This window comes from Dipodomys ordii, unplaced genomic scaffold (assembly GCF_000151885.1).
Source record: "Dipodomys ordii isolate 6190 unplaced genomic scaffold, Dord_2.0 Scaffold30, whole genome shotgun sequence".
In the NCBI taxonomy this organism is placed as follows: Eukaryota; Metazoa; Chordata; class Mammalia; order Rodentia; family Heteromyidae; genus Dipodomys; species Dipodomys ordii.
Genome location: NW_012267246.1, coordinates 3,782,491 through 3,854,579, shown reverse-complemented (window position 1 = coordinate 3,854,579; position 72,089 = coordinate 3,782,491). Strand labels below are relative to the sequence as shown.

Sequence of the window (72,089 nt, the reverse complement as noted above, 5' to 3'; positions counted from 1 at the left end):
GAATTGATGAGGCATAGCAGTGAGGTGTGACATGGGCATTCCACCAGATCAGGCCATCACCAGAACAGATGGAGCATAAAGGAATCTTGTATTCCCCCGTGGTATAACCCCTGGTGTCACTGTATTTGATTCCAGTGCCCTGCATCTCGTATATACATTTTTCTAATTTGGGGAGGGGAAAGGAAATTTAAAAAGCTGAAATAAGGATACAGATTGACCCACTGTAACAATGAGATGTACAAGACACTATGTTGAAAACAAACTTTACAACTTTGGGGGAGGAGGAATGAGTTGGGGAGGTGAGGAGGGAAGGGATGGTAGGGGAAAAACAAAGGAGGGGTAACAATGCTCGATAGAAAATGTACTAATTACCTTACCCATGTAACTGTACCCACTCTGTACAATATCTTTACAAATATATATATATATATATATAAGGAATTTTGTAGCAGTGAGTGCTGTGAATTGGCATTGTGTGTGTGTGCACGAGCATGCACGCATGCACGTGCACACACACACACACACTTCTGAGCTCACTTTCCTACCTTATAAAAGACCTAATTATAGAAATCATGGCAAGGAACAGGACTCTCTCTACTCCAACCCCTGACTGGAGGAACAACTTCTGCTTTCTGAGTCCTAGTGCTCGGCTCCAGCACAGTTAATGGTGTGGTCCACTTCAGAGCCTTTCCTGCGAAGGAGAAGTAGTAGGAAGATGGAATCACGTGGCCACTGGACCCCATGTCTGGTGAAACCAACCGTTATTCAGCAGTGCTGCTGGGGGGCAGACAACCAACTTCTTGTCGTTTCTTATGTGTGAGTTGAGTCAATGCAGTGAGCTTTCCAGTCAGCTTCTAATGAGTTCTTTTTTCATCTGGAATATGTAGGGTCAGGTTCCAGAGTTTGTAACTGGGAAGACTGAAATCAGCCAACACTGAAGAGAAGTTAATATCAAACAGGCCAAGGATCCTGGATAGAAGATCCTGAGAAATCAGTAAATTCTTATGTGCTACATTCCTATACACTCTAGCATCTCCATGTTAGATGTAAGGAAGAGATCATTTGCTTTTGAAAATTATTATCTTAAGTAGTTGTACAAAGGTGTTCCAACTCAACACTAAAGAGATAAATTGGAAGTCCTAGCTATCTTTTTCTTCTCTAACAGGTACCCATGCTACTCTCCTTTCTGTTGTTTTCCACAACTCCTGAGGTTTACAACAAAAGCTTTAAGTTTGCTTTTTAGTTCATTTTCCAATTCTTCCCTTTCTTACTCATTGAATGAATGCATGGTTCAGGAAGGATGGGAAGAATCATACCAGTTTTTGAACTTATACCAGGCTGAATCAAGGTTGATTTTTCAGAACTGATATATCCTCTTCAAGTAAATGTTGGAAAAGTGCTTAGAGGTCCTTTGGTATAATACACACACACACACACACACACACACACACACACACACACACACACACACACACATACACACACACATGCCCTAATAAGGAATCGCTTTCTACAGCATCTCTGATGCAGCCATGTTGTCTGTACATGCACATATCTGATGATGGGAAACTCACTGCTTTAGGAGGAAGCTTAAACTTAAAGGCAATTCCAAGGTTTAAAAAAAAACTGGTACATCCAAGCTGGTGCTAGGGGCTCACGCTGTAATCCTAGCTACTCCTGAGCTCTGAGGACTATGGTTTGAAGCCAGCCCAAGCAGGAAAGTCTGTGAGACTCTTGTCTCCAATTAATTACCAAAAAGCTGAGGTTCAAGCCCCAGGACCAGCACAAACACTAACCAAAACAAAGTTATATGTTCCTTCATGTTTCTATAAAATGAAATCTTGTGGTCCCTTATAGATCATGTAGGAGTTCCTTTTGGAGTCAGTAAACTCATTTTCAGCTCAGCCTTTGAGTCCAAAAGGTGATCTGGCCTGAAGTAAGTTGGTTTCCCTCTTATGAATAAAATTTCCTCATAGAGGAAGTAAAAAGTAGGAAAGAGATAAAAAATAATGTTCATAACAAAACCTAATGACATGAGAGAATTTACTCCATGATGACTTGGATTCATTAGATAACACTACTTTGGTAAGACTATTTAGCCAAACAAAAACATAGATTATTCTTTATATTATTATTCCATCAGAAGAAAAACCATCCAAGTCAATCCAGACACAAGGCCTGCATTGACATCCCCAGCATCTAGACCTGTTCCAAACATGGAGGGACTCAGAGGACTTCCCACAAGGTGCCAAAGGCTGGGAGCCATGCCTATCTACTGCCAAAGCCCTACCTTGAGCCTGTGCAGGTCACTTTAAAAGGCATATCCCTATCTTGTAGAGAGTCAATAGACATGCTTTCTGGACCAACACAGGCTCTCCCAGCACAGATTCATCAGTTCCAAAGTAGCCAAAACAAAAATGCTCCTTCCCTTCCATGGTGGTAAACAGAGGTTAGAGTTCAAGCTCTGGGATAGCATTCTGTGCCACCAAAGCCACAGCAATGTGCTGGGTACTAAATGGTGCTGGTCCCAGGGATGGAACCCAGCATTGTGTGACAGTGTGACAAGTTAAATGTTAACACATTTAACATGTCAGAAACCCAAGGGGAGGGGAGGCCTCAGAGCACTGGCAAAGAAGGCCTGGAAAAGACAGCCAGTGTTCAAAGAAGGCCTGACCAGCCTTCCCCATGGCTGGCTGCCTGTGCTTTGGAGACTCTGGGCTGGTGCTTGTTTTTGACAGGAGGGCAGATTCATTTAGGGGACCTGGGATTTGAAATAAAATGAGAAGAATCTGGTATACAGACAGACTTTTCTCTTTGGAAAATATCTCTAAGCTCTCTTCAGTTCTATTCTCAGAAACAGTTCAGATGACTCCATCTTTTCTAATACTATTTTCTATAAACCAGCCCTACCATGTTGCATAGTCCCATTAATCACTTAAGATAAAGTAAGGATGTCTCTGATGAGTGGAACTGAGTCAGGGAGCAGTCAGCAACACGATGTTGTAAGGATAGAACTCACTTGATAAAGCTTGAGTAATTCAAAAAGCTCGGTAATTTAAAAAAAGTGCAAAACCCAGAATACTCCAAAATATGACATTTTCTGAGTGGTGTTATCACATTATGAGTAGAAAATTCCACAGCATGGAACTTCTATTTCACATATAAAATTATTGAAAATGAATAAAATGATCACATCAGGCTCTGGGCATATGCTACATATGAAAGCATCAATAACTTCTGTGTGTAGAACTGAACCCCATCCCTGGGAGATCTCACTACATATATGCAACTATTTCAAAGTCAGGCAAAGTACAAAATTCAAAACATCTCTGACCAGAAGCATTTCAGATACTGGATGTGAGAGTTGTAGAAAGCTCTATAGAGATGCACTGAGGCAGAATGAGTCTCTGAAAAGCTGAGATACCACCCTTAGCATCCTATGGCCCACTGAGCCCTGTCCAGAATTAGGGGAGGTAAATGCACTAAACCAAACCTGCTGGCAATCTCAGGTGTCCTTGCCACTCTACACTGTACCTGCTGGGGCCTCGTCACAACCACCCATCTCTCAGCATCTCCCCTATTGGAAGCGTCATTAGGACAGCAGCAAGAGGCACAGCTGGTGGAGGGAGCCATGATGGATGCCCTGCCACAGAGACATGCCTGTGGTGCCATGGGTGCTGGGACCATTTACAAGGACAGATTCTCTCTCCCAGTACCAGAAAGGTTGACATTAACCGTAAGATCACCATCAATCACTTTTATCTATTCAGCCATCCTGCAAAGGATCCTAACTCCAGAGGTTTCCAGCCAAGCAAAACGAACCCCTGGGTCAAAGGTTATGAAACCTGCAATGGTGGAGGATCACAATAAAAGAGATCTCTGGGCACATTTGACACTGGCAGGAAACAAAAGTCAGTCAACTAAAGTTAAGATTGCTCACAAACATCTGCTACCAACAGAATGTTGGTTGTTTTTTGTTTTTGTTTTTTTAAAAAAGCAAAAAGAATGTGAAGATCTCATGGTTTAAGTAGCTTTGACTGTTTTCCTACTGTTCAAGTGACTTGTACTCTTCTGATAATGATTGAAAGTCTATCACACCAGAAGCCAACATATATTTTATGTTGTAAAGGAGCAACAATTTCTGGTGAAATAAATACACAGAAAACCAAATCTCAACTACAATATACATATACTAGATAGCCATGCTTATAAATATATCAGTAAGAAGCTTGCAAAAAAGCAACAAATATAGCATGATACACTTCTGGTAATATCTAAGTGAATTATGTCCTTGAATGACAGAGATGGAGACAAGTATTGACGGGGATCAATTTCTGAATCTGGCGCAATCCCTCTTCCCCCATCTCAAAATATGAAGCAGCAACTTAGTACAAAATGAGTCTTGGTTCTATGGATTACAAGTCTGCAGTCTAGTCAGCAAGAATGATTTATCCAAAATGCACCAGTAGAAAAGCATAGGTATAGCTCGTAAAGGAACAATAGAACTTTAAGATCACAGAGGTTCATTCAGTATGTGAAAAACACTATGCACCTATAAAATTCCAAGCAGAATTATGAACTCTGGGAAAATAAAGTGAAAAGAACTGGAATTACCAATCTACCTCCTCTTTTTTTTTAAAAGCCAAGTTCTTTTAAATTTTGACATCAGTTGGGAAAATCGTCAGTTGATCTACTGAGTAAAGCTGACAAAATGTATAATAAGATCTCAGTAATATAAAATTAAGTCACATCCTATAAAATTATACACTCTATACACTGTCAAAATGTAAATAGCATTTATCCAAAAATCAAATGCCAAATTATCGAGAAGTGAAGTGCTGTAGCAATTCACTTAAAAATTGCCTATAAAAGAAAGAATTAGCTATATTTGAATTGGAGGTTTCGCAAAGTAAATTGCATTTACTATTAATTTTTACTGCTAATTTTTAAATAAGAGAAGAACGATTGAGGGGAATACATTTTATCTTATGATAATATAAGATTGATATGATTTTTAAAATAAAAGTTTCAACATAACTAATTGTCCAAAACTATGCTCTAAACTAGCCTGGAAAAGACAATTATTTCTTAAGTTAAGTGACACTCTGTTCTCTCAGATAAATTTGAATAGTTAATCAAAATATCTACTGGCTCACCTGGCTAGTAATCCAAAGCATCCTTTCTACATTCATTCTGAGATCATCTTAATACCCCAGAACTACATGTTCAGTGGTTTTTAAGAAGAGTGTAAAAGGTGATTTGGGGAAAGGAACATTTTTAAAAAAAAATCTTTTGGTCCACAAGTTAAATTGGACTACTTTGAAACTGAATCACGTCAATTGTTCTCAGCTAAATATTTTGTCAAAGAATCTGTCCTCCCCATTCCCCAAGGCTTTTCCTTCCCTGCCAATAAATGTAAACATTTATAAAGGCCCCTGGAGGTCCCCATACTAGAACACCTAGACAGTTGCTCTTTTTTGGTAATTGAAAGTATAATTGACAAGAGTTTGATTTCTCAAAATGAGTATGAACACAAAGTGCTTTACAAAAGGACGTACTTACAAAGAGCAACAGCTTGTACATCTTAAACAATTTACATGTGTATCTGAAAATGCTGTTTCCAAAGCAACTCATTTGTCCAACTACCAGGAGACTCATTTTTGATTGATTTTTAAAAGCAAGCTTCTCAAAATTCAAAGCACTGAGGAGTTGCATAGGAGTGAAGCCAATACTAAAGCAATTTTACAGTAATACATTCACACTCTCTAAAGCCATATTTTAAACGGTTAATCCTGAAGTTAGAAACCGACGAAGGCTGTCACTCTTTATAGCTTAAGTGCAACCTGACTTGTTCAGACGTGGGAGATTCCTCTCCTCCTAGATGACAACATGACAGGCTTAAACTCCATGACAGACATCAGAGGAACTTACACTGTTGGAATGCTTGGCAGGGTCACAGTCCCACGAGGTCACGGGCTGCTGGGAGCTGTCCATGGTGCTGAAGAAACACTCCGGCCCATTTGAGAGGAGAGGGTGGTTTGCAGAAGCAGCTTTGAAAGAAATCCTACAGGGGCCACCCTGTTAGCAGGTAGGGTTACCTGAAATGTTTCCACCCAGCACACTACCAGGGAAATGCTCTGTGCCTTCGGCTCTCAACCACGCTCAGGCAGCTCTTAGTGAAGAAATGTATTGATGATGGGAAAGAGAGCTCTATGGAAAATGAAGCTGGCTGTTTTTCTTCTTTTGCTTGTGTTCTTCACATTGAAGACATAGAAGTACAGAGGAGTCCAGGTAAAGTTCCTGATCTCAATGTTTTAGTCCAAAGCAACCAATGCACTTCCCCTTGTCTTGGTGTCTACTTTTAAAGTGAATCATTAAAAAAAAGCTGGGAATTCCACAAGCCCTGCACACCACACATATGTGCACATGGGTCTGTCTGTCTCCCTCTAGCCCCAGGCTCCTCTGCTAAAGATTCTCACAGCACAAATCGGGGTCTCCTGATCTGCACAGATTATCTGCTCCTGAGCCTGCAGGGAATAAAGAGCCACATGACACCCAATGATGTCATCTCTGAAGCGGGTCACAGTGCTGCTGGATACAGATGAAGTTCTTCCATTAAGAATTTAGCAGAGAGACTTTCTTGAAAATCCATTTGCATTAAATAGCTTGGTCTTCTACCCATTTACTTAACCCTAACAATACAGGGCCATGAGAGGCAATCAGGTCTGTCTCCTACATGGAAGCAGCAGTCTCTTTTAAGCTAGAATCAGTCTGGGTACAGTGTTAGGGACAAATAATTCTAATGAACTCACAGGCATAGAGTACAAAGGCATTTCCCTTCCAGATGGGGCTGTGGGAGTCCAGGAACTCCAACGTCTACTTCTAAAACACCTTTCCCGGATTTTAGCATGTGGAAAATATCAGTCTTCTTAAAATCAATCCACAGTGATTGCAACATAAAAAATGCTGGCAACTGTGTTCCAGAATTCTAACAATGTTTTGTGGAGTGGAATAAACCCAGTTTAGAAACATAACATGGTCTCACAAATGCTTTGCTTTCTCTGAAAGGAGCTGAAGATGTTGATAGGAAACCTTCTTTTACCCATTGTGTTCAGATGTTTTTTGAGCTCTGAATGAAATGAGTAGTATTTTAGTTGTATCACAATTAATCTGCATATATGATTGTCATTACACACTGTGGTGAGGGACAACTGTAAAGAACGGATTGAGATACTCCTACTTTGATTCTGTGTGTCATCTTTCTTTCCTCTTTCTTGTCAGTTATGTGCCATAATTAACATTTTTCCATCGTAACTGACACTGATCAGCTAATACTTAAATTGCTTAATACCTTTTCACTGCAACTAAGTAATTGTCATAGCCACAGTGAAGAATCATCTGAAACCTGTCTAATTAGTTCTCATTGAATACATTTCTTCTAGGGTTAAAACCCAACTAGCCTGGCCACCAGGAACGTTGTTTGAAGAGCACATTGCTCTATCTTACCCTGACCGAGACAGAATCTTAAATGTGATAAAAAAAAAAACAATGCTCTGTACGATCAGTGTCACTGAATGGAGGCAAATCCACAAAACACAGTGGGGATTACTTTGGTATCACAATATTTCCCTCAGCTCCTCCTCAAACCACATCTACACAATGCCAAAATACAAACACTGAGAGAAAACCAAACTCCTCCATGTTTTGGTCATGTACATTTCCAAAAATACTAACACCAATAAAACCATTACTTTTCCAATTTCTAGCATTTGGTACTTCCTATTAGACTTTAACAATGATGAAGATTATCTGAGACTTTTTTTGTGCCAGTACTGGGGCTTGAACTCAGGGCTTTAGACTCTCCTTTGGCTTTTTCTCTGAAGGCTGGCACTCTAGCATTTAAGCCACAGCTTTACTTCTAGCTTTTTTAGTGGTTAATTGGAGGTAAGAGTCCTCTTCTCCCCTCCCCTCCCCTCCCCTTCCCTCCCCTCCCCTCTCCTCTCCTCTGATTGGTCTGTCCAGGCTGCCTTCGAACTGTGATCTTCAGATCTCAGCCTCCTGAGAGTAGCTGTGATTACAGGCATGAGCCACCGCATCCAACTATCTGAGACTCTAGATACAAAATCCCAGGTCCCTTTCCTCAGATATTTTGGTAAATATCCTAGAATCTACATTTTTATAGGTTTCTATATACTTTTCTTAAAGTTCCTGAAGTGATTCTTATCTAGAAAATGCTGAAATAATTAATGAATAATGTTTATAATATAAAAACCAAAGTAAGTAAAATCAATTATGATCCTTTTCAGGATGAAAAGCCAAACTGCAGCTCCATGAAATACTTAAGAATTGATTGGAGATACCCTCCTCCAACCACCTGCCTCAGGTTTGCACAGAAGGCACTTCCCCTAAGACCCCGTCCCTCCTCCCCTCCTCTCATCCCTTTCCTCCCTTCCCCTCCCCTCCCTGCCTTCATGGAGTCCCTCAGGTGGGAGGATTAGGCCAAGGAGGCCTCTGTGGCCCAAGGTCCTTGTCTCCCTTTACAGAACTCACTTGGCCTTGCCCTCCTGGGAAGGATGGGCCTACAACTTTCCCTGCTCCCTAAGTCTAGTAACAGAAGGCTGAATGGTGCCTCAGTAAGAATTACACATGCAGATCCAACCTTGACAGGAAATAGAGCTGAGATTTTAATCTCTTAGGAACAAGAAGAATTAAAGGAGAAAATATTCACCTCCTACTAGTGTTGTTGTGTTGAATGAACTTGATTTTTTTTACATATATATAAACTCTACCAAGCAGTTCATGTAAGAAGTTTTATAGGTGAGCTTACTTATTAAAAGTTTTACTTGCATAACACAGCCCTATAATACAGGCCTATAAAAAGGAGACAGCATGTATAAAACTTTAACTGGAAGCTTTATACAACACATATTTCAACTCGCATTAATTTTGTTATTCAGACACTAAAGAAATTCCAGCTCTGGGAACCTTTTTCTTTAACAACTACTACAAGAGAATTTTGGTACTCAAACTGTGTTCTGTGGATCACAGTTCAATAAGACATGAAGGATTGATCAAAGGAGCTTGGAAATGCAAAAACAGTGTTCTTGCAGGTGCAGACTTCACATTAATTTAATAAGAAGAGAAGAAGTCTTGAACAAATGAGTTGATTTATTTCACCTCCTCCCTGCCAATTGCCATCTGTTAAAATTCTATAAAACTAATCTGCCCGAAGCTATATTCTAAGACATTCTGCTATAGAAGATGTCCATCCCAGCAGTCTGATCTTGTTAATAACAATTCTTGCTGTATCTTTACAATGAAAGGAAAGTCATTGGGTAGATCCTGAAAGTTGTGCTTTTGTTACAGGAAGTGCCTGAGTTACTGGGCTGGAGACATGGCTCCCGTGGTAAGAGTGCATACCTTGCAAACAGGAGGCCCTGAGTTCAAACTCCAGCACTGCATGTATAAATAGTGCAGTCTTCATTGAATGATCACTGTCTTCTCCTTGTCTGACAGAAGCCTGGCACACAGGTGACAGCAGATATTTGTAGGGAGTAAATGATGTGGGCTACTCCAGGATGGAAATATCTGTCTCTCTTCATCAAAGATGACTTGTTTGTAAGAGGAAAGGGCAAAAGAGCCTTAGGCTTCTGAGCCTTCCAGAGAACACAGGAGCTGGTGTGGACCCTGCTCCAGCTCCACTAATCCATACTCAGCAGAGTTTGCATGCACCATGCGCTCAGAGCCACTGAGAAAATGAAAAACCCCAGCTGGAGTCCTGTACCCAGGACAGCTCCTGAGAGCTGTACTACTAAGCCACTCGGAAACCCTAGCTCTAACAACCACAGACTCTAGAACGCTGTTTCCCAAAGAGGGTCCCATGGATTGGGGGCCCAGCAAGACAAGATTCGTGTTATTTATACAAAAATGTATGGTGTGTAAAAATCATAAACCAAGAATTGTTTTATACAAAAATACATGTTTTCACAGTCATACACATTTTTATATTATACTCCTGAAACTTTGAAAAAATACTTATTTTTTAAGATGGGGTTGTTGGGGGAAAAGATGTTTATCAATAATTGGGTAGATACCAAGAAGTAATATATGTGTGTGTGTGTATATATATACATATATATGTTACTTTCATCTTGATTTGGGGACAAATAAGGTGACAGAATCTGTACTACTTTGGGGTCTGAGAGACAAATGGAGTACAACGTTGGGTGCTGAAACATTAGAACTTAAGGGATATAAATTTATAACAGCTGGGCATGAGACCATAATTTGCTCCTGACCTGGAAAATCTAGGTTATTGAATTATTGAGTGGCACATGGCTCTATAATTCTACAGCTCTCAAGACTGAATTGGCAAGGGCCCCCAGAAATCCTCTTTCAAGGCCCAGCTCCCCACCAAAGAGGCCGAGACTTTGTAACAAGACGTCTCCCTCCACAGCAGCTTCCTCCAGAGGTGGTGTAAGCTGGGGGCCGCGTCTCAGAAGGGCACTAACAGTCTGATAGAGATGGATGTTCTGGACGCTGACGTGTGTCCTGCCCAGCCTCAGGGCAGGCCTAACTTCCAGTGGTGGAGTTGGTTCAGCAGGTCACACTCTGTCCATCGACCAATACGTAGGCACTGTGCTGAAAGCCAGGACCACCCAAACAGCTCCTTTAACCACAGGAGCTGCAGCCTCCTCCCCAGGCCGTTAGCTGGCCCTGCCCAGGAACCAGCATGGTGGGGGGGGGCAGGGAAGGAAAGGCCTTGGTGAGGGGCTTGTGAGTGGCTAGAAAGGAGCTTGATCCTGTTACCCCTGCAGAGTGGGGATCCCCACCCTTCTCCCCTCAGCTCTGCAAGGAAGAATGACCTAGCCTCACATCTCTGCTCTCAGGAGAGGCCTACTTGTTATGCAGCAACGGTGTTATTTTTATTTTTTAATGGTTCTGAGGATTGAACGAGGCAAGCGCTCTACCATTTAAGCCATCACACAGTCCAACACCCTGTCAGAAATAAGGTCTCCCTACTTTGGCCTACAATGGCTTTGAACTCCTGATCTTCCTGCCTCCACTTCCTCCAAAGCTGGGATCATTTATGTACTACCATGCTCAGCTCAGATGCAAACAAGTTGTATCTTCAGAAGTGGAAAACAAAGCTGTAATGAGAGCAACAGGAAAATAAAAGCCTAAAGTATTACTTTTGTAGTATGCCATCCAACCTCAGAGTATAAATGCACCTGTTTGTTCTGAGACATAGCATGCGAGTCATGACCAGGCATTGGGCCTCAATCCCAATGGAGCAAGAGTTCCAACCTTGCTCTCCATGCTTCCCAAGGCATCTTGAGTAAACAGAATTGAGTATCACTGAAAGCAGATTCTGCTTTCATTTCTTGGGAACCCTCAAAGGGACTCATGATGTTGTACCAAACCTGCTAAAACCAGGCCAGCTCTGGGGAGCTGAGTATCCAGTTGCAAACAGAGAAAGTCCTCTCTCCTGCAGACATGTGGCAGAGCTGTTGTGTTTGTTTGTCAAACAACCCTGGGGTTTGATCTCAGGGTTTTATGTCTGCTAGGCAAGTGCTCTATCCACTTGAGCCATAGCCCTTTTTTCCCTCTTATTTTTAGGTAGATTTTATAGATTTTATTCTCTAGCATTCTGTGTGTCCTGCATAACTGGGATCACAGGCATTCATCACTACCCAGGACTTACTGGTTGAGATGGGGTCTTATTACCATTTTGCCCAAGCGAGCCTTGTTCTTTAATCCTCCCAATCTTTACTTCCCAAGTAGCTGAGATTTCAGACATGCTCCACCATACCCAGCCCCCGGAGACACTGTGTTGTCATGTTCTCTCACCAGGCCAGTCTCAGTCCATGAGCCATAAAAAATGGGAACCAAGGGGAATAATTGGTGCGACCACAGAGGAAATCCACTTGAGCTAAACGAGGCTTAGAAAACCTTTGACGATCTCCACGTTTTTTTCTGGATTTATCAAGCAGGATATGCAAATGACTTCAGAAAAGAAGATTAGTCTCAAAGTTCAGTTTCTTTCTATTACATTTCACTAGCAAACCTACAAATCTCTGATCTGGGAGCTGAATGTACATGCATTTTTATCACAGGAAATTTACTAATAATAATTTACTAATAATATACAAAGTATCCTCTTCTGCTGTCCTTTGTCTTATCACTATGAATATATTTTTAATTTTATTTATTATATTTGTATATTTTTATTTAAATTTTATTTAGTTTTTGTCTAGGGCTTGAACTCGGGGCCTGAGTGCTGTCCTTGAGCCTTTATGTGCTGGAGGCTAACAGTCTACCACTTGAGCCACAGCACCACTTCCAGCTTTGTTTCTGAACGGTTTGTTGGATATAAGAGTCACCAACTTGGGCTGGGAAGGTGGCTCAGTGGTAGAGCGCTTGCCTTGCATGCATAAGGCCCTGGGTTCGATTCCTCAGCACCACATAAGAAAAAAGAAAAAAGCCGGAAGTGGCGCTGTGGCTCAATTGGTAGAGTGCCTTGAGCTGAATTGCTGAGGGACAGTGCCCAGGCCCAGAGTTCAGGCCCCACAACCAGACCCCCCCAAAAAAGAGTCACCAACTTTTCTGCCTGAGCTGGCTGCAAACCACAAGCCTCAGTTCTCAGCCTCCTGAGTAGCTGGGATTACAGGTGTGAGCCACTGGTGCCTGGTCACTGGTATTTTTAAGGCAAAAAAGTTAACTGTTAAGTTTGAGACCCATAACGCTACCCCCTTCCCATTCTAAGTTCTGATGTTCAGTCATCACATGACGCGTTAGGATGCTCACACCACTCACATAACATCAGCTTTCCTCTCATTGCTCTCAAATTTGCCATTTCAACAGCGGTGTTGGAAATTTTAACCAGAGAGCCACACAAGAGGCCATGTCTAAAATCAAATGGATTTTTTTTCAATTGTTTAATTCAGTATTTCTAGACATAAAATTGTGGAATAGTCTCAGAAATGCACTGGCTGATTGCTATGCTTCAGTCAGCCAATATACATGTGTGTGTTGTTCACAAGGGCTCGTGTGCCAGGCAGAGGGAGGCACGGAGCCGAGTCAGTGAGCAGTGTGAGGGGTGCAGCTAGTGTCTCCGTGTTGCCATCTGTAATATGGGAGGAACAGCAGTACCTGCCTCCTTCACCCCACCACTGAGCCGACTGAAGCCAACGACAGCGCCTGTGTGGCCCATAGCAAGGGCTCTGCTCTGGTTAATGGTGAGGATGAACTGAGATCTCAACCCCCTGAGAGCTCACACACCTGAGAGCTCGCACCACCTGAGAGCTCGCACCACCTGAGAGCTCACACCACCTGAGAGCTCACACCTCTAATGCTGAACTGTTGTTATGTATTTCCCTGAAGAAGCCTCTGCTGGCTCTTTAACCACTAAGCAAGGCCCAGACCATCCACAGGACACTCGGCTCAGCCCCGGGACTCTGCCAAGGCAAGGCCGCTAGGTCTGGACAGACAGGAGGACAGGAGAATGAGTAGACAGGAGGACAGGCGGGCAGGAGGACAGGCAGTCATTTTAGGGGCCACCAGCAAGGCTGCAGAGCTCCCCACCAGAGGGGGCGGGGTTGGCTTCCAGTGGAGGCCACGTTAGAGGTCCGTAGAGGGGACAGGACACACAGCTGATGTGATTTCAGAAGACTGGCAAGAGCTCAAAGCAGGAGCCCAGGTTCAGCGTGCGAGATGATGCACAAGTCAGGCCTCAGCTTGCAGCCTTGGAGTTGGACAGAGCCTTTCTGTGGGAAACGAGCAGACAACACTGTGCGGGTTTTATGGTGTCCAGCAGGACTGAAGGCTTTTCACAGCTGGCTCCTCATCCCTTTCAAGCGCAGCCCTTGCAGGCCAGGGCTTGTGTCCTCCAGGCCCAGAAACCTAAGGTCCACCCACTAGAGGCAGGGAAAGCGAGCCTTCCTATCTCGGGCTCCAGGAGATCTGTGAGCCCCAATGGGCCTGGCTGTATGCTGAGGTGGGAGAGAAGCACTCCCTCTTCCCTTGGGCTCCTTTGTGCCCACATGGATATGGGGACGAATCTTCCTGAGCAGAGCCCTGGGACCTGGGACTCAAGGGAGTTCAAGGAGCTGAGTTTGCTGTAGCAACTTGCAACAACAGGAACAGAGTTTATGAACAGTGTTTCTTGGGTCTGGGCATGGTGGTACACAGCTGGAATCCCAGCTTCACAAGAGGCAGGTGGAGGTAGGTAAATGGAGGTCAGCAAGAACACAAGTGGGAGGCCTTATCTAAGCAACACCAAAAACAAATAGAGTGTCTGCCTAGCCAGTGCAAAGGCCTCAGTTCAAAGGCCAGCACCTCTCAATCTTATCTCCTCTCCTCCCCTCTCATACTGTTATGCTTGACTTTTATACACTTAATGTCACATTGCTGCTAATGCCAAAGTTGTTTATGACCATTGGCAGCCTCCATTAGAATTCTAGGCAGGACCCGCCTCCTTTCCAATGGATGATTGATCACCCATCTTCACCCTTGCCCTTTGTGCAACTGGGGGGGGTGGTGGTGTGGTGAGGTCAGAAGAGAGTTGTCTGACCTTCAGTAAGCCTTGTCCTGTGACCCAGAACTGAAGGGGCAGCAAGTATGGGGAGGGTCCCTGCCAGCTATCTCTCCTCGGGACAAATGAAACTGCCAGGGACATAGGAAATCTCTATTTGCAAACGGCAGAGCACTGAGGAGTCGGGCTCGTGGAGGGTGGATAGAATGATGCACAGAGGTGAGTAGAGATGGCAGAGCCAGTGGGGAACATGTGCGCTCACACCCCAAATCCTAGAGTGCTGGAGTCCACATGGACAGCAGAGAAGCCACACTTATCCTAGGAGTCACATAAAGCCCAGATGTTAAGCCCAAGGCTTGGTCGAAGTTACTGGGTCCTGGGCCTCCCAGAGTTTGGTAATTGTCCTCATTGGGGGCGGGCAGTCAAGCCAAACTTTTAACTGGTTGAGAAAAAGAATTTCTGAGACTGAATTTCCATCCCTCAAATAGCATCTTCCAGGTCATTTAATCTACATGTTCTGTTGGCATTTAAATGCTTCCTAAGCACCCGATTTGCAGTTTATTTTTTATTCACAAATCATAGACTATATGCAAATGCCAAAAGCCCAGGCATTTTCCAGCATGGCTCACACGCGCCCTCTAGTGCTGAGATTTCTGCATGCACTAGCCATGCCACCAAGAAATAGTCCTTTAACATTCCATTTCTCTATTCGTTGAAAAAAAACAACAAAAGAAATTCTACAGCTATAAACACATCCTATTCCCCCTCCTTAAAAACCACATGCCGACATGTAAAAAAATTAAAGAATGTATAATATAATCATCAGAACACATTGTAAAGTAACTTCTGCTTGATCCCAATGAGCACATACTATTCTGAATGTCAAGAAACCTTTTTACAAGTCAGCAAAGTAGTAATGAACAGTTTAAAATAAATTATATATTTTGGGTCCAAACTTTTCAGCATATCAATGACTGTTTAAACATCAGCACATTGTCTAAATCCACCAAATCCTACTGTAGAAATGCCTGATGACTGATTTCTCCCTGAATTTGGTGTTTATTAAAATACACATTTTCACCAGATTCCTTTCTGCCTTCACTGTGTCACCCAAGGATCTGAACCTGGTGACCCATGGGCCAGTTGTTCTGGGCTGTGCAGGTAAGATCTGTTTACCTTTTCAATCTTTGTGGTGGACACTTCAAAATCCACATCGCTAGCTTCTCCTGAAGGAACAGCCACAACGGGCAATGGCCGCGCCCCGTCCACACCTGACAACACACGTCCAGCAGCGGAGCAGGTTGGCCTTTGGTGGAGCCTTGCCCTGTTCAGCCCCTGCACACCACGTCCCCACCAGCCTCATGGGTCACTGGCCTGGCCCAGAGTGCTGAACCCCCTTTCTGTCCTTCCTGAAAAAGTTCTCTTTCGAATTCTCACAAGTATGGCAGGATCATCATCCCCCCAGGCTACACGAGGCTCTCACAAGGCCCACACCAGGCCGCATGAGGCTCACACAAGGTCCATACAAGGCCCACATGAGGAATACATGAGCCTCACAGGGCCTACATGAGGCCCACATGAGGCCTACACGAGACCCCCACGAGGCCCAAGCCAGGCCCGCACCCACATGAGGCCCAAATGAGCCTCTCAGGGCCTACATGTGGCCCACACAAGGCCCTCACGAGGCCCACACAAGGCCTACACTAGGCCCACATGAGACCAGCATGAAGCCCACACAAGGCCTACACAAGGCCAATACGAGGCCCACACGAGGCCTGCTTGAGGCCCACACAAGGCCCACACAAGGGCCACCTGAAGCCCACATGAGGCTCACACAGGCCTACACAAGGCCCACACAAGGCCAACATGAGGCCCACACAAGGCCCACACAAGGCCAACATGAGGCCCATACAAGGCCCACACAAGGGCCACCTGAAGCCCACATGAGGCCCGCACAAGGCCCACACAAGGCCAACATGAGGCTTGCACAAGGCCCATATGAGGCCCACATAAGGCCCACACAAGGCCTACAGGAGGCCTACAGGAGGCCTACAGGAGGCCCACACAAGGCCCACACGAGGCCTACAGGAGGCCCACACAAGGCTCACACAAGGCCCATACAAGGCCCACACAAGGCCCACACAAGGCCTACAGGAGGCCCACACAAGGCCCACACAAGGTCTACAGGAGGCCCACACGAGGCCCACACGAGGCCCACACGAGGCCCACACGAGGCCCACACGAGGCCTACACGAGGCCTACATGAGGCCCACACATGGCCCACACAAGGCCTACATGAGGCCCACACGAGGCCCACACAAGGCCTACATGAGGCCTACACGAGGCCTACATGAGGCCCACACGAGGCCCACACATGGCCACCTGAGGCCCACACAAGGCCCACACATGGCCCACACGAGGCCTACATGAGGCCCACATGAGGCCTACAGGGCCTAATACGAGGCCCCACAAGCAGATTGTTGTAATGAACAGACCAAAATCCCATTTGTGTAACACACACAGGCCAGGGACAGCACAAAGGAGGAACATGGCAATTCGATTCCTCTAGACTTGATTGAGTACCTTTGTGTCCTTGAATCATCTCTGTTCCAACAGAGATCCACGCTGTGGCACCCACCCCGCCCATGCCAGGACGTGAGCCAGATCCCAGGAGAGGGCAGCAACTGCAAACGGCCCACACAGATCCTCGCGGTGACTCCCAACCCAGGCCAAGGACGTGAGCCAGACCCTGGGAAGGGGGTAAGGTGGGGCAGCACTCACGGGTGTGCTGCTATCGGAGAAGGTGTTCATGCTGACTGAGCTGCTGAGCTTGTCCGAGGAGATGGACGGTGGCGACGGACTCCTCTTCTCCACCACATCTTGTCTCTGCAGGTGCTCTCTCCATGCCCGCTGAATGCTGCAAAAAACCAACACACCTGTCACCCGTGCCCAGGCCCCAGGCTTGGCACTGCACCAGAGGAACCAGCCCTGAAGACAGATAAGTGTGACACACATGTGGAATGTGGGCTAGGGCAGCAGAAGGACAGTCTTGTCCTCCATTCTGGCCACTGGGACTCTACTGACCTTTACACACTTCCCTGGGCCAACGTGGTCTAAAAGAGTCAACTGAGTCAGAAAAGGCCAACTCGGTTAGCACCCCTGTAGGTTCTTTGCTTATGGGACCAAGCAAATCTTTCAGTTTCTCATAAATGAGAATAATGAAGTGGCTGATGGCTATATATTTGTTTGTTCCATCCAGGATCACCAAGGGGCCACTGGGTGACAGAGTCAACCGTTGCCCCTGGACAGGGACCTCAGCACACACCCATGGGGCTGTCACTCCTTCAAGACATCCAGGTGAGGGACAGACATCTGCCATGCAGTGACCTCTGGGTGGGCCTATGCTGAGGACAAGCATGAGATCACTGTGGGCGTGGATGTTACATTTGAAAGAAGGAACAGGAAGTCCGTGGGGGAAGGGAAGGAAGGGAGGAAGAGAGGAAGTAAGAAAGCAAGGGAGGAAGGAAGGATCAAAGGAAGGAAGGTACTGTGAATTACAGTGCTCAGGGAAAAGTCCAGAAGCTGCAACCAGAGGTCAGACACTGTCTTTTGCTAGAGAGAGGCTGGTTCTTTGAAAGTGCTGGCAGGCCTGGCTTTCCTGCCGGACCGTGTCAGGAGCTGTGCATAATTGGTGCAGGAATTGAGAAGGATTTTTAAAGGTCCCTCCCCCCAAATCAAAGATGCCTCAAGCTCCACTGTGGGAGGTTCTGGCTACTCCTTATTGCACCACATGGCATCACATCGCACCTCTGTCTGATTGTGCAGTGCTTGGTCTGATCCAGTTTTGTGGTTGGTTTAAAGACATTGGCAGTCCTGCAAGGTGCCCTACTGAGGCTAGTGCTGTCATGATTTCTTCCAGGGCTATTTTATTAGAGAAGCAAGCATTTGGAAACTGTTAGTAAAGCACAGGTCTCCCAAGTTCTGTCCCATAAGCTACTGCAGACACACACACTGCTCTTCAAGAGCTCTAAATGTGCACTGCTGTAAAGGGGGTGAGAAATGAGGAGACATCCACACAGGCTTGTAAGCCTGAAAGCCATTCTACCGACCCTCTCTTTCTCCTCGAATGAGATTCCTGTGATGACCCAGAACATGAAGACAACGCAGCAGCAGCAGCCTTTTTCAGAAGTATTACATTTTTACCTCGCTGAATACCAGGGGCTGGTGTCACACCTTTAAAGAACCAAAACCAGCGTAGTGAGCCCGCGGTCTGCAAAGCCAAGCCCCCCCCTTTCCTTCTTAGTTTTATAGAATCTGGAGATTGGTGTGTCAGTTTTCCTCAGGGCAGAGATTAAGAAAACAGTATTCTAAGCAGATATCTTCTTCTTTAACTGATGAGAGAACACAGTATCTTTAATACTTTTCTATGCCCATCAGATTCCCTAATACAAGTTTTGTCTGAGTTTTTTTTCTTCTTTTGGAGGGGGAGGAAAAGTACTGGGGTTTGAATTCAGGGCTTGCTAGGCAGGCACTGTACCACTTGATCCACACCTCCAGACCTTTTTGCTGTGGTTGTATTTGAGTTATGGTCTTGTTTCTTGTAGGGCTGACCTGGGCCCCAAGCCTCCTCTTTACCCATCACTGTAGCTGTAGTGATGGGCATGCATCTGTCGAGATGGGGTCTGGTCAACATTTTTGCCTAGGCTAGCCTGGAACCACGATCCTTCCAGCCACAGCAGGCTGCCTAGCAGGCATGTTGGTACAGGCCACACCTCCGGCTTTCACAAGCTTTCTCTTTTGGCCTGCTCTGGCTTTGAACCATGATCCTCTCAAACCCAGCCTCACAAGTAGCCAGTGGCATGTGCCACAGACACCCAGAAGGTTCTTTTATTTTTGAAGACTTAATTTACAGCCATTGTCCAGCTATATGGAAACAAATTTGCTTACATATAATATCTTATTCTTTTTTTGACCCTAAGATGACACTATAAACATTTTCTACCTATTCTTTGTCTTTCACAATTATAGTCCTGAACACTGCACAACAGGCAAGGCATTGACTTTAACATGGTTAAAAATAACAGCAGACATCTTGGGAGCCAATCCTCTAATATACACACCTGGCCAGACACTGAACATCCAAACTATGGCTAAGCCAGCCGCTGCACCAGTGCTCAACCCAGGGCCACGGCCACCCCGGGTACATGAAGAGAAGGGTCTGCCTCACGCAAAGCTCATGGACTGAGAGCTGGAAAGCAAAGTGGGTGCTGGAACCAGGCAAAAAGAAGAAATTAAGATTGGATGGATAAAACCAGCTGCTGTGGTAAAGAATGACAAGAAAATAAAGAGACATGTGCTAACCTCAGCTTTCTTCCTGGACACCAAGACTCGATGTGCCCATGTTGCTAGATTTGGTTATCTTGTATTTGGAAAAAAAAGTCTTCAAATAATTCCATAACATCAAAGAACAAATAACTTGGGGCTAGGAGCATGGCTCAGGTATTAGGAGTGCTCGTCTAGCAAGCATGAAGTCCTGCCCACTGCCGAAGCAACAAAACAAAACAAGAACTAGGGACTTGACCACCAAATTCGTATTCATGAAAATCTGAAAGTTCTAGTCAGAGAATAAACTTTTCTAGCATACAAAGATTCATAATTTCATGATCTATCATTTAAAAATTAAGTAAAATAAGGTGGTGCTAGCTATAAAGAAGCCAGCCTGAGTTGAAACTCCAGTACTGAAAAGAAAAAAAACCAAACAAACAAGCTAAGTCCTAACAATTACTTTGCATGTCTTGCTCAGCCCCAGGAGGACCAGCTGTCAATGACCACCCACTCAAATGCAGATGCTAAGGTCAAAGATCAGGAGCCAGTTGCTCGGTATTGCTACCACTGATACATCTTCCAGTTCTTCTGGAATTTTCTGCAGGTTTCTTCACCAATCCCAAGAGCCACCTTGGCTCCAAGCACCTGAGGTCCCTTGTGGACGAGAATGGAGGCACCTTGGGTCCTTGGTGTTTAAGTAGCACTTTTCTTTATGAAGAACACTGAGAAGACACCTCAGAAATAAGGCACTGTGTCTAAGCAAGAGCCACAATATGATGCTACTAAAACCTCACACAGAAGTGTGTCCGATACAGCCAGCCCCAGGCCTCCACCTAAGCAAGGACTGGTCGCCCACAGCCTCGCCGGATGTGAGGACAGGAAGGCAAGGCTGTGTGTGGCTCCCTGCTCTCAGCAGTACTGGGGATGTGCTAAGCAGGGGACTGCAGGTGTGTTCTCACATCACTGTGTTCCTCAATGAGCTCAATGACAAAAGCTTACCCAGGAGAAAGTGTGTTTACAATGATAAATATCCTTGTGAGTTTTACTTCTCATTAGCTGTGGCTTTAAGCACAATTCTAACTAACTGGCCTACATTGTACTCATTCACAAGAGGATTACAATAATTTCTTTGCAACTCTTGTGGGGTGTAAAAGATACAATACTCAAGTCAGCCCCACAATGGACAGACTGATTGTGACTACTGCAGAAAAAGGCAAACCCACTGTGCTGGTATCAGGCAAAAATCCCAACTACTTGAGAGGACAAGGTAGCAACATGGCTGTCTGAGGTTAGCCTGGGTAGAAGCATGAGGCCATATCTGAAAAATAAGCTAGAGCAAAGAGCTGGGGCTGGGGTACAGAGGGGTGGCTGCATGGAGTAACCCTGCCCAGCAAGCACAAAGCCCTGAGCTCAACCCCTAGCCTGAGACAGAGACAGAGAGAATCAAATGCTGCCAACATTTTGACTGAACATATGCACATCACATACACTGATCGGATATTCTGGATTTCTGACAGCCCTGGTGGGATCCAATCTGTTATCAAAGAAGAAATGTCAGGAGAGGTTCCCTGGGCTCCATCTCTTCCTTGGACTTTCTCATGGAGATCTCAGGACAGCCCTATGAGACACAAGAATGTTCTCATTCTGTAGAGGACGCCCAAGGCCCAGAGGCCACCAGTGCTTCTCAGGTCACACAGCAGGTAAGGGGCAGAGCGGGGATTTGAACCTGGATCACTCGAATTCCAAAGTCTGTGCTCTCACTCTTCTTTCACATGGTCTAGCAATTAAACTTTGGACTAAAGTAGATTAGCATTGTGCTCAAACAAATACAATGTAATGAGGCTTTATTGAGAGATATCAGTAAAATTTAAGCAATTGTCTTCCTTCCCTAAAGTAATTTTTTTCTCCGTTACAGAATCTAAATGTCTCATCACAAAATCAAAAATATTAATAAGAAAATCAAGAGGGGAAATGAAGTATTTAATGAGTAGACTTAAAAGATGGTTTGCATTCAAACCATCTGTAAGTTAATCCATCAAAAAGAAAGAGATTGCCCACAGCTTTCAAGTGATGGCCTGCACTGGGAAGTTCTGCCTATCTTACTGCAGTTCCAAAGTTGGCCATGCAGTGAAGGGCAGTAGCTCCACAGAGCTGCACAGCCTGGTCTTCATCCAGCCCCACCCACCCCTGCCCTGCCCTGCTGTCCTTCTTCATATAGACTTGCACAGCACACCACCCTAGCTCCTGAGAGCCATAGTCTTAGGACCACTGGAAGACATGACTGCCTAGAAGTGAAGGAATTCACCATTGGCAGGAAGCCTGGGTCACCTTGGTTCTCAGGCTCAGGGAATAGGAGATAGTGCACAGGGCGGAGGGAAAGCATGGAAGGAAAAGAGGGGAGGGAGGGTTGCCAGCCGCAGTACAGGAACTGCCTCCTGTGTGGAGGGGAGGTGTGCATCCTCCCATGGGAGTTAAGAATTTAATAACCAGATTAGACAAAAGTCACTGAACTGGAGGGAATTCTCTGGTGGGACTCAGATTGCATTATTAGGCAAGATTAAATTCTGTCTCCCTCAACCCCCTCCAGTGAGTGGAAATGGGGTTTAGAGTTATTAGAGGAGATAAGAAGCCATTTGTTTGCACCTCACTGAGCTGAGACTCCTCCATCAAACCAGCAGACATGAAATAATGCAATGCCAGCTCTCTGAGTTGGCTGGCCTCAGGCCCAGAGACCTTTTCCTTTGCCTCTCCCCTCCACTCCTGCCCCTCAGCCTCAACATATTGGAGGATATGAAAGCTACTGAAAGACCACGGCATTTTCCTAACTTAATTTCAGCATTCAAATTAAGCACTCCTATTTTTTTACATAGTGACTTTGCTTTCCAGTATTTTTTATTATATTGAACAGGACCTTATCTTAATGAGAAAATCCCTCAGGATCCAGTGACCTGCGCAGTGAATCTGACACACACACCTACCCAAAGGGTTCCATAGCCTGAGCCATGAGGGTTCGCAGGTGTGACACACAGATTCCTGTCAGAGAGCTTCTTAAGACTGTTAATCTGACACAGAGACACAGTGAAACAGAGATACACACAAACACAAACACAGAGAGAGACACAGAAGGAGAGAGACAGAGAACACAGAGACAGAGAAATAGAGACACAGAGATATAGACACAAGTCATCACGGGCAATTTGTTGTCCCCCTAAGCAGAATAAAATGGGAAGGAATCACAGAAAACAATCATAAACCATTTGTGATAGGTCTTTTCCCTACCAGGGAACATTTTTTGAAGTTTGAGATTTTATTTTACAATGGAGTCTGCTTCACTGTCAAGCTTATGAGTTTCATTTTGTTAATAACTGAGCATTGTTGGCATTTCTTTAAAGTAATAGTCATATATACTGGAGAGGGCTCATAATTGGATTTTGTGGGATATGAGAAGAAGTGATGTTTTACAAAACAAGAACTGGAGTGGAAAGAGGAGGAGAGTGTGCACATGTGTGTGCAGATGTATGTAATAAGAGGGTGGCCTGATGTGGAATTACCAGACGGACATGCTAGTGGGCAGAGAAGAATGTAACGTGGTCTGAAAGAGAAGCACCAAGTGCTAGAGATGGTAGTAAGATTTTCCCCGCACGGTCCAGTAGCTGATACTGTGGTCCAAAGTAGTTTCGTTGCTGCTTAAACCACAGAGGAACTGAACAGCTCCTAAATGTAAGTAAAAATTTAAAAATACACAATAAAAATATTAAATGATAAAAAAAGAAAAAATTAAAAAATAAAATGTCCTTAGGAACTCCCAGAGTCGAGATTTGTTCAGTGGGTGGGGACCCCAGAGTAATTATTTAATGTAAACTTTATCATAACTTACATTTTCACCTTTGATTCCAAGGGCTGGAGATTGAGGGGATATTTTTCAATATTGTTCTCCACATCCATGGCCAGCTGGTGACTGGAAACAGAAATAACATCTCAGTCTATCTGAACCCAGGAAATAAACGTGTCTAACAACAATGCTGGTATGCCATATATTTTTGAAGAAGCTGATGTAGACTCAATTTTATTTATTTAAATCTATTAACAGAATCCTAAAAATGTACAATAAATGACCACATCCTTTGTTGCAGTGTCTTTTACTTCTTCTGTCTTTTGACCTTGATCAGAGCTAATGGAGAAAAACAGGTCACACCCAGTGTAGTTTCAGGGGAAGATGAAATATAAGGAGACTGGTCTGTATCTCATAATACCTGCCAACTGGTGAGTAGCAGAATATCTCTTGTTGAGCCCTCCCCTTCCCTGGTTGCATCCTCACTTATCCCCAGTGGAATTCCTGCCAGGTTCCTTTCCTTCTCCATTCTCCATTCCTGAGTTCCCCACATGAGCAACACAGTTACTACTAGTTGGTCATATCAGCTACTACGGACTACAATGGCTGATGACAAGTTAGACCGGGCTGGGTTTTGAGGAGTGGATAGGAAGTTGCTAGACTGAGCATAAACAGTGTTTATGAGGAAATCAGGAAACAGAGAAGCAGGAATGAAAACACCTCAAGGTTATTTTTTAGCAAGCGAAGAGATACTTGGACCAGTGGATAATAAAAGTGGGTGGTAAAAGTAGACAAGGGTGGATGACCACAAGACTAACAGTCACTGGTTACAAAATGTGTACCAAACTCTGTCATAGGCATTTTACATGTTACTTCATTTAATTCTCTCGGTAACTTCTTGTCACTTTTGCCACTGTGTTGCTGAGATATCTCATGAAGTTCAACTCAGTGCTAGAGGAACCACAGTGAAACTTGTGCCTTGCTGCTTTTTCACTGCAAGATACTGCTGGGAAGGTTATGTCTAGCTTCTGATTCTTAATCCTATTAACTGACTGCAGTGTCTAGAGGTCATATATTTTATATTCCAGTCCAATATACAGAGTAGGGGGTGTGTGTGAAACCAGTTTCAAGAAACGTTATTTCTCCAATTGCATACTGATGCATTTTTATTCAATTTTGCAAGATTTTTCAAAACCCAATGGGCAACTATCAAATTTATTGAAAAAAATTAATGGATTATGGTCTACCACGTGAAAAAAAAAACATGAAATAGTTGGAGCCGGGTGAGGTGGTAAATAGGATGTTTCAGGTGGCTTTCCATTGAGTGAGCAAGAACAGTGGAACGTTATTAGAAGGCTATTCAACTTGGCCAGGCAATGAGCCCCAGGATTGTGGTGGCAGTAAAGAAAAGGAAAAGATAAAGGAACAACAACAACGAAGTGTCCCACAGAGCCAATTTCTCTTCTGGGCAGAAGACTTAGCCAGGAAGTAGGGAAAATATGGTAGAGCAGATAAATTCTTGTGTTGCCACTAGGTGGCATCATGAGTCCAAGATAGCTTTGTAGGCCATCAGCCTGATTGTGGAGGGGATGCCCTTGGTATTCGGGGTTTGTTATTTAACCTTCATTAGTCCCTCATGCTACAAATATATTTAATGTGATGAGTGCCAGGAATAAAACAAGGCATGAGGGATAAAATGATGAAAACTCTTGACATCATCCTGTTTAGATGATTTTATAGAATCAGAGACGAAGGTGGGTAGTGAACAAGCAATAGTTGAGGTTAGTGGTGTCAGAGAGAAAACACAGGGGTTCTCTGTGGGCAGCTGGACACAGAAAGTCCATTTTTATAATCCTATGTCCTTATAGTTGCAGCAGCCTTCTAAAAGAATTCTTTAAGGTTCTGTTAAGGGGGCTGGGAAAGTGGCTTAGTGGTAGAGTGCTTGCCTTGCATGCATGAAGCCCTGGGTTTGATTCCTCAGCACCATATAAACAGAAGTGATAAAGTGCTAGCCTTGAACAAAAGAGGCTCAGGGACAGTGTTTGGGCCCTGAGTTCAAGCCCCACAACTGGCAAAAAATTTAAAAAAGGAAAAAAAGATTCTGTTAAGTATATCTCATTAATGATAAATTACCAAATTATCAACAGAGGTATATGTAAGGGTTTCATAAAGCCTGTAGTTACACAATAACCAGTGATAATGGTATAGCACTTCATAAAGAGAAGACATTTATTTATTTATTTATTTTTTTTGGGACCGGTCGTGGGGCCTGAACTCTGGGCCTGGGTGCTGTCCCTCAGCTCTTCAGCTCAAGGCTAGCGCTCTACCACTTGAGCCACAGCGCCACTTCCGGCTTTTTTCTTTTTGCTTATGTGGTGCTGAGGAATCGAACCCAGGGCCTCAGGCATGCAAGGCAAGCACTCTACCACTGAGCCACCTTCCCAGCCCCAAGAAAAGACATTTATATTAGCAGATTTGCTACCTTTGAGGTGTATGTTAAATGTTCCCAGGGAATTCTATGCTACAAACACCTATTGGTTTAAAATTGGCTGGCACGACCCCATTCCATGAGTAAGTGACTGTCTTTAATGAAGTGACTAGAGGTCAGGAGAATGCGGGCCTTGCCATCCAGAAGGACTCAATAATTACCAAAAAAATGGCTCTCAGATTAAGGTCTTCCTTAAGTCAATAGATGATTATCATAAACAATAGAGCCCTAAGTAGCCTCCTAATTAAGGGCCTTACCAATCACTCTTCTTTAATTTTGGGCATGTGCCAAGCTTTAAATAGAGTGTGTGTGTGTGTGTGTGTGTGTGTGTGTGTGTGTTCAAATGCACTCCGTTGGCCCTGCCCATGGCCTTCCATAACATAGACTTGACGTTTTCCCTTCTTTCACCCCAACTCTCTACCTCAACCCCTCATCGAGCACTTAGAATAAATTTAATGTTCCAAAGGGGAATGCCATTCGGCATGACACCATGATCACTTAATGCACGGTCACTTCCAGTCGCTCAGGTGATGCCCGTCAGTGCCCATGTCAGCTGTGGCTATCATGGAATGCCTACTCTGCTCACCCAAAGTACAATCATTTTTCAATCAAACCTGACAGCTTTCAAGGACGCAGCTCTGCCTAGAAGCAGCCCAGAAATCCATGCAAATGGTTAACTACTGCAAATGGCTGCTGGTTTTCATCTCTGTTTGGGACAAGTGGGAAGGGAAAGGCTTCCCCTAAAACCAGAAATTCATAGGTCTGGAACTCCTCAATGTGCAGGGGGGTGGAGGTGGGGGGCTCAGGGAAGGGAGGGAGCAGAAGCCCACACAGGAACCACTAGCTTTCACCCGTCTTCCTGAGAGCAGAGAGCTGGGAGCCATTCAGGTGCTGCTGCTGATGAAGAGGATTCACAGACAGCTGTGGTCCCACAGCAAGAAAAAGAAAACTCGGAGTTCATTTCCTACATAAAAATCAACCATGAAAGATAGCTACAGGCAGGATTAATAAATAAATAAATGTGTGGAGCCCATCCGCATAGCTGGCTTTGAACTCTGTTAGAATCTCCTGAAGGTGTCCGTGGCGCTCCTCTGTAGAGATTCAGGTGTGATTTCTCTAGGCTTGGGGGACAAGCCACAAGCTGGGGCGTGTGTGTGAGTCTCCCAGAGGATGGTGAGCGCAGCAAGGATGGAGAGCTCTGGTCTGGAGCTAATATCATCACATCATCGTCTCTGTTCCCAGTGCCTGCTGAAACTCCCTCGATCCTCTTGTTTATATAGAGCGAGTGGTGCTGGTGATGAGGGATTAAGCTATTTGTTTATTTTTTATGATTTAAATGTATTTTCAACAGATGCATAAAGCCTAAAATTATACATATGCATGAAGTGATGCAATGTTTTGATTTATGTGTGTGTGTGTGTGTGTGTGTGTGTGTGTGTATTGTGTTTAAATTGAATTAAAAGTTATCTGTCTTCTCAATCATCCACCATGTCTATATGGTAAAAACCTTTCAATGTAACTTCTAGCTTTTTGAAATGTAAAGGTCCTTATTGTTGCCTGTGGTTGCCCATGTGACTCCTCCCCTTCAGTGTGCTGACTGACTGCATCTCAGTACCCATATCCACTGGCCAGTCCTTCCCCATCCCGGCCCCAGTCTCTCCCAGCCTCAGGTAACCAACCATCTGCCTTTCAAAACTTTAGATTTTGTACATGAGTGGAGTCAAGAGACAGACATCCACCACCTGTGCCTGGCTTCATCCATGTTGTCACAGATGACACTGCTTCCTTCCTTTTGCTGGATGAGTAGTCTTCTATTCTGCCTGGAGACTACATTGTCTTAATGCATTTTGGCTTGTTCCCACACCTCAGTTATCATGGACTGTGGGGCAGTGGGCACAGGAGTTTGTTTCTTTGGTGGACTGACTCGTTTCTTTTGGATCTAATACCAGGATGGGATTGCTGGATCTGATGGTAGTTCTAGTCTTAATTTTTGGAAGAGTCCCCTTGGTGTTTTAATGATGGCTGAAAGGTTTTCTTCTTTTGTATGCTTCTTAGTGAGAACAGGTATAATAGGAATAAGTTAAATCCACAGACAACTCAGAAAGCTCATTTGATCAAAAGGCTGTATGCGGTAGGTGGTGAGTCTGCAGATCGCTGGAGAAGGAGTGAGCCTGGGGCATCCAAACCCACCCAGATAGAAAGGAAAGGGGCAGTGTGGATTCCAGGGCCTGGACCGCCTCACGCAAAGGTCAACTCTGTCTTCCTAACCATTTTAAAGACAAGGAGCCTGGGGACCAGGGTGGCTAAATAATCTACCCAGACCCACAAAGCTAGGGAAAGGCAGAAAGACAGAGCCAGTCCGAGGACTGCCATCTTCACTGTTGTCATTCTCTTATCAGCTCACTTTTTTCCTCCTTGAGGCTCTCAATGTGCAGCCCAGACTGGCCTCAAACTCACAATCCTCCTGCCCTGGTTGTCCTAGTGTGGGACTCCAGGCATGGGTCACCATACCAACCTTGGCTCATTTCTTAACAAAGAAGTACACTTTGGTCTGGAGCAGAGTGATTCATTAGTCCTTCCTCAGCTTTCCAGACCAAGAATAATTTAGCGTCTTTTCTATAGAAACATTCCCTCAAATATTTCATGATTACTCCTTTGGGGGGTTTCTTTTTCTGGCTACATGTTGTCTGTTCTTACAGTAGTTAATCATAGTTGTGGAATGCTTTTGGTACTCTTAGGGAGACCAGCCTCTTCCTCTTCCACCTCCTCCTCCATCTTTTGGTACCAGGATTTGAACTCAAGGTCTCATGCTGATTAGAATTGCCTCTTTCACTTGAATTATGCCTCAAGCCCTGCTTTTTGCTGGTTTTGAAGTTGGAGTCTAGAAAATGTTTCTGTCAACACTGGCTTCAAATCATGAACCTTCAGATCTCAGCCTCTTGAGTGAGCAGGATTACAGACGTGAGCCACCACCAATGCCCAACTGCCAGGTGCTTTAGAAGAGTGGTAACAAAGGCAAGCATGGTACCACACAGGCCTCCTGGGCCTGAGGATGCTGGGACTTGGCCAGTGGTGGAGAGAGAGGACACCAGATTCCAAACCCAAGCCTGAGATCCATCCTTACCACTCTCTAGCTGAATGTATTCAGTCTGAGATTTTCTGAACTCTCTCTGAACCTCAGTTCTCATCTGCAAAACGGCAATGAGAATGCTTGTATCAAAAGCCCACAATCAGTGTTCATCCAAGGAAATGCTCGTTAGTCTTAATGGTACAGAGTGCATTGTAAGTCTTCAATAGATGACAGCCACTTTTCCTCCCCATAGCTGCAAAACACAGCCTATGATTTTACTCCTTTTCCCTCTACTCTGGCAAAGCTAAATTCTATGATGGGTAGTTAAACTTGAAATGTGGGTGATTTTTATGCAAGCTTTGCAACCTAGCAAGTACCTTGGTTTTCTTTAATATTTTACTTACTTTTCAAGCAAATATTTTCCATCATTCACTTGTTCTAAAGGGTTCTGTAATCTTTTCAGTTCTTCCTATAAAAACAAGAAGGAAAAGAAGTATTTTATCAACTGGCAAATGTACTTCTGACAATACTGAGAATGATCATTAGCAAAATCAACACATTAATAAGAATTCTGGACTTTGTCATGTTCTGTATTTAATGGAATATATTATTGAAGGAGCATTTCCTATTATTTTTTTCAGAGTGTGATATATTTATGTGAATCAACTTACTTTCTTGCCAAATTTACCCTTGTCCAAAGTATTACTAAAGAGGTGATGCTGTTCAAAATATATTGTATTCATAAATTGCTTTGTTAAATGGTAACTCCTTTGTACAACTATTTAAATATAATAATGAAAATGTATAATTTGTTGGTTGATGGAGACTCTTGATAAACTTGCCTCTTGATAAACTCTTCCCTGTATCCACCTTCTTACACACACACACACACACACACACACTCACTCACACAGGCCTCCTTTGAATTTCAAGTGCCTATATCCTTTATAATCCCATTTCTCTTAAATAAAGCTCACAGAACTTTGTTTCCAGAAAGACCACAACCCCCCTAAAGCCTCATCACTACAAACTGCCAAAGTGCCCCACAGAAGTCACAATGAGAATTACAGTGTGCCCAGCTATATGAGCCAAAGTTTTCTCTCACTGGCTTAAACCAATTTCAGCTAAGTTTTCTGGTTGTTTTCAGCCATTGAATTTTGAGAGGTCAATGTGAGACACAACCCAGACCTACTGAATACAAAATTCTACATTGAGCAATAGAAAATGAGTTTGCACATGTGCAGTTGGGTTTGTCTATATAAAAATATTTTCTTAGGAAAAAAAATGGCAAAAGGGAATCAGGGTCTTCATGTCCTTTTTGGTATAGCATGAAGCTTCTGTGTCAGATGTCAGTATAATAAATCTCATCTCAAGAACGCTTCTGTATATTTTGCAAATTATTATTGTTCTTGTAAGAGAATGTGTCTTGATCTACCCATCACACCACTGTCTTTTCTTACACATAGGAATGAAAATTAAATTATTTTTAGAACTTAGTTCCTTTTGATGTACTTGTACATGTCTTTTCATCAATGAGAACTACTTATACATCTTGCAGAAATTATTTACTTTGCCTTGGTGGTTAGGAACTAAGTTAAATGAGATATTTAGGTGCATTCTTTACAGGCTGTTAGCACAAGTATCTCTCCCTTGATTTACTAGATGACATGTGAACACCTTTGTGTATTTTTATTTTAACTTTTTATTACACATCACATGTGTAGAGGCAAACATTGTTCAGCCAGACTATAGATAACTAAGTAGGAAGATAGACACAATATTGTTAAAAGTCAGATAGAATAATTGCTAGATAATAGAATAATAGATGACATAGTTGACAGATAGTGGGCTGGATGGATGGATAGTCTTACTCTAAGCACAAGTCTTTATATCTGTCTTCTTACCCCCTCCATTCCACCTACTCCCTTTAATGTCCCATTCAACCTTCAACGACATTATCAATAAATCCAAGTTATAAACGTGGTTAGTCTTAAAGTCACTTTTTAGAGAGGAAGGGACTTGTTTTAGTGAGTGACTTTGCACATTATTCTGTTAGGAATGATCTTAATTATTCTCAGAAAACAGAGATGAATTTTTTAGACTTTTTTAGACTTTTTTTAGACTTTTCCTTTTTCACCTTCTGCATTAAAACCAGTAGAGATTCAGCCAAGAGCTCTCAGTCAGCCGCAGGCCTTGCTTTGTGCCCGTGGCTGCTCCCCAGGCTGGGGGCAAGGAGGGAGCCTGCCTCTGGTCCCACTTCCATGGCAGGAAGCTTGCTGGGGCGGGGGGGGGGGGCACGGAGCTAGGATGGTGCAATACTTCCTTCAACCTGACTCTCCACGCTCTAGGAAATCATATTAAACAGAAGGTCAATGAGGAACGCGAGCTTTCTGAGCAGCTGTTCCGATGACAATTTGGAGGATTGATTTCATCATTTGGTTATTTAAACTAGCTATCCAAAACACCCAATTCAATTGGCCTGAAAGTTCTTTTTTCTCAGGGATGAATAAGGAAGTCGGCTAAGTCAGCTGACTCACTGGGCCTTGCACCTTGGAGGAAGTTCAGCTTCACGTTTTATCGCTAAACTCTCATAGTACAAACTGGTCTCTCCCATCGCTGGTTTCACCTTCTGGTCCTATTTGTCTCTAGTTCCATGCTTAGCAATGCCATTTTCCTGCCAGAAGTCATAGAAAGCTCCCTGTTGCTGTTACAATGGATTCAGAACTCTTCAATCAAGGTCCTGTGCCACAGGACACAGCTAGCCCATTCCAATTCTACCTTGTGTCCTCTGCCCACATCCCCTCTCTGCTCTGAGGCCATGGCACACAAACCCAGATCCCATATGCTTATAGGGTATCCAGTGACAACCTGTGCTCATCCACTCTTTGGGAGCATGGTCTTCCTCCTCCTTGGTACCTGTCTTTCTAACCCCACAGGAGGACTGGCTACCTGCCCTCCTTCTTTGGCTACCTGCGGTAATCCCAGGTTTTCATGTCCACCTCCTCTTGGGGTTCTAATGACCAAGGACAACCATGAGTCTTGCTCCCCCCACCGATGTTGGGTGTTTAACAAGTGCCTGTTGAATAAATGAAGTCAATGTGCTGACTACGAGGAAAAGTAGCTTTGGAAGCCTAATAGCACCCCTCCTAAGAAGGTTTGTATTCTGGGCAGAGCATTCTCTATCTTTCTCCACTGTCCTGGATCCAGGAGTTCCACCTTTGGGACTTCATCCCACAGGCCCCTTTGATGTCTCCTGGGAGGATTTCATCCAAAAGAGGGCCTGCATAAGATGGAGAAGGCAGAGGAGAGGAGGGGAGCTCAGGTTCTCCCCCCCCCCCCCGCTGGCTGGACACATTCCCTCCCACAGCCAGGCTGCCAAATAACAGCTGTGACCACATTCTCATAAGTGTTCTCATCTCTTGCCTTTATAAGGCCTTTCCTTCCTTCTCCCCTTTCCTAAGGTAAATATTCCTTTGCTTTCTCCAACCCTCTGCCTCTTCTTCCTCCAACTCTTCCTCCTCCTCTTCCTCCCCTTCCCTTTCTTTTCTTCATCCAACTATTGGCCACCCTCAATGCCTTGCACACCTCCTGTGGCTTTCCACACCCATGCTCCCACCTTTGTTGAGAGTTGCTTCATCTAATCTTTTCAGTTACCCCTGAGTGTGTGCATCCCCTGTGTCCACCATGAACCCTGGCCCATGAGCCCAAAGGCTCCTCCATTGCTTTGGCTTTCCCTTGCTTTGCAATTCCTTTTCTATAATCCAGAAAATTCAGTGAATCATGTTAATTATCATGTTAGTCAAAGGGGGTGTGTCTAGATGCTGACTGGCCCTGACAGGGAGCTGCCCTACCCAAGGGCCCAGTGTCACTCGCCAATTATTAGGAGGGTCCCCACCATGCTCTATTTAGTCTCTGTCTGTTTAAATATTTAGGCCCAGCCTCTTTGGGAAGTAAGAGGCTGAACTACTCTGGTACCACCAGCCTTCTAACGGTTCCCAGGTGAGATCCGGTGAAGGCTATGTGCGAGTAGAAGGAAGAGTAGCTGCATCTCCAGGGCCGAAGCTCACAGAACAGCCCCGTCCCACGGTCCTGAGTTATCTGAATGGTGGCTGTGTGTGTGTCCCCTCTGCCTTTAATCCTGCAGGTTTTTCTTTTGTCATAGCACTTGATGTGCCACTAATTCCTTGCTTGCACACAGATATGCAAAGGTAGAAACATGGTAAAGCTTCATTTTTTTGTGAAACTTTTAATAGGTAGTTTGGACATGATTTCTTGACAACGTTTTCTCTAAAACTGGAAGTGAAATGCCTGCTTTTTAAAGACATTCTGGCTTTGCTAATTCTGTAAAATACTTTCCACTGAAAATAACCAGTAACAGTCTCTGCCTTAAATACTGCAGAGAGACTGACCAAGTTCATCTCTGGGGCTAGAGTCAGCGCCTTGAAGACCTGCTGATACTAGAACTCTCTCTGCTTCTGTCTGCCCCGCCCCCGCCCCCCCACCCTCTCCCATCCCCTCTACTTCTGCTGTCTAAACAAGTAGGGCGCATTCTCTGGACATGTTTAAAATCAAAACTGCTTTCCATGTCTAAATGCAATTTCTTAACTTTCCCAGCTTACACTTTGGCTGTTTGGCATTCCACATTTCCCAGAGCACTTAAGTGAACTGGAAATGGGGACACAGTTGGTCATTTGTTTCATTACACAGTTCTGGGTGGCAAAACCTGTGACCCTGTCATGAATCAGTTTGGCTGGGCAGGGGGAATAATTCCATATTAACCTAAGGGTAACTATTTAACAAAAGTGAAATGCTGGAATTACTTCAGATGCTTTTGGCTGTTCAATCATTTAATTAAATATTAATAGGCCTCCTTCCTTCCTTACCACCCACCTTTTTAAAAATGGAAGTGTAGTAAGTTCACTAAAAAAGAGGTTACTCATGTTTGCATAATTTGAGAAAAGTAGAGGACATAAAATCTATACTAATTTTAGCTCTGCATCATTAACCATGAAATATTGATTATTGCTCTTTGTAACAGAATTGATGAAGCTAGCTGGGCTGCTACATCCACATAAGGCGATTCTGATGCTTTGCCCTCATACCTCGGAGGCTGTAAATGATGGCCTGGGGGACAGCCGGGAGCCCACCATTCTGATCCACAGTCTAAAGAGATACATTTCCCAGATTAGACCCAGAACAACCCAGCTGCACTGCCCAACTCCAGAAAATTAAATTGGAGGGAGTCCAAACCTCTGCTGAAATAACTGTGTGAATTACAATGCTTCTGCGGGCTGGGTTATAATGTAAATGTGCTTTACAATTTACTGCCATTTCCCTCCCCCCCACCAGCCCCGCTGTGTGTATGTGGGCATTAATAGCCATCTCATATATTTAAAGGCAAAATGGTACCAAAAGCAATGCAAGGCTCACAGGTTCTCCTTTAGAAAGTGAGAACTAAATCCGTTATTTCTTTTGCCACTTTTGGCAAAACCGGTGTATGTTTAGTTTCTGTAGTATGCATTAGTGTTTTTTTAAATGGCTGGCAGACCTGTAAATTTCACACAGGGAAGTCACCTTATAGCAGAATGAGAATCTCTTTGAGTGGAGAAAAGTGTCTAATAGGACACCATAGCTCATTTAAAGGATCCATTCAGGTGAGTCAGGACCTGTTTCTGGCCCTTTGAGGACCTTTTGATCAGAGAAGATGCAGGGGCTGGGACTGTGGTAGCATCTGAGCCAGATTCTGGGTGAGTGCTGGGCACCACTGGGCTGGCTCACCATGGGCTCACCGCTCACCGCCTCACACACGGTAAATGTAAGATGCAATGAGGACTGTTATCACCCACTGCTCATTCTTGGTCGATCAACCAGAGTGTGTTCACAGATACGGGAACACAGATGCCTTTGAGTGCTGAGTGGGAACTCATTGGAATAGATGCCAGGTAACAAGATTAAATAAAAACTTAGTCACAGGCGGTTACAGCACTATGCTCAGTCACCTGGGACCTGAGACCGTTTTAGTGGCTGAGATTCTCCTGGAGTAGACTGAACTTCTGGAAAGACATTCCTGTACCACATCACCCAAGCCACCCCTTCTCTCTTGTCTAAACAAACACCTGCAAGCTACAGTCCAGAGCCACCCAAAGTCCAGCAGCCTGGTCTGTGTTTGAATTAAATACCCTCCAGCTCATGTCCCTGGGTGACATACCTTACCGTGTGGGCTCAAGAACCTTTCTATTTTCAGGTAACAGGCATTCTAGAATGAAGACTCAGCTCATCCCAGAGTTACTACCACCAGTAAGTCTAGGATATAAGATCTTGAAACCATATTTTAGTAACAATTTTCAGGTGATCATTTGAGCACTTAAAGTTCATTCGGCTTAAAAGCAGGTCAACCATGAAAAAAAAATCAACCAAGATTGAAATACTAGGTCTAGTTATTTTTGTATTCTAATATATTTCTGTCCTCATTCCCCCTCACAAAAAAAAACTAAGGAAAGAAAATCCTGAGGATGATGCTTCAAATGAAGAATCCAAATGTAAATAAGCACACAAGCCAGTAACTACACACTTCTTGGAAGGCAGACAGAAGTGGGTAAGGAAATCGATACACCAACTCCAGGTTTCCTGTGCCAAAACCACAGGAACCCTCTCACCAAATTCTACATGCATTTCTTTGTGGTGCAGGAAACCAACAAAATTAGATTTCTTTTTTTTTGCTTCATCTTGTTGGAAGGTAGAAGTCTATAGTCCTTGGCAGTACTGAACAGTGAGAAAGTAACATGCATGCTGGGAAGAACTCCTTCAACACACTCTACAACATCTCCCACTGTGTCTCCTCCTTTTCCTTCCCTTTACTGCAACTCATTCTGCATCTTGAAGAAAAGGTCCATGTCAGCTACACAGTTACAATAGGCTATTTAACTGCCTCAAAAAAAATAGCAAAAGGTGTGACTATTATTTCCTTTTCTTTTGGACGAGGAAACAGATGCAGAGAGATGGTATAGCCTGAATGGTCTTGAATTAGAATTGAGATGTCATCTGACCATCCAGATTCTAGCATCTGAACTTCATCCTCCTCACTCTTCCCCAAGAATGTCATGGGATGTGCAAAAGCAAGAGTACCCACAGCATCCCACCAACGATATTCATAAAGGAGACATGCAATGGTCTACAAAGGGCTCAATATTACCGGGGAGAAAAGACAAGCTTTCCATAGTCCAGGAGCTGTTGAAACTGGTTTACACGTTTTGTGATGCTGATTGGAATGCAGATGAAATAAGCTTGACTCTCCTTCAAATGACAATGGAGTCTGGGAGGAGGAGCACAGTGTAGAGGCAGCAGAGGTGGGTGGACTCCTGAGCTCACACAGACAGCTGCTCCTCACTGAATGACCAGATTGGTGCGTCTGCACAAAGAGTGTGGGAAGGAGCATGAAAATGCCACCCAAGTAGAAATGTTAGGTTCCAAGGTATAAATTAGGGGCTTATTCAATAATCACGGCATTCATTGACAGACAAAGATTCATACACAAGAGAACAAAACAGGCTGTGTCCAAATCTTGGTGTGTGATGAGTCATAATATCCTTATTGGTTATGTGTGTGCATGCGCACATGCACCCATACATGGTAGTACTAGAGCTTGAAATCAGGGCCTGGGTGCTGTCCCTTAAGCATTCAACAACGTAAGCCATACCTCTACTTGCTTGCTAATTGGAGGTAAGAGTCTCACAGGATCTCTTGCCTAGGCTGGCTCTGAACTGTGATTCTCATGACTCAGCCTCCTGAGTAACTAGGATTACAGGGATGAGCCACTGGTACCCGGTTTACACAATACCACTACTGCACATTACACTCTCTTCCCAGCCCTAGAGGGCTGCACTGTGTTCCAGCACCAACACCAAGCAGGCCTGTGCAGGTTACTTGCTGTTTCTCCTATAGATTCCATCCAATGCAAAGCAAGCACTAATGCTCCTGACTAGACAAACATGCGCTGAGGAAGACATGGCACTGAGTGTATATAGAAGAATATCATTTTTCCAAATGAAGAAATTCCCAGCAAGATGGCTTTGCAGCAGAATATTCAGAAAGAGAAGAATATCATTTTTTCAAATGAAGAAATTCCCAGTAAGATGGCTTTGCAGCAGAATATTCAGAAAGAATGTCTGAGTCTCAGAAGAGGAAATTAAAGTTCAGTTGACCTCTCTGCTATTAAAACTACCACCACATCCGTTAGCCGGGTAATCTCTAGGTGCTCAGATATTGACAACTATTTTCTAAAAATTTAGGAAGAAATATGCATGCAAAGGGGACTGTTTTCTAAGGGTGAACAGAAGAAAGAAGAGAGAGGATAGAATAGGAATTTAATGGAATGAACCACAAAATGGTGTCTCTATGTTCAGCACTGCCTGAGTCCACAGGAGGTACCAAGATGGTACCCCAACCTCTACTCCTGAAGCCCTTATAGAGGACCCCGAGGTTCTCATTCCCCACTTGACCACTCACTTCTGTTCACACATCATTGCTTTCCTGACTAATGTTTACTTCTATTTAATAGGGATCTACGTTTGTACCCTGAATTCTCCAGTGCCTTCTGATTTCTCACTGACTTCTCCACAGCAGCATGGTCCCAATTATACTGGAACAGCTCTTCAGAAACCTCATTCCTCTGTGGAGAATGCTTTATACCAAAGTCTTTGGGTCAAGCTGTTCCCTTTGCTGGGTGGAAATCTATTAGAATAGTCTCTGAGGAATGATCCAACCAGATTCAACACAGCAGCTCTGAGGCACATGGCAGCCCTCATCTGGCTAAGCGTGGCTGAGGTCCATGCTAGACCTGGCCATCAACAGTGTTGAAGTGTGGAAGTGTGGAGACAGCCACTGATCCCTGAAAGTCACAATTAGAAGCCATTTTTAAGACCTTCTATTTCTTACCCATGAGAAAAACCTACTGTATTCTGGGATATTCCCTAATTTTCACCTCACAAAATAATAAAGATGCTCACTGTAGGTACCAAGTCTTAAAAATATCAGGGTAAGTGGTTTTGAATTTTACTAGGTCTTGGAATCCAATTTCATAGTTTCTAAATTTATAGTAATTACCAGTTCATTAGATTACATTTCACTACAGCCAAACTTACCTATGGATTTCCTCATATCATTAAAAAAACACACATTCTCTGGGATTTTCTGTGTTTGTCATTAGCCAATGTGTCCCACAACTTCAAGCTCAATCATTTGGATAGTTTCCTCTGTGACTGTAAGGAATATACACGTAAGGCCATTGTTTCAACTCACCATCTGTGATTCCAGCCACTGTCTGGTATTGGCTTAAAGCAATCCATTGTGTGTGCTGTGCACCCCTATTCCCCAAGGAAAACCAAACCCAAAGATGCCAGGCACATACCATGCCACAAAACAACACAGCACACCACATGCTACATGCACAAGAAACCCACAAAGCCAAGGAATGAGAGGTGAAGCTGCTCTAGTCAACAAGTAAATCAGAGCCTGTTCACATGGCCCCATTCCCATTACAGTCTCTTCCATTCCTTCAGTGTCAACACACACACACACACACACACACACACACACACACACACACACACGTGTGTGCATGTGCACTGTCACTTCCTTACCTTTCTCTGTCTAGTTTCCCAACCTAGCCGTATATCCTGAAATACTGCTGTTCAGCTTGCCTATTTCTGAAATTGATTTTGACATAACTGTAGACTCACAGAAAGTTCTAGATACGCGTGGTGGCATGCACCTATCAGCCCTCCACCCCTACATAAGCATTGTAGTTGTAACACAGCAGTATGAGATGTAATAATGTAATACTATGATATCCTACTTGTAATTTTAGTATTAGTACATGCCTGGTCTCTTCCTAGTTCCTGGTACAAAGCTCCTAAAAACCTTGTCATCTTCTGAATGGTAAGCATGATAAAATGTTTTCCTTCTCATTAGTTGAATCAATGCTTATTGCAGTTGATCAGAGCAGTTCATAAGCATTGCACATATTTCTAGAAAGATCAGTTACTCTTCAATATTTGATCTTTGTCCCTGGTTCTTGGCACAAGGCTTCTTAGGGTCTTGGGATCTAAGTGATGAGAAATCTTCTGGTGCAGCCGCGGGATGTGCAGGGATGGGCTCGGCAGGTTCCGGAGGGGGCTGCGTGTTTCACTCTACCACCAACGCCAACCATCAGTCAACGTAAGCCCCCACGCCGAGGACCTGAATAGCAGATGGAGGCCAGGGCTGGGGAAGGGGACAGCAGGAGCTCCCCACCTTCCCACAATTCCTTGTCCCATGCATGCCTCCCATGTGGCTGTTCCTCAGTTACATCCTGACAGCAAACCATTGAAATAGGAATGCATGTCTTGCAGTTCTGTGACATTCTCCAGCACGGTGGGTAGGTCTGGGGATACCCAACTTGTATCCCCTCAGGCTGAAACTAGACTCCCGGATAACAATGGGGGGCAGGAGAAGGCTGTGGGAGGGAGCCCTTAGCAGCAGGCTCCAAGCTGAGCGAGCTCCAGGAGACCTCATCCCAACTCTCTGTGGTGTCCGCAGAGAACTGGAGAAGTGTTTGATGTGGAAAAAGAAAACACCTGACCCCTGTGGTATGGGTGAGCTATGTTGTGTGTTATGTGTATGGGTTTCTTTTCAATAGCATACTGTAAAGACACATGAAAGTGGTGTCACAACAAATCACAGTATTCGGATTTCACTAGCTGTGAACTCACTGGCACGCCCATCTGTGAGGTTACAGCGCTGTACTGTTTTCACCATTCACCACGTGAGCATCCACCACTGCAGTCCACAAACAGAACAGCTCAGCCCCACGGGGGTGCTCACGCCATCCCTGCCCCGCCTGTCCTCCATCCTGACCCCCAGCAACCATGCACCTGTGCACCATCTTCATCGTTTATTTCAAGAATATCCAGAGTGAATTAATATACCCTGTGAGAATCAATATCCCTGTGACCTGTTGGGAGCCCTTTCCTCCTATCACAATTTCCTTGTGGTCTGTTTACATCGTATATGTTGATACTGTTTTTCCCCTTTATTGTGGAGTGGTAAACTATAGTGGGCACAGACCACTTGGTTTATCTACTCATCCACGAACTTTTGGCTTGAGTCCAAGTATCAGCTGTTATGATAAAGTTTCAATGAACATTTATGCACCGACTTTTGTATGAACTCTTATTATTCTGAGATTGTCACAGAGCAACTACTGGGTTGTATGCTTAGTGTATTTTTATTTGGGAAGACATTAATAGGCTCTTTTCTACAGTCACCGTACCATTTCATACTCTCATCGGCAGGACATGAATGTGCATCCTCTCCTGCATCCTTTCCAGTGTTGGCTATTTCCCATTAATATAGTTGTTTAAATTGCTTTCAGTTCACATTTCCTCTCCATCCTTTTCCTTTCCTTACTGTTTGTTGAGAAATGCAGGTAGACTGACCCACAGAGTTTCCTAGTCTGGATTTTCTGAGGATGTACTAATGGTGCAGTTCAAAAGGGAGCTGGGAGCCTGGCACTGGTGGCTCACGCCAACCCAGGTAGAAAAGTCCATGAGGCGTTTATCTCCAATAACCCCCACCCCAACCCCCCCAAAAAAAGCTAGAAGTGGCGCTACGGATCAAGTGGTGGAGCAGTGGCTCAAATGGTAGAATGCTAGCCTTGAGCAACGTATACACACACACACACACACACACACACACACACAGAGCTAGCTCCTGAGGCTTAGGCTGATTATAACCTGATCCTCAAACAAAGCAGGAGGTCATTATTTTTTTTCTCTGTTTTCATTTCAACTTTTAAAAATTATCTAGAAATATCTGTATAAAGGGGTTAGCATTCAACGAGTTGGTTTATAAGTCCAATGCATCTTAACAGATGCCATCCCTTTTATTATCACTCCATTCCTCCTAGCGCTAGCCTTCCCCTCCCATTTTCCTAGTTGCATTGAATACTATGACTGCATTCTCTCCCCTCCCCCGGTATGTCTTCCATCAGGGCCTCTGGGACTGGGGAATGGTCATTACATCTCTGATAGTAGCAGCTATTGAAGCTCAGTACTGAAATCTACTGTGTGGGAGGAGGCACTGTGTGTGTGCTCGTGTACATGCGCACATGCGTGCATATGTGTGCCGACATGGGGGCTTGAACTCAGAGCCTCACATCCTTGCTTAGCCTTTTCACACTCAAGGCTGGAATTCTACTACCTGAGCCACACCTCCACTTTCCACTTTTTGGTAGTTAATTGGAGTAAGAACCTTATGAGTGCTCTATATAGTTTTTGTTGTTGTTGTTGTTGGTCGTGGGGCTTGAACTCTGGGCCTGGGTGTTGTCCCTCAGCTCTTCAACTCAAGGCGAGCGCTCTACCACTTGAGCTACAGCGCCACTTCCATGGAGAAAGAACCTTATGGATTTGAACTGGGCTCCTCAGATCTCAGCCTCCTGACTAGCTAGGATTATAGGAGTGAGCCACCAGTACTTGGTGTACTTTCTTTCAATTATTTTTATTGTTATTATAAAGGTGATATACAGATATGTTATTTCTTACACAAAATAATTTTATAAAGGAAATGTCCTGCCTCTATCACTTGTTAGTCTAATCTAACCTACTAGTGCTTTCAAATAGAAGCAGCAGGATAAATTTTGATTATTTTCTTTACTGAATTTCAAAAGAACATGATTCTTTGTCATTCTGCAAATATGTCCAATTCTTTTTTTTAAACACCACTAGGAATTCATAAATATAAAGCTAACATAACTTTTCTTATTTCTTTCATTTTTTTTCTATTAACTGTTGCTTTTCTTACTATTAAAACTCAAATCATTCCATTTGGGCATTTGGGCACGGGGAAAGCTTTTCTAAGATGTCTCCTGAGTCTTTTTTGTAGTTTTACAGAAGAGTGTCAGTTCAATATGTCAGTTTGTGAGTGCAACGCATCTTGACCAATGTCACTCCTTAAGTCTTTCCAATAGGATTTTTTTGACACAGGGTCTCTGGCACTGTGCTAGGTATGTGTCCTGACAAAGTGACCCAGGATTGCACACTCCTTCCCATAAACTCAGAAGGCTTGCATACTGCCTCCTATTTGAAGGAATCAGTCAGATCTGTCCCCTGGAACCACTGGGTACTTCTGTATTTAGGTGGCTTCAAGTTTCAGAATGATTTTAGCAGTTTTGTTTCTTTGTTTGGATATTCTTCCTTAGGGCTGAATATACTGAATCTTCCTTTGTGTTTTCAGTATCTGGCACATTTTCATCTCTAAAATCTTTCTCCTCACTTCTTTTTTTTTTTTTTAGCTCTTCTTCCTCTTCCTGCTTTTTGTCTTTTATTTCTTTTACAGCATTATCTGTGCTTTCTTCCAGTTTAAATGATTCATTTCTTGAACTTTCAATTCTCTTTTCGTTCTGTTGTCTCCTTCACAGTGAATTTGAATGTAGGCTAAGCCCAAAAGATTGGAAGAGAGTAGATGGAACTAAAGTGAGTTTTAAAAACTGCTTTTAAAAAACTATTTTTGAGGTCTGGCTTAAGGGGCTGAGACAACAGGTGCTTTCTTGAAACTTGGAAACGTCTACACTGTAGGAAAGAAGTAGCAAGCCCACAGGAGCTCCATATTCAACCCTCCCCAGAGCCACTGAGATGCTGAGCAGGACACCGTGTGCCTTTTAAAGAGCAGTGTTTGCCTCTTAGAGGAAATGCCTGTAATTTATAATGACTTGCTGTTCTGCAGGAGCACACTCATGGGCAATCACCTTCAGACCATCCTCTCCACAATCCTAAGACCATAGCAGGCCCTTTTAAGAATGGGCTTTCTGCAAAGTGTTTCTTAACCCTTTAAGGATTTTCGTTAAGCACCTGTGAGATCAGGAAAAGCAGTCTAAAAAGGTACACAGCATCTCCTACCAATCATCACCATTTTAACAAAGGAAAAGTTAAGACTCCAAATTGTCTGCCTACTATACTACAGAGCAACAAGGATCTGAATCCAGGCCTGTTCTAACTTCACAATCATCCAATGCATCACATTCTGATTGGCAGCCAACCATCTTTACAAAGTGTTCAGAACACCTAATGGATCAGAACAATCTTGTCAATAAATATGGCTGCGATTATTGGATGTCCACATGTAAAAGAATTAAAAAAGACACCTATATCTCAACACTTAAAACTATACTTAAAAATCATTAAATATTTAAACTCAAGACCTGAAACTATGAATCCACTAGAAGAAAACAGGGAAAGACAGACACTGGTGACTCACACGTGTAATCCCAGCTACTCAGGATGCTGAGAGCCAGAAGTCTGCAGTTAGAAGTCAGCATAGGCAGATGAATACTCCATCTCCAAAAATAAGTACCAAAACTGGACTGGAGACATAGCTCAAGTACTAAAGAGCCAGCCAAGCAAGCTGAAAGAGCAAACCCCAGTGCCACCAAAAAACAAAATTAAAAAAAAAGAAAACATATGCTTTAGAACATTGAACTTAGCAGATGTTTTTAGAACTCCTCTCACCCCACAAAAATACAAGAAACCAAAACAAAATAAGTCAAAGGGATAAAAATAGACACAAGAAATTGCATTAAATTTAAAAGCTTTTACAAAACAAAGAAAACAGCCAACAGAGTGCAGAGATAAGGAAGAAAATATTTGCAAAGTATATTATCTGACAAAGGGTACATATCTAGAACATATAAGGAACTTAGAAAACCCAAGAGCAAAAAAAAATCAACCCAATTAAAACATGAGCAACAGAGCTACTAGACATTTCTCCAAAGAAAACATACAAGTAGCCAACAGGCACATGCAAAGTAATTGCAGCATCACTAATCATCTGGGAAATGGAAATCAAACCCACAAAGATTAATATCTCACCCCAGTAAAAATGACTAATCTCAAGAATACTAAAGATGAAAAATGTTGGCAAAGATATTGACAAAAGGTAATCCTTGAAGACTGGTGAAGTACATGCAAATGAGCACAGCCATTGTGGAAAGAGATCTGCATGGCAGCTCCTCCAAAAATTAAAAATCAAGTTACCAAGTGACCCAGATATTCCACTCCTGGTAAGATTTCCAAGCAAAATGAAATCTGTACATGGAAGAGACATCCATACCCCATGTACAACACAGCCCTACTCATACTATCCAAGAAATGCAACCCAAGTGTCCAACAACTGATAACTGGAGAGGGAAAGTGTGGTACAACTGATGCAATGCAAAACCATGCAGCCATGAAAAAGAATGAACACCTGTCATTTGTGACTATCTGGGTGAAACTGAAGATCATTAAGTAAAATAAGCAAACCCAGAAGAGAAGTACTGCATAATGTCACTCATAATGGAATCTAAGACACTTAATCTCAAGGAAATTGACAGCAGGATGGTGATTACCAGAGGCTGAGGAGGGAGCAGGAAGAAGAGGAAAGATTGGCCAATGGACACCAAGTTAGATCACAGGGTGGTTTGTTCTGGTGTAGTACTATTCTTAGTAGAATGAGTGCAGATAAGAATAATATAATTTACATTCCAGAAAACTAGAAGAAACAAAGTTTTTTCCATGAAGAAATGACATATTAGCAATGGCATATGTATACCATGATTTAAACAGGATGCATTGCATATATACATTAAAACCTTTTGAGCATCCTATTAATATGTGCAATTCTTTGTTTATATGCATCACTTAAGAATAAAAATATGCTTAAAAATTAGAAGAAAACCATTTAACTGCTCCCCACAAAGAAAAATTATCTTGTTGTCTTCTGACTTTCTGAAATCTTTTCTGGCTGCCGTCTTCTAAGTCGTTTTTTTCAAAGGGTAGCCATTGGCTGTTAACTCTTTTCACAACATATATGTTTCCTTTGTATCATTTAGTTTCTTCCCTGAACTTCTAAAATAAACTAACAGATAAGTAACAACAGGCATGGCTTCTGTGTGGGACAAGCAATGGGAACTTTAGCCAGGGAATGGAAGATTTTGCCAAGTCACCTGGATTATTGTTTTCTAATTTGTAAGATAAAAATAGGAACAAGCAATGGTCAGTAGCTGGGTAATGAAGCTTCCAGATCTTTGTGCCCTAAATCCTCATTGCTTCTTACTGGTTCATCACAGACCCCGGAGCAGTCTTTGCTGTATTCATGCTGGAAATGTAGCATCAAGGAAACTGAGCAACCACCACCCACTGTTTCCATCCCTCACAGTCAAAAGAAACAAGAGACTGTATTAGTTTGCATGCTGATGCTATAACAAAAACAAAACAAACAAATAAACAAATAAAAAACCCACAGGCCCTGTAGCTTAAACAATAGAGATTCATTTTTCTCTGCATTCTGGAAGCTGCTTTTGGGAGTGGTTTCTTTTGTGGCCTTCTCTTCCTGGTGTGCAAGTAACTTTTGTGCATCTGTGTCTCGTGACATTTCCTCTACAAGATATTGCCCTGGCTCTCCACTTCCTCTAAATCTGATACCTGTCTTGTTGCACTTTTATGCCTCCAGTTATCCTTGATGGCCTCTTCAAAGGTCCTTTCTCCAGATACAGTCATGTTCTGTGATGCTAGCGCTGTAAGGCTTCCACGTGTGTTTGAAGGAGAAATAATGCAGTGCACAGTGGAGAACAGTGTGTGGACTCTACCACCCTCCTCCTGCTGTAACCCACTGCAAATGCTGCCTTTTCAAGTCTGACAAAGCCAGAGGAAAAAATAAAAGGGCTTATCAAAGACTCTGAGGGGGAGCCATGTCATAGAAACCTGTGTTACAGAAGAAGAGAGGCAGGCTGCTTGCTGCCTCCTAATGGTTTTTTTTTTCATGCCTCAGACACATAAAGGGGGGAAAGAAACCTGCCAGACTTCTGCAGAGATGTGGCTGAGTGTGCAGGAGAACACCCCACCGAGAGGCTGGTTTTGTCCATTAAGGAGAAAACTTCATCAGGTGGGATGATGTGGAGGAAGTACTGACACAAGATTAGATGGGAGGTGAAAACTATGGTGCTATCTCCCATTGGGAGGGAAGTCATTTTCTCAAGGATGGATCTATGGGGTAGCTAACATGCACTTCCTCCAGACCAGCCCTTCATATTATCAAGACAGCGACCCAAGTCCATAAAGCCAGAAGGAAAGCTTTAGAATTTGTAGCAGCAAAGAGATCTTTAATGTTTTAGCACAAACATGGGCTTGGCTAGTTTCTTGATGGCTGTGCATGCACCATCCTGGTTCTTTCCATTAGTTGGGTGAGCACCCAGGTATTATAGAAAGAAGACTCATTTGAGTGGAAACCCACAGCATTATGGGAAGAGGAAGTATTTCTAGGAAGTGAGCTGTCCCAGGGTTGATTCCTTCTTCAACCCAAATTTGTTGGGCAAAACTAAGAGAGCTGGAAATAGCGATGTGACTCAAAGTGGTAGAGTGCTAGCCTGAGCAAAAAAGCTCAGGGACAGCACCCAGGCCCTGAAGTCAAGCTCCACAACAGACAAAAATAAATAAAAATTAAAATATAGAAGAGCTGATGAAGCTCTTAAATTGGCCAAATGGAAACTGCTGGTTCAATGACTGAGTTCACTGTGTGGCATGAACTGTCTTTGTAACCTTCATGTACACCCCTAAGTTATTGACTTCTGTTACTTTCAAGCCCCATTATTCTGTTGTTGATAACTCCAGGGGTTGTTTCCATAACATCCCCCTGATGGTTTGTTGTCTTGCCAAATGGAATGCACCATTAATGGGAAACAGACTGGGTGCTTCTATGTACTCATTTACTGTGAAAGGAAGAAGAAATGCACATGTGCCTGCCAAGGAACAAGCCACAGGCTGCAGAAAAATGTCCTGCTGAACAGAAAATTAGACAATGGACAGGAAACAAAGGGCACTATAAAGGAAATCTTTCAAGCCTGAATTAGGTTACTGACTAATGAGGATACTGTAGGGAGCAGTGATAAAGGGGCTGTATGTTTATTAAAGAACCATTCATGCAAATTGTGGGACTGATGGGATTGCCAGCAGGGCCTTGAAAGTCCGTGGATAAGGCAGACCTAAGGGCAGCAGCCATTAAGCAATCTGGATGTGGAAGCAGTTGAAAAGAAAGTAATTAAGAACTGTCTTTTACCTTTAGATGTATTCCAGGAGGAGAAATAGCATTATTTATGAAAAGAGGCAAATTTCAGCAAAAAAGCCTTAAGAAATTGGATCTGATGGGCACATGATTTAACAGGAAAGGTTTTTGTTTGCTGTTCACCTCCAACAGTGTGATGTGTTCCTGAAGAGATGGTGGTGGGTGGCTACAGCCAGGAAAGTCTCAGGGAACGGTGAGCCTATGCAGGAAGTAGAAGGCAGGAAGTGGAAGTCTCATGGAATAGCTGGGGTGAGCCTGTGCAGGAAGTGGAAGGCAGGAGACACCCACAGGTGCTTGTCTGACTCTCTTCCTCTTCCTTCTCCCCATAGGCCTCCATCCCCTCACCACCCCCTCACCATCCCCTTCCTCCTTTGCGTCTACCTGCCCTCCTTTCTCTACTCTCTTTTTCACACAAGAATTCATGCACATACACATGCACACTTTTTTCCTTTTCTTAAAAAGTCTCTCTCTTGGAGAGGCAGGGGGTGAGGGAGGATTCTTCAGTTTCTCCAAGAGATGTTGGTCACATTCATTTCCTTTGCAGTCATTGAGACAGACGTTTCCAAGTCTCCAAACCCCAAGAGTCCTCGCAGGCCAACAGCAGTGGGTGCACCATTTCCTGAGAGAAGCGTGGCTTTCCACAGGCAACAACATGAAAGGATCCCAACATTTTGGAGGAGGAAGTGAGTCTGGCCAGCGAGCTGTGCAGAGCCACGATTTCAACACACTCTTCTGGGGCCAGCTGTCCATCGCCTTTGGAGGCATTGTACAAATCATGCAAAATTGATAATAATGCAGAATAATGCTGACTTACAGACTTACTCTGCATGGTACAGGTGAACTGGCCTCTCTCACACTCCTATTTGCATATACATTTCAATACTCCTGATTCATAAATATGTCCATTTAAAAATTTATCTTTGACCTGATTGTAACATCTTTGCCTATTTCCTTGCTAAGCCAAGCACCAATGACTCATACCTGTAATTCTAGCTACTTAGGAGACTGAGAATTGGAGGATTGTGATTTGAGGCCAATTTGGCCAGAAAAGTTCAGGAGCCTCCTTTTCAACCCATAGTATGGCACAATGATGTGTACTTATCATCCCAAGCTACACAAGAGGACGAGACTTAGGAGAATCATGGTACCAGGCCAGCCCAGGTAGAAAAGTCCCCACGAATGGAGACCGGATTCCCTGGCATGTATTGGTGGTCCCAGCAATGAAGGGAAGACTGAAATAGATAGGTTAAATTCCCGAGTGGGAAACAAGACCTTTTCCCCAAAATAATCAGTTAAAATCAGGGCTGGAGGTCCAGCTCACGCGTATCACAGCAACCTCACAAGCATTTGGCCTTGAGTTCATACCCTAGTAGGGCCAAAATAATGATGACATTGATAATAATAATAACCTGAGTGAAATCTTTAGTGTGTGTTCCTTTTCAGATCTAGATGAGGCCTTTGATTTTACCAATACTACCCCAAAATACAGCACTGTGAAAGGTTGGAATTTTTATGCCAGAGGAATTTAACCAGAACATCAGGGAAGATCTTCCTATGATCCCATGAACATATCTCAAAACCCTGTGAAGCCAAGGACAGCACATCGTTAGCAGACCACACTGAAGTGCAGAGGCTGCCTTACCTAGGACCCCCCCAGGTTATTAGGGAAAGGACTTAGATTTGAACCCAGGTACTCTGGATCCAACATCTCTGTTTACAATCATCATATGAGGCTGTCTTCGCAAAGGAAGCTCAGCATTTGTTCAGTGAATGAGATGGATGGGTGTTAGTAATCAAAAAAAGGACTTCCACGATGACAAAGCAATGTGGGCAACCGCCGCGCAGTTACAGTGGTATCATCTGTAAGTGCCCTCCCCCATGCCTCTCATCATCCATAACACCACCTAGGACCTAACTGATCTCCTGATTTTTATTTCAGATGGAGCTTCCCAACAGTCACTTATCTACTGAGCTTCAGAACCCTTGGAACCCACTCCCTCTACCCATGAATACCTTCGTCTCTCCCGGCATCTTGCCTTGCCTGACCCCTTTTGCATCCTCCCTGGTTTGGGTTGAAATATCCCCTCCATGGGCCCTGAAGCCATGAGCTTGGGTGGGTGACTGCTGATGGCTGTTTCCTCTCATGGTAGAAGGAAGACGGCTTGGGGAAAAACAGGAGGCATTTGTTAGAAGTAGCTGGGGTGGGATGAGGCTGAGAGCAAAGGCTGAGCACAGCACCATTATTCTCGAGATGGCTCTGGCTTGAGGAATAATCTGGGTCCTTTTCTATCATCTGTCAGGAGCTCCCCAGCAGCACTAACAAAGGGCGCTTTCCCAGGGAAAGGTCTCTAGACTTGATGGTCCGTGAAGACTCAATGAGCTCATTTTTCCTCCCTTCTAAGTTTCTCCACTCCCACCTCAGCACACGCACATTCATTATCTTGTCAAAACTGTGCTAAAGGATAAGTTTTAAAATAATGGTGCTCTGCTCCACAGCCCTAATTGCCTCCCCACCATTGCATACTTGCTTTCTTAGCATGTGTACAAATGAAGTCAGATCTGGCTGCATTTGTTTGTCAATGGTTTAGCTGGAGATGCTTACTGGGGGAAAAAAGTCAGCATGCTTTCCAAATGCTGCAAAGGTTTGAGATGAAGTTAGTTATTACCTTTCCCAGGGGTCTAATAACTTCCCCAAATCTTCCCCCAACATTCTACCTTTGTTTTGCCATATTCCCCAAACAATGAATGCCCCTTTTCAACAGCTCTCGATGGAAATCTTTTTTCTTTTTACACCTTTCATGAGTGAGAGTAACAGGCTCACACCTGTAATTCTGGCAATTGAGGTCAGTTGTCCCAAAGCTCATCAATGTCAACAGTCAAGTGGTCTTTCAGCCATCACTTTATTTATTTGTATTTTTTTCAGAATAGTATACTGTACCTTTACTATCCTCTCTGATCATTTTATGGCCCCTTGAATTCCTCCCTAGCTCTTCAACTTTAAAGACCATAGCTTTTAAATTTCATATTTTATTAATTAGGAAAAATCTTGATGGAAAAATAAAACAATGAAGCCTTTGGTCATAGATTTTTCTTGGCTACATGCAGGTAGATGTAACCACCAGAGTTTTTGAGTAATCTTCTGAAGGGGGGAAAATGATACAATATCAACTATGAGGTTAACAATTTCACTTTATAGCATGGAAGTAAAAAGAAGTTATAAAACAGAGCCTATAAACAGTACTCTGCTTAAATAGCTTTTCTGCTGTTGCTGATGAAACCTAGGCTCTGAAGCTCAGGTTTTCAACAACCATTATAGAATTTAGTAGAAGCCTACTGTAATAGTGACTCTTAGGTAATCATTTCCCAAAAGCTTAGAGGAGAGCAAAACGGTGAAACTAAAGTATTAGGATTCAAAAATTGAGAGGGAGTAGATAATGGATATCTCAAGAAATATGGATGTGATAAAACTATGTAGGACTTTGAGAAATGATACGTGACCTTTCTGACTTCAATTTTACTTAAATAAGCTAAGTAGGAAAAGTTACTCAGCAAATATCAGATTTCTGCCTCCCCCCTAATACTTGGAAAGATCAATGGAGGATGAAATACAAAAGTGCCACCATCATGATTCTTTTATTACTAGCCACAGACATTGGCTAGCTAACTTAGAGGAACAGAAAGGCAATAACAGAAGACAGTGAACATGATTTGGGGGCAGCTGTCTATGTTGTAACAGAAGGCTACACACTCAACTGAAAAACTTAAGACACAAAATGTCCATGCCCCTGGTTCATCATTGTGAACTTAGGTTTTTATCACTACCTAAACTAGAGTCACAACCACATAAAGTCAGGAAATGACCCTGCAAAGCCTGCTGACTCCTCAAGAACCTCCCTACACTGGAAGACCTTGTGAGAAAAATGGGACATATTGGTTACCTTACAGGTACCCCGGGTTTACAGAATGGAGGAAAAGTCCTCGTACGCTAACAGAAATGATTTAACTCCTTGTTACAAACAAGCAGCCAGCAGAAAGAGATTTAGTTAATGACACATTTCTGAGAATGCAAGCTCTCTGAGCAGTTTATCAGGTATGGGTCAAAAAGGCAGTTGGAAATGGTAGAGCCAATTAAAACCCCATTGTACCTTATCAAAAAGGCATCTGTGTTACTTGTCTGTGGGCTCAGCTGTGATCATTGAGCTGAAAAGAGAAAGCTGACGGAGCCGGCTCCCTCCTCTCTCAAAAGGCACACACAGCAATCTGCAAAACTGAGCAATGCCTCCACGTAGCCCCCAAACAAGTGCCATGATTGGGCTTTGAAAGTCTGCTTAGCTTGCCACCATACTGTGGCAGTTGAGGCGCAGGATGGGAAGAGTCACCAGGACCAAGAGGGAAAGGACCATTTGTCTTTATCCTTCAACCTGGGCCTTGTCCAAAAAACTGGGAGGAAATATGGAATAGACAAGTGGAGCCCAGGGCCTCGGGTGGAAACTCCCCAGGAAGCAGGAACCCAAGGAGCCCGCTGTTAAAGCACATCTTCATGCTGCAGTCTGCTTCCGTTTTGATCAACCATCTGGTCATTTGTTTTCTCGCTTAGGAAATGATCTGATTTTTACCTTCCTCCCAGCTCACAGACTGGCAACTGTTTGTGTTTTAGAACCTGCTAGAGGGAAGACAAAAGTTTTTAGAAGAATTAAGTCTTAGCCACTACAGTCTGTGAGGCAATCTCACATATCCACAAGTTGTGCCTATGGTTCTAGGTAGGCTAGGAGTCGGTATTGTTGATTAGCTGGGGAGGGGGGCTGGCATAGAATCACCCATATCTCTTGTCTCCCCATTGGGGGTGTATTTCTGAAAGCCAGACTCCCAACTTGAGTCAAACAGAATTTAAGCTCCAGGAGAACAAACTGTCTTTGCCAATCCTTCACTGGGTTACCAAACCTAAGTGACATGTTCATGTGTTTCAGTGATGTGTGGGGAGATGGAAAGGAAATAATCAAACAGATACAATGAATGACTACAAATAATTTCCTTTTGTTCCCTCTTCATTTCAGCCATACGCTTTTTAAGAATGTCTCTATGCTTCCAATTCTTGGCAGAGTTGAAATTTTATTTTATTGATTCCAAAGCAAATGGCTTGAAGATGTCCTAAAGTCCTATTTTTAATGGTAGTGTTTCTAAATTCCATCTCTTCCAACTGACATGCTTGACTGTTTACAAAATATCCTTGGTGGATCTTTTGGCAGACCTTACTAAATCTTTTTTTCTTCCTTCCTTCCTTTCTCTTTCTTTTTTTCCATGCCTTTTTTGTGGTACTGGGGCTCAAATGCAGGGCCTCATGCTTACTAGGTAGGCACTCTACCACTTTAACTATGCCTCTGTTCCTGAATCTTCATGTTTTGAACGAATTTTTGAGTAGCCTTTGCTGTGTGGATTGCTAAACCAGGCTATGGTGCATTTCTGTTTTAGGAGATGCATACCTTATTAAGTGTAAGTCTCTGTACAATTATTGTGTATGATTGGCCTTTTTCTCCTCATACTCTGACAAGGTCCCTTTTAAGACCTGTAATGGCTGATGGTTTCTCTTAGCTTTGACCTCATTCTTTCTTCTCCTCATTTTCACTTTTGTCACTCTTTTCCATTTTCAGAACCACAAATGTCAGTGGATCTTGAGAACCCTTTTATCAGAACACAGAACTCCCCACACTTTTTTTTGTCAGTTGTGGGGCTTGTGGGTACTGTCCCTGAACTCTTTTGCTCAAACCTAGTGCTTTACCACTTTGAGCCAGAGCACTGCTTCTGGTTTTTGAGAGGTTAATTGGAGATAAAAGTCTCATCGGGACTCTTTGCCCAGGGGTGGTTTCGAACCGTGATCTTCAGATCTCTGCCTCCTGAGAGGCATGAGCCACACTGCTGCCTGGCTCACCCCTCAATTCTTAACCATCTCTCTCCAAAGCTGGCATTCGTCCCTTCCTTAGCTCAGCCAGGAAGGGACCCACAGACACCTCAAGCCTTCTCTGATTTGTCCATGAGGATCTTTAAAATCATCAAGAATCAGTAGTGTCATCTTTCTTGAGTATAGTCTAGATTGATTGTGCCCTGGTACAGCCAGAGCCATGGCTCAGCCTAGTGAATTACATCTTTATTCAAGACTCTGACTCAAGCAAGAACATAGGGTAGAAGATTCCAATTCAGTTTGTATCTGCACACTGACTACTCACCAAGCTCTGTCCTGGAAGGCGGTGAATGGGGCCCCTGCTTCCCTTGTCTTCAGCTTTCCCATCAATCTGGGGCACCGGATTCCTCACCCCCTCAGTCAGTTTTCCCTTACTTAAGCCAGCTCAAGAGATTTCTGGAACCCAAGTCTGACTGATTCATGAAAAAAATCGGGGGAGCAGATCACTCCATATCCCCACTGATACTGCGGTCCTGACTGTGCCCCCAAGAAGACACTGAGTGAGCAGCTATTTCTTGAGGTCACACTGCCTTACGGGAAAAATAATATTTGAACCAAGAGCACTGGTCCAGGTGGTGCTGAAACCAGTTGAGACTCTGTGCTGTTCACTTACCTTCTATGGAGCAAACTTAGTGTTGGGGGACACTTATTAGAACTAGATCTGAACTCCTAAACTACTCAAGAATTAGATTCTGAGTGCTTAATAAATGTGGTCTTTACTCTTACAATAATATTATGAAGACGTTGCAGTTGTTCTTATTCTTTTAGATGAAAACCCAGGGCAGCGAAAGGGTGGATATCTTGGGTAAAGCCACACAGCTAAGAAGTACCTGGACCCTGGACAATCTGACATGAGGATGTGTTCTCTGAGCCTCCAGACTTTGCTGCCCGATGGGTCTCGGATGTTCCTGTCTCTCTCACTGCTAAAGATTACATGGAGAATGCATCATGATTCTGTGCTCATTAGTCTTAAGTCTCAGCTTGGGAGAGACCTCCTGTCATTGTGGGAGCCCTGGACCTTGAGGACTCAGGACTGTAGACCTAGGAGTTTTTTCCACATGACTGAACTTTTAGCTCGTTCTGAAAGGCCTTGATCCCTCCCTTCAGTTCCAATGAAGGTTTCTTGTAAGTTAGGTCCTTGGGGCCCTTTTAATAAAGATGCAAGATAGAGAAAAGTGTTCTTCTTGAATTAGTAAGTGTCACATCCACACAACCAGACATTTACACAACCAGTCCTGATGCTGAGCTTGTTTCCTGCTACTCAGCCACATCTCCAGCCCACAAACTGCCCTCCCCCTCAATATAAAATTGCCTTTTCTATTTGTTTTATACAGTCCAAGGACCAATATCTAATACCAAAGCCAGCAGCTTTGCATTATTGTCTTAACATCAGTGTGTTAGTCTGTCACAGACACAGGCAACACAACCAGAAGGAGTGAGCATCCCCTCTGGTGCATTTCTATCCCTGCAGGGAGAATTAAATACCACGTTGATTCTAGCTTGATTGATTCTAGTTTGTGGCATGCTTTGCATGTACTAGATGCTCAGTAGTGTGAGAGGCCATTATTTTCTCCTTTCCTTTTCAAGTTGTTTAGAGTCAGAGAAACTTGCCTTTGTGAGAAAATAGTGGTGCAGAAAAGAGCCTGACACACAGACTTTTTACTCAATTAAAATTTCACAGTCCATCTAACTACCCCATAACCACTAAAGAAACTTCTCTATTTCTGCCACACGTTCTTTGTTTAATAGGATAAAGCTCATTTCAGAGATTTCTGGAGAGCACTTTTCATTAGGATTTACGGGGTCTACTTTTAAAATTCATGGCCACAGGGTATTTACAATGCAACCAAGGAGTCAGAGTATATGGGGGGAAAAACCACCTGCCATAGACCACTGGTTGACATTAGAGACCACACCTCACACCGGCCCATGTGCATGGTTTGTTTGTACTATAAGAATAAAAACTTTGACCTGGTGCCCAACATTTGAAAAACCCTAAGATAACCCATTGAATCTGGATTTCTGGCTTCTGGTGAGGAATAGGAAAATCTGACCACACAGAATGCACTGGGCTACACGGTAAAGAGAACAGCTACTTCCTTACATAGGACCAGAACAATCAGGTGCTCAGTTTCGCCACTTTCCTTAATGCTAACACTTAGCCAAGCTACACACAATTGAACTGGTGACTCCTGTTATGGATCCTGTGGCATTTAAGGTATAACCAGGAATTTTATTCGCACAGCTCCAATTCCTTCCTTTCTAAGTTTCCTAATATGCTATTCAAATCACTCCCGCATTAGAGGATGTGTCTCTTGGCCACGGACCTAGGGTATGGTCATATGCCGTGACCAGACATGTACAGCAGCCCACTCTATATGGATCAGAGACAGATCCAAGAGGGAGGAAAAAAAAAAAAAGCAAAGTCAACCATTTAGAAGACGGAAATCGTGTTTTGAGCCAGGATAATGGTGGTGGCAGTGAGAAATTAGAGGTATAGAAGATTTAAGGAATCATAATAGGAAGCACACACAAGTTAGAGTTTAATATCTCTTTACTGTTCACCTCTCCTGTGAAAATCTCACCAGAATTCCTATCACCTCATTCTCACTATGGTTGGCTTCTATTTCCCGTTTTTCTCTCTGCCCAATAGTCCAATAGCTTGCTTACAAACAAGTGGCAACAGAAGTGGAGAAATCATTAATGAACCTCAAATTTGTGGTGGAAAGATGAACCAAATGCCTTTAATGAAGACCAAGAACACAGGAAAATAGGCAACATGTGTTTTCTCTTTTATGACAGTGGTACACAGGAGAAGGCTGGAGAAAGGAAACAGTTTTGTTTGGTACATGAGACTCAGTGGTAGATGGAGAAGTTCAGAAATGGTGGTATAGCTTGATGGCCACACATTCAGACTCAGATGAAAATGCATGGTTTTGCATCCTCACTCTATTACGTCTGAGCTGTGTGACACTGGGTAAGTCACTTAACCTCCAAATTACTTTATTTCTGCTGAAAAACAGCAATCAGTAAATTTACCTCATTTATAATGATAAAGCATGAATCTGGCAATCTGAGAAAGAGACATGAGCACTCACATATGTAGGCAATGAATATGTCCCCTTCAGAAGACCCCAAGGAGGGGGAAGAAAGCCAACTCAGCTTTGCTATGATGTGGAGCCACAGAGGCCCTGGAAGATGGTTTTCAAGTGCACCTGCACCCTGTAATCATGTGGACAGTTCTCGAAAGGACTCCAGCCTGGGTCTCCTACCTCCAGAGATGTCCACAGAATGATTCTGGCAGGTGGTCTAAGTATTGGGAGTTTAAAAGGCTATTCTGGTGATCTCAATGTTTGGCTCATTCGGAGAGCCAAATTCTTAAAGACACATAAACGACCTAGGATTTCTCAGTTTTAAAATGATTTCTCAGTTTAAAACATTTCCATAAAAATAGAGATTGAAATTAAGTTCAAACGAAGTCCTTTCTTATGCAATGGCCATATGTCAAAGACACATTGGAAGAGATCATAATAATAGCTTCCATTTACTATTCATTATAGTGGAATAATGCGTGATGGGTTCAGAGATTTGGTTTGGGCTGACATCATGACTCCACCATTCAGCTGTGTGAATCTGAGAAAGTTACTCATCTCTTGGTGTTTTGCTTTACTGACCTGTTCCTATAGAGGAAGAACTTAATATTCGACAACAATAGGTTTAAGCATATAAAGCATGAATGACAGTGGATGCCATGGTTTGCTACTTAGATCACCTTTCAGGGACAAGAAACATCCCTTCCCCTAGACACCCTGTGCTGGTCAGTGATGTGTACATAGCAATCCCTCCCAGGAGCTGATCTTGGCCTTGAGGACTTCCTTAGCCAAAGCTGCTATACTCCTGTCTATAAGCCATCCACAGGCAATGGGCTGGCCAACAGCAAGCCCCCCTTACCTCAACTCCAGAGAATTCTGAAAGGCTTCTCTAGAAAAGTCCTTCTAGCTGCAGAGTTGCCAAGGGCTAAAGCCTTTGTCACAGTAGCTTCATAAGTCAACAGTAAAGCGCTGTCTAGTCCTCCTTGTCACTCTCTCATGCTTGTGGTTCATGAGGCCACTCCCAGAAAGTTCCCTGAATGCAGACACCCACCTGAAAGTCTGAAGGGCTGTACCAAGGGCAGCATGATAAAGGAAGGAACTGAGCCTCCTCACACCCAACTGTGCCCTTGAAATGGTCTAAAGGGTCTAAAGCATGGAGTTATTATCAATAATCGAGGGTCTAAGAGCATAACTCAGTGTAGAATGTGAGCTTAGCATTCATGAGGCCTGAGTTGTCTTAGTGCCAGAAGTAAAGAAACCAAATACCCAAGCTTTGCAAAAGAGTTATTCTACAAAGATAAGTTTGACAGCAAACACCGCCCCAAACTTCTCCTCATGTGCAAGCTTAGTGAAAAGGGAAAATACTGCTTCCTCTAGGAAGGAAGTCCAGAGGAGACGATTTTATGCTAAAATGTACAAAGGGGTTCTGGTGGCATCAGTGGTCTCCTGTATAGAGAACGTACCAGAAGCCAACAAAAATGAGGCAGTATGTGTGCCTGCATAGTCACTAAAGGGAAGAATGGGGACGAAAGCCTGTGTCCAGCTGCCTCTGTTTACTGAATAGGATTCTTAACCTTGGTCAAGGCATTTTCAGAATGGCTTTCTTCTAACGGGTAATGGAGATAAAATCTCCCTGTTAAAATAGCTATAATATCAATCACCCCAGAGGGCTGACATCAGGCTTTGTACAGTACTTTGTAGCTCCTCAGATAAGAGCACGGATAAAGTGGCAGTGTTATTATTTTTCAACTTGGAAGGCGATTTGACTAACCTTCTGCTTGAACTCACTCTAATAAACCAACTCAGAGCCCTTATATAAGCTATAAATCCCATGGCCCACTTAATTTCTGTGATGACAGGAAAACCAGAGGACCACTTGTCACTGTGGCCTGAGGAGGTTCACATTCCGACCCTGGAGAATCAGAGACACTGAGTGATGTATCTCCTGTGGTACCTAAGGAGATACAGCACTCATATTTCCCAGACTCCAAAGTCAATCGGTATCACCATGTTCCATGATCCAGTTTTGGCAGCTGTCTCCTCTTCTTTATCGTGTGTGTGTGTGTGTGTGTGTGTGTGTGTGTGTGTGTGTGTGTGTGTGTATGTGTGTGTGTGTGTATGCATGCTTGTCCTGGGGCTTGAACCCTGGGACTGGGCCCTGTCCCTAAGGCTAACAACTCTACCACTAGGGCCACACCATACTCCACTTCCAGCTATCTGCTGGTTCACTGGAGATAAAGAGTCTCATGAACTCAGCCTGGTGAGCATCTTGGGTGGTCTTGATCTCAGGCCCAACTCTGAGGAACATCTCTCATTGGATGAAGCCTAACCACATAGCCCTATGTGAGTCCTATGGGCGTCACAGTGATGGGTCCCAAACCAGGGCATGTACCAATCAGAGCGGTTTGCTTCTGGGAACTGTTTCCATTGATTGCAGTAAGTGGAGGTTAGGCCTCAGGGGCTGCAGCTGCCTTTACCATAACAGAGGACCAGAGAACCAGAGGTGAGCATGCTGAGAGACAGAGGTTCACGCCCAAAGGAAGCAAGCCCGCAGAGCCTGCCGGTGCTGCCACCCTGCAGCTTTCCCAAGGACAATGCACCATCAGAATTCCTGCCACTTTTAGTATGAGGAGTTCTAACTAGTTTTGCAAATGTGCACAGTCCAAAGGCTGAGGCCCTGCCAGGAGACAAGCCCACTGCACTGGGGTGGCACTGCTGCAGGGGCCTGCGGTGGCCTGCCCGCTTCACCGAAGCAGCCGGAAGGATGGGAGCTGTAAGAGCAGAGGATCCTGCTCTCATTCAGAAGATACCCTGAAGTGCGAGCCATCTCCCACTGTCCTATCTGACCCAGAAGAAATAAAAATGTAAGGCCTTCTTTGGGTATTGAGTTTCAGGTCAGAATAAAAAGTTGGGCTTTAATTCATGAAAGGGCACTAGGCATATGCTTTTCTTGTATGCTCAGGGCTTAGCACAAGAAGATTTAACAAGAGCCAGTAAGTATATGCTGAATAAAATTAATGTTGCAAAATGCCTTTATTTATAGAGTAACTTACCCAAATTCCCCCCCACACACACACACATCTAACACAGCATCTTCAAAACAGAAACCCTGAGACCAATCATGAGACTAGAAGGCCAATATCAACACTATCAAAGGAGCCTCAGTGGATTTCTCTGAATTCTCTGTCCAACAGAATGTTCTTCCTCTGTAAGGCTTGCTTTTCATTCTTAGCAAAAGAAAAGAAAAAGCAGCCACAGGACTGCAGAAAGCTTTTCAAAGATGCCCAGGCTGACCTTCTCTTTCTCCCTTACCAGCAGCATGTAGGAAAATTCTGCTCCGATCTCACCTGCTCTGTGGTTCACTTTACCTTGCTAGACAGGAAGAGGCGGCCTTCGCTCTATAGAAAGGAGGATGGTAACACTCACCTCCCTTCCTCCCACTTGGACTTGAGGCTGAGCACCATTTCTGCCATGCTGTCTCCATGGTACCACCCATGTGCATGGGGCTTTTGGCCTACTCTTGACTATAGCTGCTATTTGTTGATTGCAAACCCTGGATACCACATACATCACTGTCCAAACAGCCTTCCACAATGTTTGGGTTTTGTGAACTGTCTTGAAATGTGTTGTCTTCTTGTTAAAGAAGCAACTCACAGACCTGAATGCAACGAGATTGACCATACAAAAGACCATGTTGGAAGAGGAATGTAATTACAATTTGGGATCCTAAAAATTGGCATTTGTATATGTAGTTCTTGTCTACCTGCTCAAACAATACTCCTTTCCCTGTTCATTAGGCACCCACCGTGTGCGATAGCATGGACGCCATGCTGGGTGCTGGGGATTACAGGTGCATGGGCTGGCCCAGATCCCTCAGATATAACTCAAACCCCAAAGTCCATCCTCTCAGAGTCAACCTTCACTTGTCCCATTATGTTCATCCTGGCTGTTTGATGGGGACAGATAACTGTGGTGGCTTTATACATGTACACAAAGTCTCTACAGAAGATGTAATCTAGATGCTGGTACTTCATACCTGTAATCCTAACTACTCTGGAGGCTGAGATTTGAGGATCCTGGTTTGAAACCAGCCCAGGCAGAAAAACCTGAGATTCTTGTCTCCAGTTGATCATCAAAAAGCCAGAAGTGGAACTGTGGCTCAAATGATACCAGCCTTGAATAAAAAGCTAAGGGACAGAGTCCAGGCCCTGTTTTAAATCCCACTACTGGCATGTGGCATGCACATACACACACACACACACACACACACACACACACACTGTGTAATCTGGGCTCTCTCTTTTGATGACTGGACTTTGTGGCTTGCTTCTAGCAAATAAAATCTGGCAGAAGTAACAGTGGCTTCCAAGGTGAGGTTTTAGTGTGTGAGTGTGAGTGTATGTGTGTGTGTGTGTGTGTGTGTGTGTGTGTGTGTGTGTGGTCTTTTCCTGGCTATCATCTGGAGCTCTGCTCCCATGGAAGCCCAGTCCCACACTGTGAGGACAGCTGGCAGCTTTACCAGGAAGCCTGCATGGTAAGACCAGCAGGCCTTTCCCACCTCAGGAAAGCAGTTTGGTTACCGCAGCCTCACCCTGGCTGCACCTCAGTGGGCATCCTGAGAAGCATTGAGGGTGATGTTTCCTGCCTGCTGGAAGTGCCTTCCTTCAGATATGAGTTGGAGTATATTTTGATCTCTGAGTCAGAATCAATACACCCGGTCACCACAGCAATTTCTTATGCATACGTACCTATGTTAAAAAGTGAGTAAAATCATGAGTTCTGCCATCAAAAGTGTGGAATATGCTAGAAGTATACATGTGAAGAAATGTGCAAAAATAATTGTAGATCTCCTTTGCCTACTAAATGTATATCGACTTGAGTCTCCTATGTGTCTGAAACTATTCCAGAATTGGAGAGCACAGCAGTTAAAAGGCAAATAAAGTTAAGCCAAATGAAAAAAAGCATTGATTTTTATCAAGTTTTCATTCAAATGGAGAAAGGAGAGAGAGATCACAGACAAGCAAACAAATCCTTAGCTAAAATCGTTAGAATATGGGGTCAAGAAAATGGGCCAGGAGCTGTATGGGAATGAGTCAAGAGAATGTTTCACATGAAGAGACCCAGCCTGGATCACCACATAGAACCCAGACACTGTGTAACAATGAGCTTCACGGGCTGGTTACTTGTTTGAATAATATGGAAAAGGCAGAAGCAGGCTGAGAAAAGTAAGCCAGGGCACAAGGATGTCAGGTGGTGCTGGAGAGGTAGGCAGGGTGAATCACATGAACATTTACTAAGTGTTGCAGTGATTTTCTGCAACACCACTTTTATGTTCTTCCAGCAAGAGAGGGACATGGCTTAATTGAGGCCTTACAAAGATCTCTGTGCCACAAGAGCAACTGGACTGTAAGAGACGAGAGGGAAACGGGAAAGTTGGGGGCCATCCAGCGATCAGTGGGGGCTGGAATTGAACAGGATCTGCAAGGATAAGGAGAAGCACAATGGATCCCTGCACGCTGTATAGATGTCAGCAGCTTAATAAAAACAAGTGCAGTCCTGAGGATGACAAGGTTAGGGCTGGAGAAGGCCTTGTGGCCAGCAAGCCAGTCTCAGTGAGATCTGCAACACAGGACTGAGCCTCTATCTCTAAATCCACTTTAAGTATAGTGACTAGTCTCCTGATAGAATATCCCCAGCCCTAAATTGAAGAGGAGTGGAGAGAGCAGGCATCCTTGTCTCTTTCCTGATTTTAGAGGGAATGCTTTAAACTTTTTACCATTAAGTATAATGCTGGCTGTAGGTTTGTCATATACAGCCTTTATTGTATTGAGGAACGTTCCATGGATTCCTATCTTTTCCAGAGCTTTCACCAGAAAGAGGTGTTGGAGCTCATCGAATGCTTTTTCTGCATCTATTGACATGATCACGTGGTTCTTACCCTGAAATTAACTCCAAAAAAAAAAGGAAACAAAAGGTATTTTTTTAGTTGCTGTTGTAGCTGTTTTTATTTTCTTTTTCCCTTTTGTCTTGTTTGTTAATTTATTTGTATTTGTATTCATTAATGTGAAATTTTACTGTTGGTTTTATGTACTTCTTTAATTTGAGGGCAACTAAACATTCTTCATAATCAATAACCTACTGACTCCCACCATAATAATGGCATTAATGATGAATACATGTTGGCTGTTCTGATCTGTAGAAATTTCTTTTAACCTGTGGCCACCTCACCTTGAATGTGCTTGGTCTCTTCAGGGCTCAGAAGCTAAGCATTGGGCAGCCTAGCTAGTACTTGGATTGGAGACTTCTATTATAAAGGATTGGCTGATTACTAAATCACTCGCTCACAAAGAAGGAAAAGGAAAGAGACAGAAACTTCCCTGAAGCATAAGGACAGATCATGAAAGTTATTTAAATATCATCATGAGAATGACTAAAGGAAACATTGCACCTTAATTAGCTGAGAATCGAAAGCTAATATTAGAGGCGCTGAAAATGGCAGGTGACATCACCACTCTCTATTTGAATTGGGCTGTGAGAGAGGAACCCACAACCCAAGATTGAGGACATGGCCCAGGCTGTCCAAGCACGCAGGATGCCTGAGGAACTGAGTCCATTGCTTCCCTTGTCGACAGGGGACACAGGCCCAGCCTCGCTGAGACAGAGCGGGTGCCGTTTCCATCTGCTGAAGATCTTATTTTCTAAATTATAGTTTAATGTAATAAAACGTTATTTCAAAATAACAATCTGGCCCAAACGAACTACCAGTGTCCTTCCTACTCTTTCAAAATATCTGTTAAAATATCTGTGTGGTAGGAGATGGAAAAACCTATTGATATCTTTTTTTTTTTCGGACAGTTGTGGGGCTTGAACTCTGGATTTGGGTGCTGTCCCTGAGCTCTTCAGCTCAAAGCAAGCACTCTACCACTTGAGCCACAGTGCCACTTCTGGCTCTTTTCTTTTTTGCTTATGTGGAGCTGAGGAATCGAAGCCAGTGCCTGATGCATGCAAGGCAAGCACTCTACCACTTGAGCCACAGTGCCACTTCTGTTTTTTTCTGGTAGTTAACTGGAGATAACAGTCTCACGGACTTTCCTGCCTGGGCTGGCTTTGAACCATGATCCTCAGATATCAGCCTCCAGAATAACGAGGATTACAGGCATGAGCCACCAGTATCTGGCTCCAACTGGTATCTTTAAATGTCATTGAATTCCAGGGCTGAGATGCAAAGTCCAATACTTTAAGATGACCCAATGAGAACTTATCTTCGTTTATTGTAATGTACAGGGCAGGACTGGGTCTTGGGCTCTGTGCTTGCTAGGCAGGTTCTCCATAACTTGAACATGTCTCCAGCTCTTCTTTTCTCTGCTTACTTGTGAGACTGGGTCTCACTTTTTACTGTAGTCAGGCTGGATTGTGATCCTCTATGCTTTCCTCTGTAGCTGGAATGACAGCCATGTGCCATCATACCCAGCGTTTTCTGTTGAGAGGCAATCTCCCAATCCTCCCTCCACCCCCCCAGGATGACCTGAAATTGTGAGCCTCCTGAGCTCAACCTCCCACATAGTGAGGATTGCAGGTGTGAGCCACAGTGCTAGACTTCACCCATTTTCCACAGACAAGGCCATACTTCCTCTTACTGCTAGGAAGTTTCAGTGAGCTGCAGCTAATAGTCAGCCACATGAGAGCACCCTGATTCTATAATGCACTGCAGTACTAAGAAGTCAGGAAGATCAGCAGTGTCAAATGCACATTCACCCTATGATGCTTTTAACTTACAGTGGGTTCATTAACCAAGCATGCAGCAGAGCCCATGGAAAAAGAAATTATGAATGGCAACTGTGTAAACACAGCCCTACACTGAAAGCAGGAAGCTCTGGGTTCCAATTTCAGCTCCATCATTAACACAACCTAGTTTCCTTATCAGAAAATGTCTTATTGATAGGGTCACGTGGGAAAGAAGAGATAAGCAATGTGAAATATCATGATACTAACAGCTAAAAAAATACAAATTCACCTCAGTGGATTCATGGGCTCAAATGGCAAGAGAAATTTGTGCTGGGATCCCAGCACAGAATGTCAGCACAAGACACTTGAAAAGAGGACCCAGTAGAAGAAATAAATATGGGCCAAAGTCAAACTTTTTCAATGTCTTTGTCTGATGAAGGACAGCCTTCTAATGCTAGGAAACACAGCATTGCCTCTCACAGACTGAAGCATACAGCCAGAGAAGGGTGAAGTTTCCAGCATCCCTCACATTTGAAATGTATTAAACCCACACCCCATAGCAACAAGAACCCAACCTTCCAGGGGCTTGCTTCCCATCACCCAAGAAAGCCAAGCCTAAGGAAGCACACCACTATGACCAAGCTCTCTCTATGCTTCCCACTTGGCAGAACTGAGCCTCCACTGGGTCTTAGGGTCAGCTAAAGACAGACTAGAGGAGGTTTTTGCCAACTTTCCCTTTGCATAAAGCCTTCCTCCACCCCCTGGAGACCCCCAGAGCCCCTTGTCCAACGTCCACACAGCAGCAGATCTGATCACGTCAGCCGCCTGTCCCCAGCGCCATAGTGTTGCTTTGTATATGGTGAAGAACAGAATTTCTGAATTCATGAGCTCAATTCTCTCATTTGCCAGAGTAAGGAGCCAATGTTACAGTTTAATTACAATCTAGTACCCACAAAGAATCCACTTTCCTGAAGGACCCCATCCTTGCACAGAAATCATTTTAACTCCAAGGACATAAAAAACAGATGTCAAGAGTCCTTGCGTCGATGAATCTAGAATGGCAAAGCCATAATTGAGAGCAGGCCAGGGATTCTAACTGTATTTTTGCTGCAAACCACGGTTAGCTTGACCCAGGTCTAAAATTGCATCCTTGAAGATTGTGCCATCTTTGATCTGAGTCACAGCAGGGAAAGAAATAGAAAGAGATGACATAATTTTTTGTAAGTTGCACAAGTTCATTTACAAGTTCATCAGATAAAAAGTTAGCTAATTTTTCACATGCTTCTGATATTTAAAATGAAGATTTGTTTGGATTTTTTTTCTGACACTGAAAATGGTTGCCTAGCAACCCTTTCCTTCGTGGCATGATTCTGCTATGATTTCCACCTGCTAGAGAAAAATTCATCTATGAAATTATTCCTTTGCAAATCAGAAAAAGTAGGAAAATGAGCCAGTGATTCAAATGAATGCATGCTACATTTGCAAGATTGTAGACTTCCAAAGACACATATGCATTTACTTTAAAAATGTTGTATTTTACAAAATGTACCTTAACAAAGGTTGACAATAGCCCTGGCTTCACAAATGCAGGCTGTTTCAAAACAATTCCATTGTAACAGAACACACAGACTCAGTGTTGTGTTCCAACAGAACATTCAGCTTCCGTTTGAAGTGTCTGAAAGGGAAACCCAAGTCCCGTCTCCCCAATACCTCTCAATGACACAGGGTATGGGGAGGCACCACCATTGCTGGTGGTCTCAAGGACAAGGTGTCCATTCAGAGAACACATTATTAGCCTGATATGCCACGAGAGGACTGACACTAATGCCTTGTAGTCCTGTGCTGTGACCACACTTCATAATTAGACCTGCAGATTCAATATTCAAGGCAGTTGTTTGACTCATTAGGCAGCTGAGCTTGGGGTTCGCTGCCCTCAAGGCATCTCCCTCCTAATTGAAGTGTCCAAGTAGTGTGCTGAGTTAAGGCTACCAACTGCATGCCCACTGCATCCATTTCACCCTTCTCCCTCAGCAGGACAGCCCTGAGGTTTTGGTTTAGTCCTCGTTTTCAGCATCCATACCTAGATGTGATTAAACTGTGCTTAATGTGGACCACTAAGAGCTAAGTACAAATATCACGTGATACTAAGACTTCTTAAAAAAGCATTCCTGGTCGATACCTTTTGCTCTCCTCTTACTTTTCTTCTTGAAGATAAGGATGTTCATGAAATGATTATGCAATATTTGGCACTCTGGCAGCTATATTCCATCAGGACATCAAGGGACCAACATAAGGACAGTGAGAGCCACATCTGAGAGATGGCTGGTATTGATGCACCTTACAAAACAGTGCTGGAATGTCTAGGAGAGTAAGCCCCTGTTGCATCTAGATGCATTATTTGGGGGTTTCCTAAGCCAGCCCTAATTATAGTAGGCTGATACAATATGGCACAGCTCGACTGAGGAGTTAGCAAGCATAGGTTTCCTTGTAGTTTTTAAGGCAGTAGTTCAAAGCAGTATGTCTGAACTTCAGTAACAAAGAAGACACAGCCCCTCCCTACACAATGAACATCTGGTTGATACATAGCCAGCTGTGTATGAGCAAGGTCAGGAGGAAAGTAAGAAGCTTGCTCTGAGACCTATGGAGGGAGGGTATTCCAACATGCATGCAAATAGTACAGTGAAACCCTCGGGTAAAATTAATTTCACTGCTAAAGCAAAAGAAGAGGAAAAATATCCTAGTTTGGGTCACAAAGCAGGACCCTGTAAGTATTTTGACATGGACAATCTGATGTGGCTTGTGTGCCAGACTCATACGTCAGGTTATGAGACCATCTGCCATTAGTCTGTATAATCAGAATAATTTTAAAATGAATTTGAAATTAGAAAATTACAGGTGTAGATGTCACGCTATTTGTATTGAGATGCAAATACACTGGCCCTGTAACTCAGCCACTCACCCCTGAGGATTTATGTCATGTCTGCTCACACAGGCATCCAGAGGTCTTCACTGTGGTACTGTTTGTAGTAGAGAAGGCTAGGAAACAGCCTCGATGTCCACCAGTGGGAAACTGGCTCAGTGAACCAAGTGGTCCATTCACACAGGAATAGGATCTGGATTTTTAAGAAGGAATAAGGAAGTTCTCTGCACTGAGGCAGAAACACTTTCAAAATATGTAAAAAAAAACCACATGCACAAAAATGTGCACATAGCCTGCTACGTTGTGGGAAACAAAAAATTAGAGCATCTATTTTCACGTGAAGAGAGAAGAAGACCCTATGAGAAACTAATCAGTTATTAGTATGTAAAGCCAAGGTAATCCTGTAGATGTTAAACAAGAAGAGAAAGGGATTTGCTCAATTTTATCTTTACACACTCATCCACACACACTATACAGACACATCTATCCAAGACATCTAAAGGAGAATATCTCCTTTGTTTTACCTTCTGCAAACAAATAAGCTAAAGATGACTTCATTCCTTACTTTGGGTAAAAATGAATGGTTGCTTATCCAACAGCACTGCCTAAGGCTTACCTCTGACCAGAAACATTATTCAACATTTGCTTCTTCTAAAGACAGTAAAAGCAATCACCAGAAACAGGTGGATGGAAGACAAAAGCCAGAAACAGAAACTTTACAGTCACGGGTTTGAAAGGGAGCCACTTATAAAGACGTGTTTGTATCAACACCCATCTCAGTTTGCAAAATGGCTACAGTCAGTGATTGAAGCATGGTTGATGGTGGCCACCTACGAGGGGGGCCGTGGGTGTGTTGGGGGGAGGGGAGGGATTGTGCACGGAGCTGATGACACGTGACAGGTCCCAGCTACTGAGCGGGTGTCCCCCGTACCCCACTTGCCCTTCGTGTCTTTTCTACTGGTTCTGCTTCCCCTCCTACCGGCCAGCTTGGGTGCTCAGGGCACGCGAGCGAGTGTCAAGGTTACACCGAGCCAAACAAAGGAAGGTAAGCGTGCAAAGAGCAAGCAGTACAGAAGTCACGCAGAACTTACTTGTGGATGATGAGCTGACCGCCAGGTTCCCTGGTGAGACAGGCGGGTGTAGACTGCCAAGGGGGGGGGGGGACTAAAGGCCTGGGGTGGCTGCTTTCTGGGATCCAAGTTGGGCAGGCGTTATGCGTTACTGATCTCTGGAGTCCGAAACCTCTGGTGTCTTCTTGTCCGTGGCACTGGCGTTTGTGCTTTTATTTCAGGACCAGAAGTCTTTTTTAAAGAAATACTCATGCATACAGAGTTATGCAAAGCAAACACAGGCCACCTGCCTGCCCGCCCGCCTGCCTGCGTCTGGTCGGGTTCACTGCACCCCACCCAGCGGCCCTGAGCCGGTTGGGAGGCCCGGGACGGGAGCCAGGCTGTGGGCGCCACCTGGTCTCCACAGACAGCATCTCGCATGCTCACCCCGCACGTCTGACCCGGCTTCTCTGAAGATCGGCCGCCCGCGTGCTCCAGACACAGGCCGGCCGGGCATGTCACCACTGCGACAGGGCCAAACGTGCTTGCGTCAGTGCCCGTGACGTCACAGAAACGTGTTCGCGTCAGTGTAGACTGACATGGCAGGAACAGCTGACTGAGTCACCGCTGACTGAGACGTGGCCGACATGCTTGCGTCACTGCTGACTGGGATGTGTCTGAACGTGCTGGCGTCACGGCTGACGCGGACGTGCGGGACGTGCGCGCGTCACGGCTGACGGGAACGTGGCCCATGTGGCCAACGTGTGCCCCTGTGGCTGACAGGGATTGACCTTGGAAGGAGACGTAGAAGTCTCAGACGTCCGTCGGGCTTCTCTGACTCCGTGAGGTCAGAGCCGGGAGGTGATGGCCTGGGCTCCGGGCACTGGACATACGACGCGGGGGACGGACGGTAGGCAGAGGGGGCTCGGGCGCAAGCAGGGGCCTGAAGCAGTGTGAGGAGGGCGGGGCCGGGGGCACGGGTGGGTCAGGGGGCGTGGGTGGGTGGCTGCGGCGGGGTCAGGGGCCACAGGTGGGTTAGAGGGCACAGGTGGGTGGCCAGGGCTGGTCCACAGCCCGCCCATCAGACGGGCCTGGCTGGCGCATGCGGAGCGCCACCTCCAGGAGTCCCCAGGTGGGCCGAGTCCTGAGGTGAGGCCGGCAGGCGCTTGCAGGACGGTGGAGCCCGAGCAGGAAGGGGGTCCTCCGTGCAGGATAGGGTCCTCCGGGGTCCCTCATGGAGGAAGGGGGTCCTGTGCAAGACGGGGGTTCCCTCCTGCAGGACAGGGCCCCAGTGCAGGACGGGTGACCCCATGCAGGATGGGGGGGCCGTGATGACCTGCCCAGTGACCTCCGTGGAGGCGTCACGTGGCCTCACAGAACTCTGGGGTGCTGTTCAGAAGCATAGATATAACTTGGGGCCAGGAGAGCAGCGTGGGCGAGGAGGAGGGAGGGCTGGAAAGACGCGGTGCTTTGGATGAGGAGTGAAAATTAACACCCCATCTGGGCGAGGGATGCACCCCATAATTCTAGCTACCGGAAACGTCGGGGGGATGGTCGCCGTGCAGAGCGAGCTTAGGTATAAAGTGTTGAGAGGCCCTCGTCTCCAGAAACACACCGGGGCTGGCATGGCTGCCCGCAGCCCCAGCCGTGCAGGGGTGTAGGTAGGAGGATCACGGTCCTCAGCCCTCTGCCCTGGTGGATGGCGGCGGCAGCAGCGGCTTCCACCGTCCTCTCCCACACAGCAAAAAACCCTGCACGGCCCCGGCTGCACAGGGCTGCCCCGGTCCAAGCCCCAGTGTGTATGCCAAAGGCGGGGAGTCTGCTCCTGCACTCCCTCCGCTCTGCTCCTCCACTCCCCTGCCTGCAATCACTTCCCAGGAAGCCTGTGGCCTTGCCGTCCTGGGCTGGCCTTCGATTGCTGGGGAGCTCTCCAGCCCAACAGCAGCATTTTGGATGGAGGGAGATGAACACCCACTGGGGTTTAGATGCAGGGAGAGTGCTGCTAGGCAGGGCCTCCTGCACATTTTGGATGCCTGAGCAGGGGGACTTCGGGGTCTCTACCTTGGCTATAGAGCGAGTCTGGATGGGCACAGGGCTGCCATGTTCCCTGGCCTCCTCAGGGCCTGGCCTTGTCTTCCTGAGGCTGAAACCACAGAGTCAATTCATGATGTCCAATGGGACTGAACAAGAGCAGGGTCAACAGAGGAAATCCTTCTATCCAGTTTCCTTGGATTAAGACTGGAATGAATGGAAACAAATGCTAACTGGTCTCCCAAAGTGATGCTTATACCAGGCAATGGAGGCTGAATTCACAGAAGCTGGGACAAAGCCAGCCCTTTCTCAAGCATATACATTCTCTACATTCTCATTATCCATTCTCTCTCTTTTTACCTGGAGTCGGCTTAGCTGTAACCTCCACCAACAGCCTCTCAATGTGCAAGGGTTCGCTGATACAGCCCACCCGCAACTACCCAAGAGCAATCTGGAAAAGCAAACACAGACAGTTCTATTTATAAAACGCCAGCAGAAAATAGATGCTGCCCACGAAAGTGTACAATAGTTGCTGTTCACATTCTGATATCTGAACGAGCCACCGTTGATATGAATAATTCAAACACAGCTCCAGACAAATGATCCTGGGATTATACGAAAATAGAAGAACGCTCCACAGTCTGCTGCTGCTTTTATTAAAGCCTGGCTCATGCGGAGCACTGTTTTCTCTGGGGTTATTTCTAGTACAAATGATCAGTCAATAAGGCAGGATCTACCGGCAGTGGAGGCCACGTGAGCTGAAAGAAAAGTCATCTTGATCTTCTATTCATTTTTACCTTGTGAATTATAACTCGTGCAGACTGGGTACAAATTAAAAGTCAGAAAATTAGTCTTCATTTGTTTATCTTAATTATTTAGTGGGCTCACAGGCTTTGTTGGAAAATAAACAGGAGGGTGAATCCTGGCCTAAATGTCTACTCGTGATGCAGAGATGAGCCACAGGAAGAAGTAGGAGTGGTACCATCTGTAAATTAAATAAAACCATGCTTCTTCAGCGGCCTTGAGATGCAGTGGTGGGCACACTGCCCTGCTGGGGTTGGCAAACTGCAGGCGTGAGGCAGAGCTACCCGAAGGAGTGGATATCAGAAGTTAGAATTTCCCTGGAAGCTGAAATTGTACATGACCTTAGACCTGAGCCATCTGAAATGAAGGCACTTAGAGGAGGGAAAAAATCTATCTCTTGTGATCACATTTGGCTGTGCATTGTTAATAAAACCATTAGATAGGGGTGATTTGACAATGTCAAAAGGAATGCTTTTGACGTTAGATGAATCTTGGATGAAAGATTTCACTGTCATCAGGGAACAGCTACCTGGGAGAGGTGAGAAGGGCTGCTCCTCTCAGTGTGGTTCCGCTAATGGATCACTGTGTTCTAGAAAGATGTCTGTATGTGGGAGACTGTAGACCGAATAAGCCCTGAGATAGAAGCCTGAGTCCTAAGGATTCTCTTGAAAAGATCTCAAAGGAAGCTTCCACTTGGTGTGTAAGATAAACAAATTAAAAACTAATGCCAAAAGATCGTATCATATATTCATTTATTACTTACACCGAAAAATTAGTTTGTTGATTTAGCATATCATCTCTCAGAATATACCCAGAGTAAAATAACTGGGAGAAATTTGGAGCAATGAGGAAATAAGGCTGAGGAAGAAACAGACCCAGAAAGAAGGGGCCTATGATATACAAGGGCTCAGCTCTGGCTGGAGGTTCATACTAGACAAAAATAAAGAGAAAACTATGGTTATGAATCATGGGATACACAGAAAACACAGATCAGAAGTGAAAGTAAATAATACGATATTGCTAAGTTACCTACTTGCCTAAAGCTACATGCTACTTTTATTGGGGCAGGGGGGGGGGGCGCCTTGAACTCAGGGCCTGGATACTGTCTCTGACCTCTTTTGCTCAAGGCTAGTAC

General features: G+C 44.3%; 1 protein-coding gene across 1 annotated transcript; it reads right to left on the bottom strand.

Moving 5' to 3' along the window:
- Positions 1 to 16,879: 16,879 nt before the first annotated feature.
- Iqcj (IQ motif containing J) lies at positions 16,880 to 68,872 on the bottom strand. Its single transcript, XM_013016138.1, has 6 exons — positions 68,771 to 68,872; positions 68,567 to 68,713; positions 29,653 to 29,717; positions 23,736 to 23,816; positions 17,315 to 17,450; positions 16,880 to 16,915 (listed from the first exon to the last, which is right to left on the bottom strand). Exons 1-6 carry the CDS (start codon positions 68,870 to 68,872, stop codon positions 16,880 to 16,882), a joined length of 567 nt encoding a protein of 188 aa, XP_012871592.1.
- Positions 68,873 to 72,089: the final 3,217 nt, after the last annotated feature.

Bases quoted from the DNA above. Each gene is read 5' to 3' on its own strand.
- Iqcj (XM_013016138.1), bottom strand. From the start codon at position 68,872: ATGGGCCACGTTCCCGTCAGCCGTGACGCGCGCACGTCCCGCACGTCC. The intron at 17,451-23,735 runs GTAAGTTATGAT...GGTTTTTTGCAG, and splicing joins TTGGAATCAAAGGTGAAAAT to CATTCAGCGGGCATGGAGAG. The intron at 16,916-17,314 runs GTGAGTGCTGCC...TGTGGGCCTCAG, and splicing joins TCTCCGATAGCAGCACACCC to GTGGCCATGTGTGGGCCTCG.